General features: G+C 45.3%; 2 protein-coding genes and 1 long non-coding RNA gene across 14 annotated transcripts; 1 reads left to right on the plus strand and 2 right to left on the minus strand.

The window, feature by feature from the left end:
- Positions 1–1,483: 1,483 nt before the first annotated feature.
- Positions 1,484–7,693, minus strand: LOC103878134. Its single transcript, XR_638148.3, has 3 exons — positions 7,654–7,693; positions 6,929–7,075; positions 1,484–1,639 (listed from the first exon to the last, which is right to left on the minus strand). It is a non-coding gene; the product is annotated as an uncharacterized LOC103878134 (long non-coding RNA).
- Positions 7,694–8,045: 352 nt separating this feature from the next.
- On the plus strand, positions 8,046–45,030 carry TMEM268 (transmembrane protein 268). Of its 11 annotated transcripts, XM_021927220.2 has the most exons (10): positions 9,773–12,045; positions 12,139–12,202; positions 14,012–14,195; positions 21,327–21,436; positions 23,859–23,969; positions 25,043–25,192; positions 32,373–32,483; positions 35,639–35,719; positions 37,208–37,390; positions 41,745–44,017. In XM_021927220.2, the coding sequence occupies exons 3-10, from the start codon at positions 14,090–14,092 to the stop codon at positions 41,922–41,924; spliced, it is 1,032 nt and encodes a 343-aa protein (XP_021782912.1). In that variant the 5' UTR covers positions 9,773–12,045; positions 12,139–12,202; positions 14,012–14,089; the 3' UTR covers positions 41,925–44,017. The 11 variants fall into 11 exon arrangements, 7 of the variants coding, with proteins under 7 accessions (XP_021782916.1, XP_021782914.1, XP_003911370.1 ...); XM_021927224.2 differs by lacking the exons at positions 9,773–12,045; positions 12,139–12,202 and adding an exon at positions 8,046–8,061; XM_021927222.2 differs by lacking the exons at positions 9,773–12,045; positions 12,139–12,202 and adding an exon at positions 9,093–9,650 and having other exon boundaries at positions 41,745–44,313.
- A 9,842-nt stretch (positions 45,031–54,872) lies between these two features.
- TEX53 (testis expressed 53) lies at positions 54,873–56,177 on the minus strand. 2 transcript variants are annotated; one of them, XR_638143.4, is made up of 2 exons: positions 56,026–56,113; positions 54,873–55,280 (listed from the first exon to the last, which is right to left on the minus strand). XR_638143.4 is itself a non-coding variant. In XM_031654455.1 (2 exons), exons 1-2 carry the CDS (start codon positions 56,132–56,134, stop codon positions 55,202–55,204), a joined length of 213 nt encoding a protein of 70 aa, XP_031510315.1. In that variant the 5' UTR covers positions 56,135–56,177; the 3' UTR covers positions 54,873–55,201. The 2 variants fall into 2 exon arrangements, 1 of the variants encoding a protein (XP_031510315.1); XM_031654455.1 differs by having other exon boundaries at positions 54,873–55,305; positions 56,026–56,177.
- Positions 56,178–67,135: the final 10,958 nt, after the last annotated feature.

The following is a 67,135-nucleotide window of genomic DNA, read 5'->3' on the forward strand; positions in this document are numbered from 1 at the left end:
TGAGCCCTCCAAACCGTTCCAGCCTCTACCTGTTACCCAGTTCCAAAGTTGCTTCCACATTTTTGGGTATCTTTTTAGCAGCACCCCACTCCTGGTACCAATATATTGTATTAGTCTGTTTTCATGCTGCTGATGAAGGCATACCTGAGACTGGGAAGAAAAACAGGTTTAATTGGACTGATAGTTCCACATGGCTGAGGAGGCCTCAGAATCATGGTGGGAGGTGAAAGGCACTTCTTACGTGGTGGAGGCAAGAGAAAATGAGGAAGAAGCAAAAGCAGCCTGAAAACCCTATCAGATCTCATGAGACTTATTCACTATCATGAGAACAGCACAGGAAAGACTGGCCCCCATGATTCAATTACCTCCCCCTTGTTCCCTCCCACAACACGTGGGAAAGTTGAGACTTGGGTGGGGACACAGCCAAACCATATCACCAAGGTTTTGTTCTTGGACTTCTCTAATGTTCTATTGGTGAGACCACATTCATTTCCTGGCTTTATTACCTATACTGAAGACCCAAATTTGTATCTCAAACCCATTTCTCCTGAGCTGTAGTCATTAAATTGCTTATTTGATATTTTGACTTGGATGTCTGGTAAACATCTCCATCTTAACATGTCCCAAACTGTATCCAGTTTTGTTAAGGCTTTACTCTCCTTATTGCTAAGTGTAGCAACTCCTAATCTCTGCCAACTGCAAATACAGATCTACCAAACTGGAGAAACATGAAGCAACACTCATGTTCAAGGGCTTAGACTCAATTTTTAAATGGGATGCCACCAATATTTTTATTCTGGATTAATAGAGTTGTGCTTATTTATATAACTGCTTGACTATTAATACTGAGCCAGGCAACTCAATGTTGCTAGTCACAGAAACCAACAGCAGAGAGGTTTTATTTTTTTGAGATGCTCTTTCACCCAGGCTGGAGTGCAGTGGCACAACGATCAGGGCTCACTGCAGCTTCGACCTCCTGGGCTCAAGCCATCTGCCTACCTCAGACTCCGGAGTGCAGGGATTACAGGCATGAACCGCCATGCCTGGCTGGGAGGGTTTCTTTTTGTACACTTAATACATTATAGGGCTTTGTAGCAGTGTCCCTGGCCTCTACCCACTAGATGCCAGCAGAACCCCTTCAGTTGTGACAACAAAAAAATGTCTCCAGATATTGTCAAATGTCCCCTGGGTGCCAAAAACCACCCCCACATTAGAGAAGATAAGGCACTATACAAGGTGTCTGGAACATTCTAGGTACTCAGCAAATGTTTCCTAATTTTCTAAAATTTGCTGTCCTTTTCTCAGACTAATCATTCTTGATTACAAGTTTAATAATAGCTGCATTGGTCAGGACAGGACAGGCTCTGAAATCTCTGTGGCTTAATGTAACAAAGGTTTATTTCTTGCAAAGTCTGATACAAGTTGGGTGACGTCAGGGCAACTGTTCTCCATGTGACCACTCAGTGATTTGGATTACTTCCGGTTTGTGTCTCTACCATCTCATCACATTCCATTATTTCAGTAATGGGAAGAAAAAGTTGGCAAGCATGCATCAGCTCTCACCTGCTTCAGTCCTCAAATGACACTTGTTCTCAGCTCATTGGTGTAGGTCACATGTCACAACCTAACACAAGGGAGGCTAAGAAATAAGGGGAGAAGGGGGAGCCCATGAATATTCCATGGGTAAAACCATGTTTCTGCTACAATTGCTAACAGGTTTTTTTTTTTTTTTTTTTTGAGAGAGTCTCACTCTGTTGCCAAGGCTGGGGTGTAATGGCACGATTTCGGCTCACTGCAGCCTCTGCCTCCCAGGTTTAAGTGATTCTCCCACCTCAGCCTTCTGAGTAGCTGGGACTACAGGTGCCCACCATCACACCTGGCTAATTTTTGTATTTTTAGTAGAGATGGGTTTTCGCCATGTTGGCCAGGCTGGTCTCGAACTCCTGACCTCAAGCGATCTGCCCGCCTTGGCCTCCCAAAGTGCTGGGATTATGGGTGTGAGCCACCATGCCTGGCCTGCTAACAGCTTTCTATGTGCCAGCTAGTTGTAAGAACTTTTACATTTATATTGATTAATTTAATTCTTTTTTTATGGGATATGAGACTGAGAGAGGTTAGGGAACCAGCCCAAGGATGTGCAACGTTGGAGCCGAGATTCAAACTTGCAGTCCGGCTTTTGCATCTGTGTGTTTAACCATGGTGCGTACTCAGTATTGAACAACTTCATAGCTGTACACCTTTTATGTATCTTACCCATCTGATTCTTTTCCCTTTACCTCTCCCAAATTGTAGAGTGATGCTCCTCAGTTGCCCTCTGGGCAATTTTATGTCCTGTAAACCTAGAGAGGAGGATGCCCTGATAAAAGGCATAAAATATGGCTCACACCTGTAATCCCAGCACTTTGGGAGGCCAAGGCCAGTGGATCATTTGAGGCCAGGAGTTCAAGACGAGCCTGGCCAACATAGCGAAACCCTGTCTCTACTAAAAATACAAAAAATTTACTGGGGTGTGGTGGTGCACACCTGTAGTCCCAGCTACTCAGGAGGCTGAGGCACGAGAATTGCTTGAGCCTAGGAGGTGGATGTTGCAGTGAGCTGAGATCGAGATTGCACCACTGCACTCCAGCCTGGGTGACAGACGGAGACTCCATCTCAAAAAAAAAAAAAAAAAAAAGACATAAAATAGTTTACAGTAAGCCATTGTGTAACCTTGTGGTAACATCTCACAAATTCCCTGAATAGTTACCCCTCCCACTTTCTGAATGGGGGAGGGAGAGGGAAACTTGTAAAAAAAACTTGTTAAAAAAAAAAAAAAAGTAACTTGTCTGAGGTCACACGTCCAATCTCTGCTTCTATCAAGGGAAGCCCATTATGTTCTCTGCACATATATAAACACACAGCAGCCCTGCAGGTTAGACACTGTAATCCCACTTCCATGGATGAGAAAGCTGAGGCCCAGAGGCTTACAGAATGTTCAACGTCACAGAGCAAGGAAGTGACAGAATTGAAGTCCCATCCGATCAGCCTGAAGGCTGCAAGGGAAAACCTACCATGTTCTGCCTTCAGGCTTTTCTCCCAGGATATTGGTGGACTGGGTACTTGGCTTCCTGTAACCCCAGTAAAGCCTTTGGGCCTGATTGGGTAAGGCCCATAACTAACTTTCTGCATTTCTTGGTCTTGATTCTACTCAAGGAAACTGATGGTACCAGAAGTCAACAAAAGCTGTTCAACAGTAAAGACACGCTTTGATCAGTCTTGCGTGTTTCTTGTTTTTCCACCTGTTTATTTTTCTCCCCTTTAGGGTCATTCTGGCAGATCTCAGAGTGTTTTTCTCTTGTCAACTGATCTCACAGCACTTCAGTGGCTCTGAAATTACTGAAAAAGCTTCAGCACAGGCAGGCAGCTCTAGTTTTGCATTTTTTTCCCCTTCTTGTGCAAATACATAGGTCTTAAGAGGCCGGTTAAGCACATTCTTTATTGAAAGATTTGGCCAGTGGTTCAGTGAGATCTAGAAGCTGAAAGATCATCAGGTCAACATCTATCTTCTCTGGCTTTTAAAAAAATTTCAGATGCCACCGGCTCCTGGGCCAAGTGTGAATTTAAAGTCATAGTTTACTGTGTTTGAAGGGATGATTGATAGGGATGGGTAGGCTTAGAAGAATTAAGGAGCAGGCAGCCTCCTTTTCTTCCTACTTGAAAATAACTTACAGCTGGGTGCAGTGGCTCACACCCATAATCCCAGCACTTTGGGAGGCCAAAATGGGTGGGTCGTTTGAGCTCAGGTGTTCGATACCAGACTAGGCAACATGGGGAAACCCTGTCTCTACAAAAAATACAAGAGAAAAAAATTAGTTGGATGTGGTGGTGGTGCCGCCTATAGTCTCAGTTACTTGCAGGGGCTGAAGCAGGAGGATTGCTTGAACCCGGGATGCTGAGGTTGCAGTGAGCCGAGATTGTGCCACTGCACTCCAGCCTGGGTACCAAAGTTGAGACCCTGAATCAAAAAAAACAAAAAAGAAAAGAAAAAGAAAATAACTTACAAAGGAGGACGGCAGCATTCTAGATGCTGCTGTTGATAACTTTAGGAAAGAAACAAGGCTGATTGTTCAGAGAGCATGACTGGGTTGTTTACCATTACCTTAGGTGGTTTTTAAAGATGAAAAGACCGATAGTCTAGCTACCTAGTTAAAAAAGCCCAATTGCCTTCAACTGCCCTTCCCTTTTCTCCCCAGCCAGAGACGGAGTTCTCCCTCTTCTGACTCTTCCGACCCTGCCGCTTATCTTTCTGTTCATAGTGTAGAAACAGATCCCTGACCCCTATCCGCCCTGGGGGAATTGCTGGCCTTCCTAATAGGAATTCAGAGGATTTTTTTCTACTGACTTAGGCCCGGTTTCCTGACAAACAGCATGTGATCTGTCTGACTTCCAGCACACCTCCTGCCAAGCACAGCTATGTATCTAGTCCCAAGCTCTCACGTATAGTTAATCTACCTCTCCCATAGTAGAGTCTGTCATTTGACGATGTGACTTCCGGGAGCTGTAATCAACGTAATGGAGCCACTAGCAATGGGAACATTCTGTGGGACACACTTTCAGAAATAATTTCTAAAATAACTCACATTTATTTACATCAACTTTATACCAGGTGCCATTCAAGGTACTCTATATACATAATCTAATTTTCCTACCATCTCTACGAGGCATGTATTATTATTTCTATTTTGCAGATTAGGAAACTGAGGCTACAAGGTCGCAGAGCTAATTTGTGGTGAAGTCTGGATTTGAACCCAGGTCTGTCTGAGTTCCCAGCCTGAATTACTACTGCATGGTTTGGTTCAATTTGTTCAGGCCATGGCGATGTTCCAAGTAGTATGTCTCCAAGAAAAGTTTAGGAAGTCAGTGAATCCATAACTGGCACACGAGCTCCAAAAAAAAAAAAAACCCAAACGAAAAAACACCAAGATGTAATTTTTGATCTTTGCCTTTTCACTTACTCATCCAGCAGTTCTGAGACTCCCCCAGTACCATCTGCTGCAACACTAAGGTTCTGCCAGGCTGGAAAGAAGTTCATTCTCTTACTTCATTCAAGTTATCAAATAGTGTTGGCAGCTAGCCCTCAGCCCTGGGTCTGTAACCCTTGCAGACACAACAGGACAGATGGAGCAACTGCTGAGTAAGGGTGGCTTTGGCTGGGGTTTGTGGTTATTTGGATTTATCTATAGTTGAGGCCCTGATGATTTCATACATATTTACTCATTCACTATTTCATATGCATTTAACAATTACTGAGGGCAGGGTTAGGGGCAGGGGGATAGCGACGAACATGGGTAGAAACAGCCCTATGCCCAAAAGGCTTACTCTCTTTTTGGGAAAGGGGACACTGAACAACGATAATACCATGTGATGGGTATGGGATGAGTGTAGGTTAAGCAAGAGTAGGGCTGGACGCAGTGGCTTATGCCTGTAATCCTAGCACTTTGGGAGGCCGAGGCAGGTGTATTACTTGAGCTCAAGAGTTCAAGATCAGCCTGGGCAACATGGCAAAACCCTGTCTCTAACTAAAAATAAAAAATTAGCCAGGAGGAATGGTGGTGCATGCCTGTAGTCCCAGATGCTTGGGAGGCTGAGGTGGGAGGATTGCTTGAGCCTAGGAGGTCAGGGCTGCAGTGAGCTGAGATTGTGCTGCTGTACTCCAGCCTGGATGACAGGGTGAGATCCTGTCTCAAAAAATAAAAACAAACAAACAAAGCCAGAAACAAACAAACAAGAGTAACTATGAGAATGAACTATGAGAATGGGGGAACTGGCCCAGGCCCAGGACAGGGCAGGGCTCCCAGAAGAAAGGCCCTTTCAGCTGAAACTCGAGAACGAGTTGGTTGGTCAGGTGGCATGATGGGGCTGGGGTTTGGAGACAACTTTCCAGATGGGAGAGAATGGCAACCACTGAAAACTAGAAGTGAGAGAACAAGGGGAAAGGGTTATAGGAGGAACTGAGAGATGCTCTGTATTTTTGGAGCATAGGGTTTTTACGTGCTGGGAGAGAGTAAAGATTAGTCCAGGGTAGGCTGTGGGTGTGGAGAGACTTGGGCCCACCACAAGGACCTTGTCGCTGCTGAAGCGTGCTTTCCAGCAGACCTGACTGGATTTCACCCTACTTTCACTGGATTTTATTGCCCTTTCTCCATTCTACACGGAGCACCCACTCCCCCTTGCTATGCCAGGACTGGACACTGGTGAAATTTCAGAGATACAAACACATGATACCTTGTTGTCCAAGAATGCACGGTACTTTTACTGAGCACTTTCTTCTAAGCACTTTATCACTTCAATTAATCCTTGCAATCTCCCGGATTAGTAGATATTGTTATCTGCCTTTCATAAATGAGGGTATTGAAACTCAGAGAGTGAGCTGAGCTGCCTGCCCATGCCACATGCCAGTAAGTGGAGGAGCCTGGTGGGCCAGCTCCAAAGGCCCCTGTCTTTTGCACCTCCCTAGTATAGGAGATTGATGTGTCAGCATCTAAGTTCATGCTGGAGTGACCAGCAATGAGAATGAAGAGTAAAGGCAGCCTGGCAGAAAGGGCAGGGGGACCACATCTGGCTTCATGGAGGAGGGAGACCTTGTTGGAGATGTAGGGTTTAGATAGATTGCGATCAGGCCACACTCCTGCTGCAGGATCCCTTTTAGTATCCTATCATCAGTGAGTTAAGCTTCAATATCTCTTGACGCTCTTGCTCCCACGCCTCTAAATTGTTTTCTGTTTTTGTTTTGTTTGGAAATCAGGCACACTAAATAGGGACTTGGTGTATATTGTTCACCCTTGCCCAGTACAATGCCTGTCCCTTAGCAGGTACTGAATGTCCATTTGTTGATAAATAAATGAATGAACTTCATTTTTAGTAGCCCACTACCTGGATCCTTACTTACCTGGTGAATGAGGGTGCCTGGGTGGTATCTACCACTCAGGTTGTCAATTCCTGCTCCTGTCTCCAAGCATGCTGTCTCTGAGGGCTGGCCGAGCATGTAGCCAGCTAAGTTCTGGGGTCTGAGAGTTTCCCAACAATCTGGCAATATCTGTTGAAATAAAAAAATGCATGCACGGGCCAGGTGTGATGGCTTACCCCTGTAATCCCAGCACTTTGGGAGGCCAAGGCGGGCAGATCACCTGAGGTCAGGAGTTTGAGACCAGCCTGGACAACATGGTGAAACCCTGTTTCTACTAAAAATGCAAAAATTAGCCAGGCATGGTGGCTCACCCCTGTAATCCCAGCTACTCGGGAGGCTGAGGTGGGAAAATCGCTTGAACCCGGGAGGTGGAGGCTGCAGAGAGCCAAGATCGCACCACTGCACTCCAGCCTGGGTGACAGAGTGAGACCCCATCTCAACAACAACAACAACAACAACAAACAAAAACGCATGCACATTCTGACTCAGCACATCTACTTATAGAAATGGGCCAGGCAGGGTGGCTTGCACGTGTAATCCCAGCACCTTGGGAGGCTGAGGTGGGAGGCTCACTTGAGTGTAGGAGTTTGAGACTAGCTGGGGAGACACAGTAAGACCCTGAACCTACAAAAACAAAACAAAACAAAACAAAACAAAACAAAACAAATTAGCCGGGCGTGGTGGCATGCACTTGTAGACCCACCTACCAGAGAGGCTGAGGTGGGAGGATCCCTTGAGCCTGAGACGAGAGGCTGAGGCTGCAGCGAGCTGTGATTGTGCCACTGCACTCCAGCCTGGGCAACAGAGAATGACCCTGTCTCAGAAAAAGAAAGAAAAAGAGAAAAAGAAAAGAAACAAGGAAGGAAGGAAAGAGAGAGACTGAGAGAGAGAAAGAAAGGAAAGAAAGAACGAAAGAGAGAGAGAGAGAGAAAGAAAGAAAAGAAAGAAAGAAAGAAAAAGAAAGAGAAAGAGAAAGGCAGGCAGGCTGCGGTGTGTTTGCATGTACGCAACAATGCTGCTATGTGCATCAGGGCAAGGCCTGTCAGCAAGGCTGGAAATCACCTCCATGTCCACCAAGAAAGAAGGGCAAAGAAAACAAAGACCCTTTCTATCAGGTTGGTGCAAAAATAATCGCGGTTTTTGCTTTTTTTTTTTTTTTTTTGAGATGGAGTTTTGCTCTTGTTGCCCAGGCTGGAGCGCAATGGCACGATATCGGCTCACCGCAACCTCCGCCTCCCGGGTTCAGGCGATTGTCCTGCCTTAGACTCCTGAGTAGCTGGGATTACAGGCATGCGTCACCACGCCCAGTTAATTTTGTATTTTCAGTAGAGACGGGGTTTCTCCATGTTGATTAGGCTGGTCTCAAACTCCAGACCTCAGGTGATCCTCCCGCCTCGGCCTCCCAAAGTGCTGGGATTATAGGCATGAGCCACCGGGCCCAGCCGGCAATGTTTTTAATGGCAGAAAAACGCAATAACTTTTGCACCAACCTAATATAATATAGGGACGTTTATGTGCCCCTTAAATAGAAATGAGGCAGTGTGGCATGTTCTGGCAGATGAGCGCCAAGGTACTTTGTCGTATGAAAAAGCAGAGTGCCCAACAGAATAGAAAAGGCCTTTTGTGTAAACGCACACACGCACAGGTACATACGTGCTCTAAGAAAAAATACAAGGAAAGCACAAGGTTAGTGCTTTCCTCAGGGGAAAGGGCACTTACTTTTAACTGTAGACCCTTTGAAATTATGAAAGATGGCAGTGGGAGTGAGCCCTTGTGAGTATAGCAACTGGGAACACGAGCGAGCAGTTACGTGTCTGGTAGTTGTGAACATTTCACACACACTATCTCATTAAATCTTCACACAACCTCATGAGGTAGCTATAATTATCTGTTTTTTACAGAAAACGAAGGCACAGAGAAGTTAAATAATTTACCAAAGATGATATAAGAAGTGCAGAGACCCGGGTCATAGCCCAGATAGTCTGACTCCAAACCAATGCTCTTAATAATACAGCACACACACAATTTTCCATTAGAAACAAGTTCCCGGCCAGGTGCGGTGCCTCACCCCTGTAATCCCAACACTTTGGGGGCCCAGGCTAGAGGATCGTTTGAGGTCAGGAGTTTGATAGCAGCCTGGGCAACACAGCGAGACCTCCGACTCTAAAAACAACGACAAAATCAACCAAACAAAAACCAAACCCAAGTCCCCAGTAAACTTCTGGTCTCAAATACTGCCTCATCCACGGGTCCCGTGACTGTGTGTGTGACGGGGGCTGGACCTCTGGAGTAAGCCGCTCCTTTACAGTGGGGAGACGGCGGGAACCCGTGCCCTAAGATGCCGTGCACGTGGTCGGCTGGGCGCTGAGACTCCTTCCGGCGTCCCGGGGGGCGCTAGGCTGATGAAACGCGGCCTCCAGCTCCGCTCCGCCGCGGGCCCGGGAGCCGCGTTCCCTCGTGGCCCCAAAGCGAGCCCGGAGGGCAGCTCCTCCGGGTTGGGCAACCGAGCAGGGCCGGCCGGCCGGCCGGGCGGGGGGCGGGCCCGGGAAGGCGGCGCGGCGCTGCGCGACGCGGGAGGCGGGCGGGGCGCGGGGCTGCGATGCCCAGAGGCTGCGGCTCCCAGAGGCTACGGCACGAGGGGCGCGGCGCCCCCGACCTTCCGCGTCCCGGGGTGGCGGCGGCGGCGGCGGCGGAGGTGCCGGCGGTGAGTGTGCGCGGGCCCGGGCGCGCGCCCGTGTCCTGCGATCCGGGATTGGTGCCGCGGGGCTCCGGGGCTGGGAGGCCGCCTGGGCGCCTCCGCCTTGGCCTGCGTTCGGGCCAGACGGCCTGGGGTCGGCGCCCCGGGCAACCTGCGGGGGGGCCTCCGTACGCCCTGGGGCCCCTGCCCCCGCGTGCCGGCCGTGGGAGCGGCTCTGAGAAGCCTCCTGGAAGCCCGCGGTTGGGGAGGGCCGGACTGATTTCTGGGGTGAAGGAGATCCCCCCCCTCCTCAGCCGACCTGGACAGTTCCAGAGGGCGGAGACTGAGACTGGGGCGAGACAGCTGCCCAAGGCCAAGGCCGTGTATGGCGGGACAGCTCCGGCTGGCTTGAAGGAGCCTGGGTTTCAATTCTGGCTCAGTCCAGGACCGGCCCCTTGACCTTGTATGGTACACTTTATTTTCTGGGTCTTAAAGTCCTCACCTGTAAAATGGAGAGCTCGGACTCATTGTGTCTCAAGGTTTTTTCGCCCCGAAACTTCTGTAACAGGCCCTTTTAGGCTTTTCACAAACAAAACAAAACCTGACTTAGGAAACTGACGAATCTCAGTGCTAGTTCCCGGGGAGGCTGGGCCCTCGGTGTCTGCAGAGATGGAGGACTTTGCGCAATAGGACTTAAGAGTATGTTCCTTTGCAGATGCTCTCTACGAGCCGAAAAGGAGGGGAGCTGACCTTGTGCAAGATGGATATCTGGAAGTTCTGGTTAAAATGCAGAATCAGCAAAGGAGACTCAGAGAAGCTCTAGTTTCCTGCTTAGTTGCAGGGGCCTCAAGGCTGTGCTCACTCCCTCTGCTCTGCCTCCACCCTGGTATCTGTCAGACCCTCTGTGTTGTCCTAGGGCTGGTGCAGGGCTGAGCTGGATGGGGAAATGGAGTTCAGGACATATGATAGGCATCTGCCTTTGGGGTCTTGCCAGCACCCCTCCTGCCCTCTGCAGCTTCCTGGTTGAATGAGGGGCTGCAAGGTGACCACACAGGCTGCCCTGATGGGCCCATCCTGGCCTCTGGTCCATATCCCTTTCTGCTTGGCACTGGCCTCTCTTGGCTCTCACGTCCACCTTTGCCAAGCCCAGGAGCCTCCTTCCTCCAGGAAGCCTTCCGGAGAACTCTTCCTCCACCCCAAACGAGGTGCTCCCTCTCACTGCCTTGTTGCAATTGTTTGTTTTGTAATTGTCTTTCCCTGAGTTTGTCATTCCTACCATTTGGTGATCCCTAGCAGGGAGGGCTGAGTAGGAACTTCCGTTTTTATTTCCAGTTTCGTAGTCAAGAAAGCACAGGGCCTGGCCTGAGAAGGTGCTTAGGAAATGTCTGTGGAGTAAAAATGATGGCAGCTGTATTTATTTAGTGATTCCTATTTGCCCAGTGCTATTTTGAGTGATTTACATGTGTGAACTCTTTAAACCTCACAACCACCTGAAGTTACTGTCGTTTTCCCCACTTACATGTAAAGAAACTGAGGCAGAGAGAAGTAACTTGCTCAAGGTTACACAGGTGGGAAGCGGCAGGACAGGGCTGGTTACTTTGAGCTATTACAGGAAACAGCCTCCAGGTGAATGGAATAAAGCCTGCCGATTGGTACTTTGTGAGAGGCTGATGGGGCCAACTAGGGTGCTGTGATTTCTTCCGAAAGACAATGCCTCATGGTGGGATTTTTGCCACGAATGGAACCTTCCACGCAGTCTGGAAGGATGCTTGTGCAGCTCCAGCCTGGGCATGGTCCCTCGTGGCTCCCTGGTCCCCCAGGCCTTTTTGAGACTCTAGTCAGCTTTTCTGGGCTGTAGGCCCCTAGCTACGATGTCCCTGTGTGTCTTGTCTGGAACATGGATCTCAGAATTATATCTGCCTCAGGGGCCTAAGAGATGATCAAATGAAGCAGGGAAGGGCTTCAGTGATTATCAAGTGCAGGGCAGAGATCCTTGTGGCTATTTTTGTTGGTAATAGGAAGGAAGGAAGGCATGATGAGAGTGAGAAACGCTTAGCATATTTAGGAGAGTCTTCTGCTGTGGGCCAGGTGAGGAGAAGGCCCCAGTGTAACATCTCAGGGCTGACTTGAGTTTATTGCTTGATCTTGCCTGGGAAATGCAGTCTCCCTTGACTCACTCTTTTTTGTTTTGTTTTGTTTTGTAAGGGTGATTTCATGAACATTCTCAGAGACAGTTAGTGCAGAGGGGCAAGGGCATGGAAATTATGTGCTTGGACCCTGGAGCCAGATGGCTTGGGTTTACCTCCTGGCTCCACGCTGGTAGCATGGCCTCCCAACCTTCGGCAAGTCACTTTACATCTTTGACCTGCAGTTTCTTCTCCTGTAAAATAGGAAAATCATGTTGAGGACAGGAGCCGGTCTGGTGAGCAGAGTACTGGATATTATGCTTGCATTTCCTTCTGTTACATCCCCACAGCAGCTATATGAGGTGGACCTCTCTATCCCCATTTTACAGATGAGAACAGCAAGGTGCGGATTGTTAAGTACCTTGACAGCTAATGTCAAAGAGCATGTATGTGGTGAGTGGGAATTCAAGTCCAGGTTTTCTGGCTCTAAAGTCTTCTATGTTTTCATAGGTTGCTGCTTTGCAGGCTTAGAGCCCGGTGCAGGGCAGATATATGATAATTGTTAAAGGCTCATCTTTTACATATTCTTGGTTGGGAGTGGAGGCTCCTAAGTGATCTTCCAGAGCTGAAAATCGGGGCCAGCTTCAGGTGCTTGCAACCTGTGCAGTCACACAGGGTCCCCCACTTAGGAAGCCCCTCCCATTTGGTTTAATGCTGTGCTGTTGCCATCTTTAAATTCTTCATTATTTTTAAAGAAGAGGCCCCACGTTTTCATTTTGCATTGGGTCCCACACATTCTGTAGCTGCTGCTGTTTAAAGTATTGAGAGAAGTGAAAGATGGTGAGGGCATGAGAGCCCTGTTCCCTCTCTAGGGGGCCTGATCAGTGGCCATCAGCCCTTGGGCCAGCTTGGAATCGTGAAGATGTGTGCTGACTGGACACTTCGTAATACTTCCTGAGTATCTAGAACCATGGCAGCAAAAGACGATTCTAGTAGACTTTTCACCAATGTGGTTAGCAGGGCTGTGTGTCATCCCAGGGGACTTAGGCCTGATTATCCTTGGTGAGGGGTAATTTTCAGGCCTGCTGGGGGACACATAACAGAGGTAAATGTGCAGGTTGCCGCTGGAGAGAGTGGCACTGGAAACTCAGTTTCTCATCAGGGTGTCACTGCTTTTTTGAGATGGAGTCTCTCTCTGTTGCCCAGGCTGGAGTGCAGTGATGTGATCTCGGCTCACTGCAACCTCTGCCTCCCGGGTTCAAGTGATTCTCCTACCTCAGCCTCCCAAGCAGCTGGGATTACAGGTGCCCACCACCATGCCCAGCCTAATTTTTGTATTTTTTAGTAGAGATGGGGTTTTTCCATGTTGGCCAGGCTGGTCTCAAACTCCTGACCTCAGGTGATTCACCCACCTCGGCCTCCCAAAGTGCTAGGATTACAGGCATGAGCCACTGTGCTCAGCCTACTTTTCTTATTCATTTATCTTTCCTACCATCTGATTTTTGTTTGTTTATTTGTTTTTGTTTTTGATTTGAGACAGGGTCTCTCTCTGTCACCGTGGCTGGTGTGGAGTGGTGCAATCTTGGCTCACTGCAACCTCTGCCTTCCGGGTTCAAGCTGTTCTGCTGCCTCAGCCTCCTAACTGGGATTACAAGCATGTGCCACCACACCCAGCTGATTTTTGTGCTTTTGGTAGAGATGGGGTTTCACCATGTTGGCCAGGCTGGTCTCAAACTCCTGACCTCAGGTGGTCCACCCACTTTGGCCTCCCAAAGTGCTGCGATTACAGGTGTCAGCCACCGTGCCTGATTTTTTTTTTTTTTTTTTTTAATTTGTATTTTGCAGTGTCTTACGGGAAGCTACTTGAAATCCTGTGTGTAAACAAGACTCCCTGTAATGAATATACCTATCCTGTGCCTGGTTGCCTGGGGCATCCTCCATAAGGGAACAGAAATCCCAGCTGTCTGGCAGTGGGGCCTGGTCAGCTCTTGAGTACCCTGTGGACCCTTGGCTGTGCCTGGGCTGGAGGAGACCTAAGACCAGAAGGGAAGTTCTCAGTTTGGGCCTTGGAGGGTTTTAGTTTCTCTTCCTCCTCCTTCTCCTGGGAATTTTTCTCAGCATTTTCAGAAAGGCCAAATTTGGCAAAAAGACTCTGGGTGGCTCTCCCTGGCCTTTGGTGACTTTGGCCCTGGAGAGAGCCCCTAGGAAGCCCATCTTGCCCAGTCCCAGGCCTGAAGTTCTTTTTTGTGCTGTGTTTTGAAGGCATATGATGCTGAACTGGCTGCTCCAGAATGAACCACAGCTCTGAGAAGGGGAAGTAGAAACAGCTGGCACCCTGCCATGGCCTGTGAACCACAGGTGGACCCGGGGGCTGCTGGCCCATTGCCCCCCTCCTCCCCTGGCTGGAGCGCCCTGCCTGGAGGGAGCCCTCCTGGCTGGGGGCAAGGTAAGATCACGACCTTTCATTTTCCACCCCCTTTCTACCTCATGCTGAGCTGCACTCACAGGGCGCAGAAGTTCCTTTAGATAAGGTCAGGGGGAGGTGTCTTTGAGGCCACATTCTGTCATTTTTACCAGTTCTGTCTCTTGGCCTTAGACCAAGCCACCATCCCTCTCTGCTGAGCCCCTGCTGAAGCTTGCCTGTTGGTCTTCTCTTTTCCATTCGTTCTCTACATGGCAGCCAGAGAGCTCTTTATTATTTATTTATATTTCTAATTTATTTTTACTTGTTTAGAGACAGGGTGCTCTGTCATGCTGGCTGGAGTGCAGTGGCGTGATCATAGCTCACTGGAGCCTCGAACTCCTGGACTCAAGCAATGCTCCCACCTCAGCCCCCTGAACAGCTGGGATTACAGGTGTGCACTACCACATCCTGCTAATTAAAAATGTTTTTTGTAGAAATGGGGCCTTACTTTGTTATCCAAGCTGTTTTCAGACTCCTGGCCTCAAGCAGTCCTTTGGCTTTGGCCTCCCAAAATGCTGGGGTTATGGATATGAGGCCCAGAGGTTTTAATTTTTTTTAAAATTTTTTTATTTTTTGAGATGGAATCTCAGTCTGTTGCCCAGGTTGGAATGCAGTGGCATGATCTTGACTGACTGCAATCTCCACCTCCCAAGTTCAAGCAATTCTCCTGCTTCAGCTTCCTGAGTGGCTGGGATTACAGGCACCCACCACCATGCCCAGCTAATTTTTGTATTTTTAGTATAGATGGGATTTCACCATGTTGGTCAGGTTGGTCTCGAATTTCTGACCTCAGGTGATCCGCCCACCTTGGGCTCCCGAAGTGCTGGGATTACAGGCATGAGCCACCACACCTGGCCCCAGATATCTTTTTAAAATACACATTTAGTCCAACCATGTCACTTTCTGCTCAGTGTTTCCCATGGGGCTTAGTGTGAAGACCTGTCAGTATCGGCTTGCAAGGCCTGTCTTCACGTTCTTTGCTGTGCTGTTCTGCCTCAGGACATTTGCACCTGTGTTTCCTTCCGCCTGTTGTGCTTTTCCCCTGCCTCCTTTCTCCTGATGAATTTCTATTCATCCAGCAGACATGGCGGCTCACACCTGTAATTCCAGCACTTTGGGAGACCAAGGCAGGCAGATGAGGTCAGGAGTTCAAGGCCAGCCTGGCCAACATAGTAAAACCCTTTCTCTACTAAAAGTACAAAAATCAGCTGGATGTGGTGGCGGGCGCCTGTAGTACCAGCTACTAGGGAGGCTGAGGCAGGATAATCACTTGAACCGGAGAGGCGGAGGCAGTGAACCAAGATCGCACCACTGGACTCCAGTTTGGGTGACAGAGTGAGACTCCATCTCAAAAAAAAAAAAAAAAAAAAAACGAATTTCCATTCATCCTTCAGAACTTAGTTCAAATATCCCTTCCTTGAAGAATCTTCCTGGTGGCTCAGCTGAAGTCAGGACCTTCTGATATATTCCTGTTTCTCCCTCTAGCATTTATCATAGTCTGTAAATAATTATGTATAAAGTGTTGAAGTCTGGCTTCTTCACTAGAGTGTAAGCTCCCTGAAGGAAGTGGTTTCTGTCTTTTTCATCCCTGTATCTACTGTACCTAGCACAGACCTTGGCCCATAGTAGATGCTCAATTTAAATATTTTGTTGAATGAAAGAATTAATGAGTAGCTGGATATGGGCAAGGGGAAACAGCATCCAGAATTGTGGGGGTCCACAGGAATGTGGAGGGTTTTTTAGAGACTTTGAAATTAGACTGCTTAAAAACAAAGGCTTCTTTTATTACTACTGTTGTTAGGAAAGCACTGTGTGTGTATATACGTAAGGAAAGCAGTGTGTACACAATAGTAGAACAAGATGGAATGAAATAATTTTTCTATCAGAACTTTGAAGACTTTGCTTCACTGATTTTTGGCACGTCGGTTCTTGTTCCTTTGTAGGAAGCTGCTGCCCCCTCTGTGCTTGCATGCACACACGCACACACGCACACACAGACACACACATTTTTCTTTAGTAGCTTTTCTTAGCTTAGGTGTAAAAACAAGTATTTTTAAGTGGAGGACTTGCTGTTCTCACTGTAAGGAACAGATGAGAGCTGGTATTGCAAAGAATCCAGGAACTCTTGGTTCGAAAGGCAAACAAAGACATCCTGAAAGATCTTTGCATTGCTTGGGCAAACACATAATTCAGTGTACAACGAACTAGACCTGGGAATGGTTCTGAGTCTCCCTGCGTGGAGTCCAAATCAAAGTGGAGTTTTCATTCTTCCTGTGGAGTGGAGAGCTGGTCTGAGACTGGATCTGCTTGACTGCCTGCATTTTGTGCACTACCTTCCCTTGTCGCTTCTTGTTCTCACTTTCATTTTCCCTGTGTACAAGGGAGTTTCTTCACTTTTCAGAGGCTCAGTTTTCTTTTCCGTGCTGATGGTACTGAGCTTTGGGAGCTCTTGGAGGATGAAATGAAATCATGAATGAAGCCCAAGCGTAGTGCCTGGTGCTTAGGAAAGGGCTGCATACCCAGAACCTGTTCTTATTGTCTGCCTTTCTTTTTGTTTTGTCTGGTTTTCCTCATTTGCTTATTTTAAAATTTATTTTCAGGCTGGGCATGGTGGCTCATGCCTGTAATCCCAGCACTTTGGGAGGCCTAGGCGGGTGGATCGGATCACCTGAGGTCAGGAGTTCGAGACCATTCTGGCCAACATGGTGAAAGCCCGTCTCTACTAAAAATACAACAATTAGCCAGGTGTGGTGGTGCACACCTGTAATCCCAGCTACTCAGGAGGCTGAGGCAGGAGAATTACTTGAACCTGGGAGGCGGAGGTTGCAGTGAGCCAAGATCACACCACTGTACTCCTTGTACGCCTTGGTGATAAGAGCGAAACTCCATCTCAAAAAAAAAATATTTTTATAGTTTTAGTTACTTACTGATTTTTTTTTGAGACAGGATTTCACTCTGTTGCCCAGGCTGGAATACAGTGGCGTGATTTTGGCTCACTGCAGCCTTGACCTCCCAGGCTCAGGGGATCCTCCCACCCCAGTCTCCCGAGTAGCAGGGACTACAGGCACATGCCACCACATCTGGCTAATTTTTTGTATTTTTTGGTAGAGACAGGGTTTTTCACCATCTTGCCCAGGTTGATCTCAAACTCCTGGGCTCAAGTGATCCTCTTGCCTCAGCCTTCCCAAAGTACTGGGACTACAGGCATGAGCCACCGTGCCTGGTCAGTTTTATCTTTTCATATTTTATTTTTATGAAGCCACCTTAAATCCTTTCTGGAACAAGGTATGGGAGGGTAAAAACACAAATAAATCAATGTTGCTTGATTTTAATTTTGAGTTGTGGCAAGCTTGCTTTTAAAAACACAAATAAATAAATGTTGCTTGATTATAACTTGAATTGTGACAAGCTTGCTTTTAAATTATGAAAATAGCAGCCAGTTATTTTGTACCCATCTTGTGCTGAGCACTTTATTTTTATCACCTTAATTATCTGTAAAGTCCTCTGCAGTGAATGTGTGCATCCTTTAAGCGAGGAAACAGGTTTAAGTTGCTTCTTCAACTTTACCATGTTAGTAAGAGACCGAGCTCCAGTTTGAACTCGAAAGCTATCTAGCTTGTGTTTTCACCACCTCACCACCTCGCCTCCTTGTTCCCACCACTTCCAAAAAAAAAAAAAAAAAAAAAATGAGAGAGAAAAAGCAAAATAAATGTCTTTTTGGCAGGATGTAGAATTTAGAATTCTATGGAACCCTTGAGATCAGAGATGATATCCCAGGGTATGAAAAAAGAACCTTTTCCTCTCTGGTGCAGTGGCTCAGACCTGTAATCCCAGCACTTTGGGAGGCTGAGATGGGAAGATTGCTTGAACCCAGGAATTTAAGACCAGGCTGGGCAACATAGTGACCTCGTCTCTACAGAATAAAAAATTTAAAAAAATTAGCTAAGTGTGGTGGTGCATGCCTGTGATCCCAGTTACTTGGGAGGCTGAGGTGGGAGGATTGCTTGAGCCTTGGGAGGTGGAGGTGGCAGTGAGCTGTGTTAGTGTCACTGCACTCCAGTCTGGGTGACAAGAGTGAGATGCTGTCTCAAAAAAAAAAAAAAAAAAAAAAACAACAAACCTTTTCCTAGCTTGTTAATTTGTTTATACACCAAACATGTATTTATTGTGTCTTCTGTTTGTATCAGATCAGGGGATTCAGTGATGAACAAACCAATGCGAGAGTATATAGTCTGGCAGAGAAGATAGATTTTATTCAAGTAATTTCATGCATATGTAATAAAATAATTGCATACATAGGTATTTAGCTTTGGTGAGTATTAAGGAGAAGAGCATCAGTTATGGTAGGTTTAGCAGAGGTTTTAATCAGTTAGTAGTTTAGAGTGTCAAGGAGGTCGCTCTGGGGAAAGTGAATCAAGCTGGGATACAAATGATGCATGGGCTGTAACTGGGTGAAGCTAGGTAGACGTGTTCTAGAGAGAGGAACGCATATGCAAAGGCCCTGGGGTGGGGGAGAACACTGTGTTCAGGGAGTGAAGGAGGCTGGTGTGGTGAGACACAGAACGAGGCTGAGGGGCTCAAGCTGAGTCTGGCGGGAGGCTGGTTTTCCTAAGGGCTGGAAGAACATGGTAACAAGGTTGGCTTTTGCAAAGCACCAGGAAGCTATTGAAAGTTTTACTCAAGGCGTTGGTATCATCTGATCTGCACCCTGGCCACTGTGTGGAAGATGCATCATAGAAGTAAAGGTAGGTTTGCAGCAGAAGCCACTTAGTAGGCTGCTGTGGAGGGCCAAGGGAGAGGTGAGGATGCCAGGAGGGCACGGAGTGGACAGATGTTTTGTTTGCCCGGTTGGCAGGACTTGGTGATGCACTGGGGGAGCGGAGAGAGAGAGGGTTGGGATGGGCCAGGAATTTTCAGGAAAGTACAGTGAGTCATTTGGCTTTGAAGATTCAAGTACTGTTCAGAGCTAGACTGGGGTGACAGGTGGTTTGGGCCAGCAGACAACACACTTATGCTTTAATCCCTTCTGTCCTGCCTCATTGTCTAAGCAGCAGCCGCAGAGAATATGCCAAAATATCCAGTCCTCAGCAGCGCGTGGCTGAAACCTGGGACCTAGAATCCCAGGGCTGGAATCTTTCCCAACCCCCAGACCTCCTGGCTGCTGACCAGTGGCTCACAGGGCCTTGTACTGTGGTGCAACGAGATCTCGATCCTTTTGTCCAGTTTCTCTACTTGGAACTGCAGGCGGGTAGGTTTGGCTTCGTGCTGCTGCCATTCCTCCCTGGCCGTGAGGGGTTTTCAGTCCAGACCTTTCTCTCCAGCTGGTCTCATGGTCTGGCTTCATCCCACCCTTGGAGGGCGGGGACTTTGTAAGCAGTTGGGAGCAGCCTGGTTTGGTGCATGTTTTTTGAGGGAATAAACACATATTTTATGCTTTTGACATGCTGAGTGTGTTGCAACCATACGTAGGAGGGATTACCAGTAAGTCAGTGTATTAGTTTTCTATTGCTGCTATAACAAGTTACCTCTAGCATACTGGCTTAAAACCACAGATTTGGGCCAGGTGCAGTGGCTCATGCCTGTAATCCCAGCACTTTGGGAAGCCGAGGCGGGCAGATAACATGAAGGCAGGAGTTTGAGACTAGCCTGGCCAACATGGCGAAACTATGTCTCTACTGAAATACAAAAATTAGCCAAGCACAGTGGTGCATGCCTGTACTCCCAGCTACTTGAGAGGCTGAGGCACAAGAATCACTTGAACCTGGGAGGTGGAGATTGTAGTAAGCTGAGATCGTGTCACTACACCGCAGCCTGAGTGACAGAGACTCTGTCTCAAAAAAAAAAAAAAAACAAAAACACCCACACAATGATAACAACAACAAAAAAACCAACCACAGATTATTTATTTATTTATTTATTTATTTAGAGATGGAGTTTCATTCTTGTTGCCCAGGCTGGAGTGCAATGGCACGATCTCAGCTCACTGCAACCTCCACCTCCCAGGTTCAAGCAATTCTCCTGCCTCAGCTTCCCCAATAGCTGGGATTACAGGCACCTACCACCACGCTTGGCTAATTTTTGTGTTTTTTGTAGAGACAGGGGTTTCACCATATTGGCCAGGCTGGTCTCGAACTCCTGACCTCAGGTGATCCATCTACCTCGGCCTCCTAAAGTGCTGGGATTATAGGCATGAGCCATCGTGCCCAGCTGGATTTGTTATTTCGTAGTTCTGTAAGTTAGAAGTCTGACACTGCTCTCACTGAGCCGAAATCCCCATGTTGGCAGGACTGTTTTTCTTTCTGGACGCTCTGGGGAGAATCCATGTCCTTTCTTTGTCCAGCCCCCTGGGGCCACCCACATTCCCTGGCTCATGGCCCTCTCCCTCCATGGTCAAAGCGATTGATGCCCCATGCCTCCTTGCCTTTCATCCATAGTCACATCTCCCTCTGACTCTACTTCTGTCCCCCTCTTCCACATTTAAGGTTCCTTGTGATTTCATGGGGCCCACCCAGATGATTCAGGATAGTCTCCCTATTAAAGGCCAGCTAATGAGCCCCCTTACTTCCGCCCTTTGCCATGAAAGGCAGTATATTTGCAGGCTCTGGGGATTAGGGTGTGGATGTCTTTGGGGCCATTGTTCTGCCTACTGTGATCAGTGATTTCTTACTTAGACTCTCTGAGCCTACTGGGAATGTAACTTATTCAGCTGAGCATCCTTTGCAGTGCTGAAATCAAGGTCCACTGCATCACCCCCGCTTAATGTAGTTTTTCATTCTCTGTTTAAATGTTCCTTGTGTTGGGGAACATTTTTTTGTGGGGACAAAAAATACCTATTCTTTGTGGGGACAGCTTTTGCTCTTGGGAAGTTCTTCCTTATGTGGTCTCACATTGTGGTCCTAGTAGCCTCCTCCCTCTGGCCTTAATTCTGCCTCCTGGGGCTTCCCAGTCAAATCCAGTCCTTCCCTCAGGAGGATTTGAGGATGGCCACAGTGTCCCTCCTTGTTGCGAGGAGGTTCTCATGGCCAGAGACGTGATGCCATCAGGCTTTGGACTCACCCCACAAGCATGGTATGGTTATCACTCAGCCAGATGAAGCTTCTGGTCTGCTTCCAGAGCTCCACAATGGCCAGGTCCTCACTGTTCTCCGGATTGACAATACCTGTGCACCCATCTCCTTCGACCTGGGAGCCGCAGAAGAGCAACTGCAAACCTGGGGCATTCAGGTGAGTGCTGATTTCCTTGAATCCCTACCATTTTCTCTTTCATCCATTCATCCATGTATCTTTTCATCCAGTTATTCACAAAATCTTTATGAAACAGTCTGTGCCAGCTGTCATAGGGCATATAAGGAAGGCGTGTTAGAACTGCTCTCTCTTTCCTCTCTTCCCAATTAATTCACTTAACAAATGTGTATTTTTTGGGTGCCCACTCTGTGCCAGGCACTTAACTGGCTAAACATAATAGAGGTGGACAGGACACAGATCCCAGCGGGGGAGATGGACGTGTGTGGGAGAAATTGGGACCGTATCATATAAATGCCACAGGAGAGGAATGCATAGGCAGTGAAGACATTCACAGGAGAAAATGAGAAACTTGCCTGGGGGAAGAGGGCAGTGGTTGTGAAAGCTTTGCAGAGGAGCAGATGCTTGATCTGGGATCTTGAATAAATAGGAATATGCTGGGTGGAGAGGAGGAAGGGCATTTTGGGAGAGGGAACTGCATATACCAAGGAAAGTGCATATGAATTCATTAGATAATGATGCAGTACCTTCAAGCATAGTGATTTGAGGCCAGGCTTACAGACCTGTGGAACTGGATACAGATTTAGCTCAGATGCTCACTACCTATGTGACTTTGGGAAGGTGACTTAACCTCTTTGAGCCTCAGTTTTATCATCTATAAATGTGGATAATATTGATACCTATTACAAAGGGTTTTTGTTAGGATTAAATGCAATAATGCTTGAGGAACCCTGGCATTGTCTCTAGTATATAGTAAATGCTCAATACATTGTAGCTATTATTGTTATGAAGTACCTATATGTATGGGTTTTACTCTTTTCCCAAAGCCCCCAACATGGTCAGGCCTTTCCTGTGCTAGCCAAGGAGGATTAAGGATTAATTACAAATAGGGAAGATATACTGCTAATTTTAGCCTGAAGGTTTTAGAATTTACTTCTCTCTCTCTCTCTCTCTTTTTTTTTTTTGAGACAGAGTGTTTCTCTGTTGCCCAGGTTGGAGTGCAGTGGCACAATATGGGCTCACTGTAACCTCTGCTTCCTGGGTTCAAGTGATTCTCATGCCTCAGCCTCCCAAGTAGCTGGAACTACAAGCATGTACCACGGCTGGCTAATTTTTGTATTTTTTAGTAGAGACGGGGTTTCACCATGTTGGGCAGGGCTGGTCTCGAACTCCTGATCTCAAGTGATCCGCCCGCATTGGCCTCCCAAAGTGCTGGGATTACAGGTATAAGCCACTGCGCCTGGCAGATAGGGTTTTCTTATGCGTGAACAGTTTACATATTGTTCTACCGTGTTCCTAAATATAATTTTTTTTTCTATTTTACTTAATTAATTAATTAATTTAGTTTTTGAGACAGAGTCTTGCTCTGTGGCCCAGGCTGGAGTGCAGCGGTGTGATCTCGGCTCACTGCAACCTCTGCCTCCCGGCTTCAAGCAATTCTCTTGCCTCAGCTTCCCGAGTAGCTGGGATTACAGGCATGTGCTACCACGCCCAGATAATTTTTGTATTTTTAGTAGAGACAGGGTTTCACCATGTTGGCCAGGCTGGTCTCGAACTCCTGACCTCGTGACCCACCTGCTTTGGCCTCCCAAAGTGCTGGGATTACAGGTGTGAGCCACTGCATCTGGCCTTCTTTTTTATTTTTATAAAAAGAGACAGGCTCTTGCTATGTTGCCCAGGCTGGTCTTGAACTCCTAGGCTCAAGCAGTCCGCCCGCCTTGCTCTCCCAAAGTGTTGGGATTACAGGCATGAGACACTGTGCCCAGCCTAAATATAATTTTAATGGTTAAGTTGTGTTTTCTTAGGTCTACTCTCACAGGGCCTTTATATTCTATAGACACTTTTGTTTGAGCAGGAAGATGTGAGTGTTCAGTCTTTTGGACGGCATTAATAGATATTGATATTGCAGTATTGATAATGGCAACTCTATATTGAGTGTTCACTGAGGGACTGGCCCTTTGCTCAGCACAGTACATGTATTATCTCATTTAATATATACCTTAGTTCTACAAAGTGGGTACTTTTATTATGCTTATTTTACAGAGGAGAAAACTGAGGCTCAGAGGAGTGGGGTTACTTGCTCCAGGTCACACAGCACATGAGTGGCAGGGCCAGAGTTTGGGCCCAGGGCTGTCTGACTCTGGGGTCTGTGCCTTAACCATCAGGCTACCCTGTGTCTGCTGCAAGGTACTGAGTCTGAGGCTGTATGGATCCTTCTCCAGATGTCGTGATGCCGGTTCTTCCCTGAGCTGAGAGCTGCACCATGTGACTTCCAGTGCTCCAAGCTCCTCATTCTGCCTCTGGGACAGCCCAGAATGTGCCTAATCCCCCTTCCACATGATAGTCACATGAACTGGAAACTGGCTGTCCTGTGGCTAATTGATCTCTTTCCCTGGGTTCCAAGCAGGTCCCGGCCGACCAGTACAGGAGCCTGGCTGAGAGTGCTCTCTTGGAGCCCCAAGTGAGAAGATATATTATCTACAACTCGAGGCCTATGCGGCTGGCCTTTGCTGTGGTAAGGGGGAGGTGGCCCGCACACTGACCCTGCCCTGACAGCTTGTGGCACCACCAAATTCAGCACCGTGTCTTGGAGCCTGCTGGTGTGGGTCAGAGGCTTGGGGGCTGTTGGCCCAGGTGCCTGGAAACGAGCAGCACGTATGGACATCGATTTGGGATCAGCGGAAATCTATGGGAGAGAGTTGTAACCAGGTCCTTGCATAAAGGATGGGAGTCAGGGTTTACTGTGGGCAGAGCTTGGGATTGGAAGTCTGCAGATCTACCCAGGCTCTGGACTCAATGTCTGGCTTTGGCCAAGATTTTCCTCCTCTCCGGAACTTGGTTTCCCGATCTGCTCAACAGATGGGTTATTTCAGCTCTATGTATGTGTGTGTATACACATCTGTATATATAATGTAAAAAATATACATCTTCATATTGATACATATAAACACTGACATACATAAATGACAGAGCCAGAATTTAAATCCAGGTAGTCTGGTTTCAGTGTCTGTGCTCAGAAGCACTGTGATTTGCTGCTGTTTTGTATGTATAAATGGTCAGATAGCACACCTGACTCCCAGGTCCCATTTCCAGGGAGAAGGGAAAAGGGTGGGAACCAGCACTGATTCATTACCTGGTGAGTGCTGGGCTGTTACTTATGTGACCTTGTTAACCCTTATTACAATGCTGTGAAATAGGTGTTATTATCCCCATTTTACCGATGAGGAAACTGAGACTTAGAGGAGTTATACATTGTCCAAAGCCATGTAGTACTTGAAGGCTCATTGTGGTCTTTGAACTGATGTTTGTCTCACTTTGGGTACACCTGTGTTTTTCTGTTTTATTTAAAATTAAGGTAAATAAGGATTGGGGTAGCTGCTAACCCTTTTTGTCTATTTTTTGCTTATGAACAAGGAACATGAGCTCATTCTCACAGACCTAGATGTCCGTACCACTCTCTTACTGGTGCTGTGAGCTGTCTGAATCCAAGGAGGGTGTCAGTAGTGTCTGAAGGGTGTCCGTTTGAATGGAGCTGCTTTGTGTGAGGACTGAAGTTCCTGACCATGATCTCTGTCTGGCGTCTTGCAGGTTTTCTACGTGGTGGTGTGGGCTAATATCTACTCTACCAGTCAGATGTTTGCCTTAGGGAACCACTGGGCCGGCATGCTGCTCGTGACCCTGGCCGCGGTGAGCCTGACCCTGACTCTTGTGCTGGTCTTTGAGAGACAGCAGAAGAAGGTGAGATGTCTGGAGATCCCTGCCACGCTCCCTCCAGAAGGGCGGTGCAGGCGTGAGAATCAGATTTTTCTCTTTTGCCTCCCTCAAAGAATTTCCCTGGCCATGAAAATTCACACTAGCCCATAAGCCCAGTGACTAAAAGAAATCAAATCGTATATGTGATTGTCCTCTCTGCTTTTTCTGTCTAATCCCTGTGGATTGTTTTTCTGGAAGCAAGCTGTGTTTTGAGAATGTGGGAGGAGGGCACTAATAGCCCATATCCTGACAGTACTTTAGTTAACTGAGCCCTTTCATGCACTTCCTCCCGCTGGGTGCTCACAACAGCCCTGTGAACAAGGGAGGGTTACTGAACCCACCCTGCAGCACAAGGTGCCCGAAGTTGACCTCTGGGGAGAGGTAATTTATGTTATTTCCTCCTGTGACGGGCAGATGCCGACCTGGTGCTCTATTGACAGTCATGTCTCTAATCCCAGCAATGACCTTTGAGGCAAGGTGGGTGGTCTGAGAGTTAGGTAACTTGTCCTGGATCCCACTGTTAGTGACAGAGCCAGGGTTCAAACCCTGAGCCCTCTGGTTCCTGATCATGTTTAGAAAGGAGGTGGATACTTCCCAGCTTGATGTATGATTTTAATTGTATTCTGTCTCTTCAGTGTCTGTCTTTTGATATGTAGTGAGCACATCATATGTAGTAGGTCCTCTGTTAAATGCTTAACACATTAACTCATTAAATCCCTTGACATTAAATCTGGGTAGACGCTGTTACACTTATTTTGCAGTTGAGGAACCCTAGATTCAGGCTCAAAGAGTAGCCCCGGCCATGCTTCTAATAAATGCCAGAGTTGGAAATCAAGGCTAGGGCCTCAGATTCCAAGCCATGTTCTTAGTCACTACACTAGAGAAAACTGTTGGTTTTCTTTCTTTTCTTTTCTTTTCTTTTCTTTCTTTCTTTCTCTTTCTCTCTTTCTTTCTCTCCCCTTCCTTCCTTCCTTCCTTCCTTCCTTCCTTCCTTCCTTCCTTCCTTCTTTCCTTTTCTTTCTTTCTTTCTCTCCTTCTTTCTTTCCTTTCTTCCTTTCCTTTCTTTCTCTCTTTCTCTCTTTGTTTCGACAGAGTTTCGCTCTTGTTGCCCAGGCTGAAGTGCAGTGGCGCAATCTTGGCTCACCGCAACCTCTGCCTCCTGGGTTCAAGTGATTCTCCTGCCTCAGCCTCCCAAGTAGCTGGGATTACAGGCACGTGCCACCACACCCAGCTAATTTTGTATTTTTAGTAAAGATGGGGTTTCTCCATGTTGGTCAGGCTGGTCTCGAGCTCCCAACCTTAGGTGATCTGCCTGCCTCAGCCTCCCAAAGTGTTGGGATTACAGGCATGAGCCACCGCGCCCGGCCCAAAACTGTTGGTTTTCTATAGCTGCTGTAACAAATTATCATGAACTTAGTGAATTAAAACAACAACAATTTATTATCTTCCAGTTCTGTAGGTTAGATATTTGACATAGGTCTCACTGGGCTAAAATCTAGGTACAGGCAGGGCTGCTTCCTTCTGAAGGCTCTGGGGGAGAATCTGTTTTCTTGCTTGTTTAGCTTCTAGTGGTCCTCTGCATTCGTTGGCTGGTGATCCCTTTCTTCATCTTCAAAGCCAGCAATGGCAGATCTAGTCTTTTTTGCATCTCCTTCTCTGGCTCTTTTGCCTCCCTCTTCTACTTTTAAGGACCCTTGTGATTACACTGGGCCAGCTGGGTAATCTCAGATAATCTCCTAATTTTAAGGTCAGCTGATTAACAACATAAAGTTCATCAGCGGCTTTAACTCCCCTTTGCTGTGTAGCAACATTCGCACCGGTTCTGGGGAATAGGATTTAGACATCTTTGGGGACCATTTCTTTGCTACTGCACCTATGTTGTCTTTCCACCTACTTGGGAAGTTCCTGTTCCTCCGAACCCTGATCCCTGGCACAGTGCTGGACTCTGATCTTGCCTGACTCAGAAAGGGAGGGCAGGATGTTGGGAAATGTAAATCAGCATTTGGGGTGTGAATTCCACTTAGTGCGTGTGTTCATGGAGACACATGGGAACTTTATGGTGCACTCATTCTGAAAGGATCTTTGTTGGGCTTTGCCATGAGACTGATAAAGTAATGCTGCCCTTGGGGTCTGTTGAAACTTTCATGGCCCTTGTGTTTGACCTATAAAAAATAAATCGAGCTGGCTACTCCTGCAGCAAGAACTTTGTCTTGGGGAGGGGAAGAAGCAAAGTGCTTTGTTTTATTTAGCAGGAGCAAGCAAAAAAGATTGGCACCTGAGAGGTGCTTCGAGGATGCGGATGTAATTCACATGGTGGAGGGAATGCCTGCTTTGGCTCTCTGCTCCTGTCTCTTCTTTCCTCCTTTTATTCAGCCGGTATTTATGAAGCCCTTGATAGTACCAGGACCTTGTCCATGGCCACACAGCCAGGAAACAGCAGAGCTGGGCTTTGGTCCAGGACTAACACTATTGAATTTACTGTCCCAACTATATATATATATATATTCTTCCATCCGTCTGTCTGTCTGTCTGTCTCTCTCTCTCTCTCTCTCTCTATCTCTATCTCTATCCATCCATCCATCCATCCATCCATCCATCCATCCAATTAAGATTAGAATTAAGTGGGTGAAGATTGAATGTGAACGTTAAGATTAAGATTAAGATTAAGTTAAGATTAAGATTAAGGTGCGTGATGCGATGCTTGATGTGATGGCGTGGCGATGCTGATGTGATAAAGTGGGTAAGATGCGTCGGGTAGAATTAAGGTGAATTAAATTAGATGGGTCGGGTCAAGATTAAGATTGGGTAAATTAAAGATTAAGATTAAGGTAAAATTAAAGATTAAGATTGGTCGTTAGGGTGAGTCATTTGAGTGCGATGCGTCAAGATAAAGATTAAGATTAAGATTAAGATTAAGGCGGGTAAAAGATGGCGATGAAATTAAAGATTAAGATTAGAATTAAGATTGGCGTTGGCGTGGCGATAAAGATTAAGATTAAGGTGGGATAAGGTAAGATCGGGTAAATTAGGTAAGATTAAAGATTAGAATTAAGGTGAATTAAAGTGCGATAAGTTAAGGTAAAGATTAAAGTGCGATGGGTAAAGATTAAAGATGGAAGATTAAGGCGAATTAGCGATGCGATAAGATAAGTGCAAGATTAAGGTGGTGGGTAAAGTGCCGTGCGTGCGTTAAGAATTAGAATTAAGGTGCGTGCGTTAGGGTGAATTAAGGCGTGCGTCACGTTAAAATTAAAGATTAAATTAAGGTAAAGATTGGTAAAGGTGAATTAGGTAGCGTCAAATTAAGGTAAAGATTGGGTAAAGATTAAGGTGGGTAGAATTAAAGATTAAGGTGCTGGTGAATTAGATGCATCTATCCATCCATCCATCCATCCATCCATCCATCCATCCATCCATGCATCCTATCCATCCATCCATCTATCCATCCATCCATCCATCCATCCATCCATCCATCCATCCATCCATCCATCCATCCCATCCATCCATCTATGGATCTATCATTATCTATCTGTCTGTCTGTCTGTCTATCTATTTATCTATCTATCTATCTATCTATCTATCTATCTATCTATCTATCTATCTATCCATCCATCTATCCATCCATCCATCCATCCATCCATCCATCCAAGACAGGGTTTTACTCTGTGCCAGGCACAGATCCCAGAAAATGAGCAAGGCTTATGTGCAGCATGGAGTCCCAGGTGCATCCTGGCAATGCCATCATCACTGCCCATTTAGGAGACTCCTTCTTTTCTTCCTAATAATGTCCATCATTTCATGAGCACCTATTGTGTGCTGTATGCTTGGGGCTTCACGTCTGTGCTCAACAACAACCTTATAAGGAGGCAGGATACCTCTATCATTTGCTAGCTCTGCAACTTGGGGTGAATTATTTAATCTATCAGGGCCTCAGTTTCCTCATCTAGAAAATGAGATAATAATTTTAGCTCCCTCATAGGATTATTGTGAGAATTAAATGACTTAGACACACAAAGTGTTTATAATAGTACCTGGTGTAAAGTAAATGCTTTGTAAGTATTAACTGTTATTAACTCTGTTTGCCAGTGAGAAAATGGGAGTTCAGAAAGGTTAAGTAGTCAGTCCATGGCCACACAGCCCTTCTCGGGTCTTTTTTTGGGTCTCAGCTCCAGGACCTCCTCCTCCCTGGATCCCTTGTCACTCAGGACTATGCAGATCCCCTCTTCCTGGCCATTGTCACTCTTACTGTTAGCATCCTCCCTGTGTTGTTACTTGGTGTCCTTGAGAGCCTCAATATCTTGCATAACTGTCTTGTTTTCCCTTTGGTGTACTATTAGCCTTCCTCAGGATTGGAAGGTTTGGGCCGGGCATTGTGGCTCACACTTATAATCCCAGTACTTTGGGAGGCTAAGGTGGGAGGATCACTTGGGCCCAGGAGTTTGAGACCAGGCTAGGCAACATTGTGAGACTCTGTCTCTACAAAAAATGAAATCAGTGGGGTGTGGTGGTACATGCCCATAGTCCTAGGAGGCTGAGGCGGGAGGATCGCTTGAGCCTAGGAGTTCAAGGCTGCAGTGAGTTGTGATGGCGCCATTGTACTCCAGCCTGGGTGACAGAGCAAGACCCTGCCTCAGAAAAATAAAAAATAAATAAAATAAAATAAAATAAAATAACAAAAATAAATAAAATTAAATTAATAAAAAGATTGGAAGGTTTGTAAAGGCAGGCAAATCCCGGCCTTGTAGAGTATAGCACATTGCTAGGACACATGAGAAGTTCCAAGTTCCTACAAATATTTATTTGGGGCTAATATGGCACAGTAAAAACACGATGATTTAAATTCACTGTCATCCTCACTGTGATATTATCAGCTGATATGTGTTAAGTGTTCAGTTCTTTCAATTATTCTACATGGATTAACTCATTTCACCCTTTTTATACCCCTCTGAGGTAAAGGCATTATTATCTCCATTTAGGGGTATGAAGATGGAGACAGAGAGATGTTTAGTAATTTGCCCAAGGTTATATGGGCAGTGAGAGAGAGAGTTAGGAATTGAACTGTTGGTGATGTGGATTTCTAAAAGGAAGAAACCCACATCAAATCCAAATCCACATCCAAATCTCCTTACTACAGATCTAGGCAAAACAAAATCTAATTATTCCTCAATTTTCATAGTAGAGGCATTCCTGGAAAACTCAGTGTATATTAAACTCATGCAGACAATCACTTTAAGTGGCTGGGCATGGTGGCTCATGTCTGTAATCCCAGCACTTTGGGAGGCTGAGTTGGGAGAATTGCTTGAACCTAGGAGTTTGAGACCAGCCTGGGCAACATAGTGAGACCCCATCTCTACAAAAAATTTAAAAATTAGCTGAGTGTGGTGGCATGCATGCGTGGTCCCCAGCTGCTTGGGAGGCTGAGGCAGGAAGATCTGAGCCCAGGAGGTCGAAGAGCTGTGATCGTACCACTGCACTCCAACCTGGGTGACAGAGCGAGACTAGGTTTCCCCCCCAAGAAAAATCACTGTAGGTATAAATGTAAACTGGGGTTAGGTTTGCTGACCAGATAATTCTAAGTAGATTTTTTTTAATCTGTACGTATGCTCAGTGGGACATTTGGAGTTCAGGCAGCCCAGGGGACAGTCTTGAACGTGCAGAATGGTTTCTAATAGGACATGTCTTTCAGTGGAAGGCATGGGTTTGGTACGCCTGGCCCTCCTCCACTAACTGCCGGCATTGTCCATCCAATCCCTGTGACAACCAAAGCGTCCTTCTTGCATTTCCAGAATCTCCCTTACAGGGTGCTGCCCCTTTTGAGAACTATTATTCTTGATCAGGCTCTCTTCTAACTGCGTCTGAAAGTCCTCTTGTGCTCACTTCCCCAAACCAGCATTTGAGGTCCCCTTGTCCCTTCTCTTCTCCCGCACCTGTTTAGCATCCACTTTTCCAGCTGAACGTGTGGCATCCGTTGGTTTGGGTGGGAGAGCAGGAAGCTGATTCCCAGAGACCCTCCTGAGGACCAGGCGCTGTGTTAGATACTTTAAAGTAGGTGCTTTCTAGATGGAGCGAGTGCTTCACTTACACAACAGATTTAATGTGTCAGCTCAAACAGATCAAACCCATCTCATCTCCCATCTTCCGCAAATATCTTATGTACCTTGACAGAGTCCCAGGCCCTAGGTTAAGTACATCACACACAATCTCAGTGAAGTCTCACTCCATTCCTAAGAGGCTGAGACATTCTTTTATTCTACAACTGAAGAAATAAGGTTCAGGGAAGGGACATGCCTTGTCCGGGGTCATATAGCCAGGAAGCAGCAGAGCTGAGCTTTATGCCAGGGCCGTCTGACACTATTGGATTTACTGTTCCAACTATCCCCTATCTCATTTTATTTTTCTTTCCTTATTTTTAAGAGATAGAGTCTCACTCTGTCACCTAGGCTGGAGTGCAGTGGCACAATCATAGCTTACTATAACCTCACACTCCTAGGCTCAAGTGATCCTCTTGCCTCACTCTCTCAAGTAATTGGGACTACAGGTGGACGCTACCGCACCTAGCAAAATTTTTTTTTTTTTTTGAGATGGAGTCTCGCTCTGTTGCCCAGGCTGGAGTGCAGTGGCATGATCTCTGCTCACTGTACCTCCGCCTCCTGGGTTCAAGCAATTCTGCTGCCTCAGCCTCCCGAATAGCTGGGACTTCAGGCGTGCATCACCACGCCCAGCTCATTTTTGTATTATTAGTAGAGACGGGGTTTCACCATGTTGGCCAGGCTGGTCTCGAACTGCTGACCTTGTGATCCACCTGCCTCGGCCTCCCAAAGTGCTGGGATTACAGGCGTGAACCACTGCGCCTGGCCCCACCTAGTTAATTTTTAAACAATTTTTTATAGAGACGGCATCTCGCTACATTGTCCAGGCTGGCCTCAAACCCCTGGCTTCAAGAAATTCTCCTGCCTTAGTCTCTCAAAGCACTGGGATCACAGGCATGAGTCACTGCACCTGCCTCCACCCCAGCCCATTTAATAGGGGAGGAAATGGGACAGTCCTGAGGGTGGGGATTGTCCCTTGGCATCTAGGGGTGGGATGGTGTGTTTCTACTGCCCAGAGCCCGGGAGCTCCCCAGTAGCGTGGAGGTCTGGTGATGGGCCTGGCATTTGTCTTACAGGCCAACACCAATACGGACCTGAGGCTGGCAGCTGCCAATGGAGCCCTCCTGAGACATCGGGTGCTGCTGGGGGTGACAGACACGGTGGAAGGATGCCAGAGTGTGATTCAGGTGCTGTGTCTCATAGTGACCTCTTCCTGATGGCCCAGTTTTATGTTGGGCTAATGGAGAGCAGTGGCCTCATGTTCTCCCAACCTGCACAGTGTCTGCAGTAGTCTGCTAATGAGATGGCTGTCGGCAGCCCTTTCCTTCCTCCCTGCCCTGGTGTTTCTTCCTCAAGACACCTTCTCTGTTTTGTAACCAGTGGCCTGGAACCTCCACATGGCAGGGCTGGAAGGGAAGCGCAGATAGCGCCCAAACCTTGCTGCTCACCTGGCATTTATTCAGCAGACAGACGGAGCCTCCTATGTGCTGTGCCCTCGGTTGGACACTGACGACATTGAGGGGCCCATACAAGGTCCCTGTCCTGGCAGAGGATGACAGGCATACAGTGAGATAGTCCACAGTAGCCTCTCTGGCCTTATAGCAAAGGGACAGCCCTTGACAAGGCTGAAAGGCAAGGTACACAGGGTCCCTTTGAAGGGCTGCATGGAGCTGACCATGGCTGGGGCTACACCAGAGTGACACAGCGGGGAGAGATGAGGCCGGAGAGGCAGGTCAGATGCTGAAGGCCTTGTCTGCCTGGATTGGTCATTCTCTTTGCCCCAAAGGTTGTGGGGAGATCTCAAAGTGACTAGTATGGAGTCGCAGGGTGGGTCGGAACACAGTTAGGGCAGATCTCCTGATCCTGGCTGAACTCTCCTGTTCCTCCATCCATGCCTGATCTACCCGGTGGAATTGCAAAACCTCCTCGGCACCACATCTGCATTCTCACCAGTCTTTGCCCCTTGCCTGGTGGGAGCCCAGGGGTAGGTGTGCACGGGGGACCTGGGAAGAGGCTCCTCACGCACCTGCCTCAGTTACTCCATGAATGTTTATTGAGAGCCTATTATGTACCAGGCACTGTCCCAGGGATTGAGGCTGCAGCAGAGAACACATGCAGGTCCCTATGTTTGTGGAGCCTATCACACCCGAGATGGTGTAGATATAAGATGATCTTGCCTAACATTGGAGTGAAGCAGATGGCATCACAAGATTCTCGGCAGTTCAAGTGTGACATTGTAGACTGGGAGCTCCTGGAATGTGGGGGTCCTTTTTAGCCTCGTTTATCTTCCAATCTCCTTTATCCATTGGTATGCAGAGTGACTTGGCATGTGTTAGATGAATGCGTGGATGGATAGATGACTAAAGAATGGGCTGGGCGCGGTGGCTCACGTCTGTAATCCCAGCACTTTGGGAGGCTGAGGCGAGTGGATTGCCTGAACTCAGGAGTTTGAAACCAGCCTGGGCAACATGGTGAAACCCTGTCTCTACTAAAAACACAAAATAATTAGCAGGGCATGGCAGCATGCACCTGTAGTCCCAGCTACTTTGGAGGCTGAGGCAGGAGAATCACTTGAACCCAGGAGGTGGAGGTTGCAGTGAGCTGAGATCGTGCCACTACACTCCACACTCCAACCGCAAAAAAGAAAAGACCCCTCCCCCAAAAAAAAAAAAAAAAAAAAAAGAATGGACACATCAGCTGGGCACAGTGGCTCATACCTGTAATCCTAGCACTTTGAGACGCTGAGGCAGGTGGATTGCTTGAATCTAAGAGTCAACACAAGCCTGGGCAACATGGCAAACTGTTTCTACAAAGAGTACAAAAACTAACTGGGCATAGTGTCGCATGCCTATAGTCCCAGCCACTTGGGAGGCTGAGGTGGGAGGATCACCTGAGCGCGGGAGGTCAAGGCTGCGGTGAACTGTGATCCCACCACTGCACTCCAGCCTGGGTGCCAGAGTGAGACCCTGTCTAAAAAAAAAAAAAAAAAAAAAAATGGACGCATCTTTTTAGACAACTGGATTCTTTCGGTTTCAAAATAGTGTCTTGGGATAAGGTGATACACTATCTGGGATGTCCTTCTGTCCTTCAGATTCCCTGGGGGGTGCAGTGGAGGTGGGGGTGTTGGGGATGGGTACCAAGTGAGGATGAAGATGAAACCAGAGTGGTCATGAGGTGACCTAACAGTTGCAGCAGGAGGATGGGTTGCTGTCATCTACTTCCGTATATGCTTGGAAATTTTCATAGTAAAAAGCTTTAAAGGAATCATTTGAGAAATCCTCCCTTGTGGGTAAGACATTGGGAGAGTAGTTGGCAAGAAGGCTGTGACTTTGGGCCTCATGGGTCAGTCATTAAGAGGATGGAGGTCTGGGAACCAGAGAAGGTGGCCAGTGGATGGGAGTTTGGGACAAGGGCCACCAGTTTCTCTGAGAATTTCAATTAGGATGTGCAGCAGCTGTGGTCTTGACAGGATGTTGTAACATGAACGTGGAGGATTTCGGCCTGGTTAAGCTTAGCCTGGCTGGCCCCTGGGGTGGAAGGGGAGGCACAGATGGGGTACGGACTTCTCACCCTGCTTCTCTCCCCACAAGCACCCAGGTTGACTACCTCAGACCTGGTTGTGGGCTGCAGGTGTCAGCTCTGAAGGGTTTCACTCATTTGCATGTTCACGCCCTGCCCATTGAGGATGAAGGTGGCCTCAGGTGGACAGGTGATGTCCAGGAGGGTTCAGAGTCTGTCTGGGATGCTCGGCAGCTTGTGGGAAATGGAGCCACAGCCATTTTAAACAGGGTTTAACTTTTTCTCCTTTCCTTTCCTTTCTCTTTCCCTTTCCCTTTCCCTTTCCTTTTTCTTGAGACAGAGTCTTGCTCTGTCACCCAGGATGGAGTGCAGTGGTACAATCTTGGCTTACTGCAACCTCCACCTCCTGGGTTCAAGCGATTCTTGTGCCTCAGGCTCCTGAGTAGCTGGGATTACAGGCGTCCACCACCACACCAGCTATTTTTTTGTATTTTTTGTAGAGATAGCGATTTCACCATGTTGGCCAGGCTGGTCTTGAACTCCTGGCCTCAAGTGATCTGCCTGCCTCGGCCTCCCACAGTGCTGGGATTACAGGTGTGAGCCACTGCATCTGGCCTAGGGTTTGACCTTTTCTAAACCTGCACACAAAGCCATTTTTCTACCAACCATGCAAGTGAGATGTGGTCGTGGTGTGGAACTCTGGGAGGGAGCCAAATGGCACGTTCCTGCCAGAGAGCAGGCTAAATAGGACTGTCTCAGGGAGGGGGAATTCAGGGTTGGGCTGGCTTTGAGCCACAGTGGTCACTGCTGCTTCTCCCTACAGCTTTGGTTTGTCTACTTCGACCTGGAGAACTGTGTGCAGTTTTTGTCTGATCATGTTCAAGAAATGAAGACTAGCCAAGAGGTAAGATATCTTCAGTGAAAAAGCAAAACAAAGCAAAAGCCAGGAGGCCAAGTTGTATCGATTGCATTATCTTAAGGGTGGGAAAATGTCTAAGAAAAAGTTACTTGGAAGAATACCTACGAGCAATCAGTGCTTGTTTTTGCCTAGGGAATTATGGCTGCTTTTCTGCTTCTTTTTAACTCATTGCTTCTTCCACATTTCCTATGGTGAGCATATATTTCTTTTCTTTTTTTTTTTTTTTTTCGTTTCTGAGACAGAGTTTCACTCAGTTGCCCAGGCTGGAGTGCAGTAGAACGATCTTGGCTCGCTGCAACCTTTGCCCCCTGGGTTCAAGCGATTCTCCTGCCTCAGCCTCCTGAGTAGCTGGAATTACAGGTGCCTGCCATCACACCTGGCTAATTTCTTGTATTTTTAGTAGAGACGGGGTTTCACCATGTTGGCCAGGCTGGTCTTGAATTGACCTCGGGTAATCCATCTGCCTTGGCCTCCCAAAGTGCTGGGATTACAGGTGTGAGCTACCGCGCCCAGCCATATATTTCTTTATAATTATAATACTAATAATAAATTTTGGTGGATCCCAAAGTATCATGCATTGAGGCAACTTTTACTTGTTCACAGTGCCTTTCTACCATTTATTAAGAAAACCAGAGGGATCTTGCTCTGCTTCTGCAGAGAAGGAAACGGTCTCCAGGATGACCTATTACCGGCCTGTGGTCATGGAGCTGGCTGGTGATGCCCAGGTTTGGAGGCCAGGCCTCCTGTCGCTGAAGCCTGGACTCCTTCTCTAGGATCAGCCTTTTCTGAGCCCCGGCTGCAGTGGGTCTTGAAGTCAGAGTTGTAACTTAGCCCTGAATCTGGCTCATTAGTTCCTATGTGGCCTCAGGCAGGGCCTTTGAGTCTCAGTTTATTCATTTGCAACATATGGATAAAGATACCCACATCCCAGGCTGTTTTGAGCAAGTGAGGGCATGAAAGGAAAGACATTTGTTTATTTGTTTGTTTTGAGGCAGAGTCTTGCTCTGTCACCCAGGCTGGAGTACAATGGCACCATCCTGGTTCACTGCAACCTCTGCCTCCCAGGTTCAAGCAATTCTCATGCCTCAGCTTTCCGAGTAGCTGGGTCTACAGGCATGCGCCACCATGCCCAGCTAATTTTTGTATTTTCAGTGGACACAAGGTTTCACAATGTTGGCCAGGCTGGTCTTGAACTCCTAGCCTCAAGTGATCCGCCCGCCTCGGCCTCCCAAAGTGCTGGGATTACAGGTGTGAGCCACTGTGCCTGACCATAAAAGGAAAAATATTTAGAAACTATTAATGACCATCTGTAGGGAATTATGTAATACCACCCATGTGACCAGCTTTTTCTGAGGTCATCGTCTGAGTCTGAGACCTCATCCTCTGCTCTGTCTGCAGCCTGGGGAGGGACTCAGCCTCGCAGATACCACCTGATTTAGGCACTCCTGAGCCCCTTCTCTGTTTCCTTTGCAGTCCTTGCTGAGAAGCAGACTGAGCCAGTTGTGTGTTGTCATGGAGACTGGGGTGAGCCCTGTAACAGCGGAGGGGCCTGAGGACTTGGAGGATGCTCCTCTCCTGCCTGGCAATTCTTGTCCTAACGAGAGGCCACTGGTGCAGACTGAGCTTCATCAGCTCGTTCCTGAGGCTGAGCCGGAGGTAACAGGCACTGGGGATAGTTGGGGCCATCCTCCCTCGGGGGAATTGCATATGTGGAGGCTTCCTAGATTCCCCAGGACATAGCTTCTCTCAGTTGGTAGACACTATACAAATCTAGCTCAGAGTTTTCGATCTTTTCATTCTTCACCCTAGCACTTAAAAAAATAGTTAAGCATTTTATATTTGTTGGGACTTTTTGTTGCATTATTTAATATCTTGGATATTCTTTTTGATGGTTGCATTGGATGGGTAGTTGCATGTTGATAGATTATAACTTACTTAACCATGAACATATTGACAAATATTTGGATCTTAGTCAATTAATCAATTATTTATTCATCTATCCAACCATTCATTCATCTACTTTAATTGCAGTTAGATAGTTGACTCTTCTTTGCATTTTTTTTTGTTTCGTTTTATTTTGAGACAGGGTCTCACTCCTGTCACCCAGGCTGGGGTGCAGTGGTGTGATCACTGCTCACTGTGGCCTCAACTTCCCAGGCTCAAGCAATCCTCCCATCTCAGCCTCCTGAGTAGTTGATACTGTAGGCATGTGCCACCATGCCTGGCTAATTTTTTGTATTTTTATTAGAGTCAGGGTTTTGCCATGTTGCCCAGGCTGGTCTCCAACTCTTGGGCTCAAGAGATCTACCTGCCTCGACCTCCCACTTCTTTGCATTTCTGTTGAATTCCAATTCCTCCCGCCCCAGAGTTCCCTTGGGTCCTGCCATCCATGCTGCCTCTTGGCTATGGCTCAGCACTGGCAGACCAGAAATCTGAAAATGTGGTTTGCAGCTTGTGCTACCTTCTTCTCATCATGAGGACAGACCCACTGTCGGGGAGACAAGCAGTGATGGTGACCTCAGGTGACATTTGAAACTTCAGAAGAGCACTTATATCTTTTTAGCCAAGAGGTTTGGGAATTCAAGGTCCAAACCAGCCCAGACTTTCTTTTTTGTACTGGTGGGGAGTAGGAAGCCTGCAAGTAGCACTATTTAAAAAAGAAAGTGACAGGGTGGTGCGGTGGCTCACTTGAACAAAGTGCTGGAATTACAGGTGTGAGCCACCATGCCTGGCCTCTATTAAAATCTTTTATCTTTTTATATAAATTTTTAAATTTTGATTTAGAGACGGGGTTTTACCATGTTGCCAAGGCTCGTCTTGAACTCCTGAGCTCAAGTGATCCATCCGCTTCGGCCTCCGAAAGTGTTAGGATCACAGGTGTGAGCCGCCGTGCCCTGCCAAAATATTTAAAAAAAAAAAAAAGAGAGAGAAATGATAAATGTATTAACCTCTTCACTTTATCCTATTGATTTTTTTTTTTTTTAAGAGAAGAGATTGATAAGGTTATGTACTTTCTTGTGACATGCATCTGTGGGTTTTTGTGCAATAGCCCATTAAATATGGGTCTTTTAAATGATTATTCTCAGATTCATTCCAACTAATAGTAATACAATTTCCTATCATGAGTATCAAGTGTGTGTGCACATGTTTTTAAAGTAGCTGCGCTTATAATTTAGTTAGGAAAAATATAATCGATGCCCAAGTCTCACTCAACCTGTGCCAGATGGTCACATTTCAGTAGGAACCCAGGGTCTGTAAAAGATGGAAAGACCGTGATAATGACCTCTTACATTTTTACGGATTTTTCTCATGCATAAAATTCATTAGCATACTCTTCGAGGTATGAATTATTTTCCCTTCTTCCTTGATGGGTGAAATAAGGTTCCAAGAGGTCAGCTGACTTGCCCAAGGTTGCCAGAAAGGGAGAGTGCAGTAAGCCCAGGGCAGAAGCCAGCCCTGCTGATTCTAAATAGGCCAATGTTCTTGCTATGGTTCTTTGCTTCTTATATTATTGATTTTAGAGTAAATTGGCGAGAAGACCGATCTGAGCTGGTGAGTGGTAAACTATTTGAAGTGTTTTATATTTTCTAGCACAAAGGATAACTTGAAACAAAAGCTAATCTTATGAACCATGTGGGGTTTCTGCTTTTTTGAGTGATAATGATGGAAAGATATTGATGCCATTTGTGGAGCACTAGGCACTGGGCTCAATGCTTTCGGTCTATTAGTCTCTCCCTTTTTTTTTTTTTTTTTTTTTTTTCCCCGAGAGGGAGTTTTGCTCTTTTGCCCAGGCTAGAGTGAAGTGGTGTGATCTCGGCTCACTGCAAACTCCACCTCCCGGGTTGAAGCGATCCTATTGCTTCCGCCTCCTGAGTAGCTAGGATTACAGACGTCTGCCACGACGGCCGGCTAATTTTTGTATTTTTAGTAGACACGGCATTTTACCATGTTGGCCAGGCTGTTCTCGAACTCTTGACCTCGGGTGATGCACCTGCCTTGGCCTCCGAAAGTGCTGGGATTACATGTGTGAGCCAATGCACCCGGCCTCTATTAGTCTCTTTAATCCTCACTCTAACTTACAGGGGTCAGTGCTACTATTTTCCTTATTCTACCAATGAAGAAATGGGCTCAATAATGTGAAGTGACTGCTCTGGGTTAGTCATAGAGTGGCTGAGTTGAAATTCCCTCTTGGCCTTTTTGACTTTAAAGCCTATTCTTAATTACTAACTCTACAGACATACCTAGTGTAACCCACACCTTATTTCATTACATTCAGAGTGGACACAAGTATTGTGAAAGAGCTTCAACACTATGCTTAAGGAATTTAAGCATTTCCCCTGAGATCCCATTTTCTATACCAGTGAATGGATCTTTACAGACCAACTGTGTTAATAAGAATGTGCAGTAAGGCCTAGCACAGTGGCTCACACCTGTAATCCCAACACTGTAGGGAGGCCAAGGCAGGAGCCCAGGAGTTCAAGACCAGCCTGAGCAACATAGTAAGATCCTATGTCTTTTTTTTTTTGAAACGGAGTTTTGCTCTTTTTGCACAGGCTGGAGTGCAATGGCGCGATCTTGGCTCACTGTAACCTCTGCCTTCTGGGTTCAAGTGATTCTCCTGCCTCAACCTCCCAAGTAGCTGGTATTACAGGCATGTGTCAGCATGCCCGGCTAAATTGTTTTTGTATTTTTAGTAGAGATGGGGTTTCACCATGTTGACCAGGCTGGTCTCGAACTCCTCACCTCAAGTGATCTGCCCGCCTTGGCCTCTCAAAATGCTGGGATTACAGGCATGAGCCACTGTACCCGGCTGTACTGTGTCTTTAAAAAAGAAAAAAAGTACATTAAATGCAATTTTTAAATTCTTTTTTACTTAAAATTTTTTTATTGTGGCAAATATACATAATATAAAATTTACCATCTTAACCATTTTAAGTATATGGTTCAGCAGCATCAGGTACATTTACATTGTTATGCAACCATCACCATCAGCCATCTGCAGAATATTTTCGTCTTCCCAGATTGAAGCTCTGTGCCCTTTAAACACTAACTTCCCCTTTCCTTCTTCCTCCCTCCCCTCAACCCCTAGAAACCACCATTTTATTTTCTCTCCCTGTGAACTGGTTACTCTAGGTGCCTCGTATTAGTGGAATCATACAGTACTTGTCCTTTTGTGATAAACCTAATTTTGGTAATCAATCTCTTTTTTTCCCTTTTTTATGTTTTTCTTTCTTTTTTTTCTTTTACTGTCAGTGATCATATTTAAATGTAAGCAGTTTCTTTTAATATGTTAGGAGTACTTGTGTAAACAAATCTACAAGGTACCTCATATGAATTAAAGAATTCTGCTATAATGGGAATATTCCTCTCCCCACCTCCACATTTAACTAGTAATTTTCTTCAAGTGAGTCACTTTGATCTCACGTACTTGACAGACTCATAGACATTTGAAAGTGGAAAAAGAATGTATTTGTGGCTGGCTAGGTTTACTTTCTTTTTATGCTTTTGAAATATATTTTTAATTTTAATTTTATTTTTGTAGAGACAGAGTCTTGCTCTGTTGCCCAGGCTGGTCTCAAACTCCTGACCTCAAGTGATCTTCTTACCTCGGCCTCCCAAAGTGCTGGGATTACAGGTGTGAACAACCATGCCCGGCCAACTAGGCTTAAAATATTAGGTAATTAGAAATTAGGTAATTTCTCTAGGGCTTCGAGGTTGCGTATTTTTTTTGTGCGTATTATTATTGCCATTCAGTAATTAGTTACCCACCTTGGCAATGAGGACACTGAAGCTACAGGAGCCCCACAGGCCATGGATTGCAGAGCTGGGCTTCTGGACCAGGCTGACATCTTCTGAGAGTCCCAGGTGCTGACCTGGCCTGGTTCTTCCTAGTGAGCATCACTCCTGGGTCCAGGGGCAAGAAAGCAGTGTGGCCTTCCCCTGGTGCCTAAGCCGTTTTTCCTCAAGGGGCTCCCCTGTGGTATTCAATCTGCTTCCCTGCCTCTTCTAGGAAATGGCCCGCCAGCTGCTGGCAGTGTTTGGCGGCTACTACATCCGGCTTCTAGTGACCTCCCAGCTCCCTCAGGCAATGGGGACACGACACACGAACTCTCCGAGAATTCCATGCCCCTGCCAGCTCATAGAAGCCTACGTCCTGGGCACAGGGTGCTGCCCGTTCCTGGCCAGGTGACCTAGGGATGAAGGTACTCATGTTCCTCCAAGACTGAGCAGTCGGGAAGGCTTCAGGAGCCCAAGATGGCCAATGGGGAGCCCCAGGTGAGGAGAGAAGCATCTAGGGACACTCCAAAAGGGGCTCGTGATGTCAGCCAGTGGGGTGTTGTGCTCACTCCAGGGCCCAGCACACAAATCTCATGCTGTTTGACATCTCATGCTGACCCCCTGGCCTTTGCAGGAGCTGATGGTTACAGAGCTAGTCCCACCAAAGCTACTCTTTCTGCTGCTTAGAACTGTGGACACGTATGGAAGGACTGGACCCCTATCGCTTTCATTGTCCAGAGAGCCCAGGAGGCATGAAGATGACCAGACAGGGCAAATTGTGTGTCCAAAACTTGGCCTCAGATGTTTCCATTTCCAACCCCTTCATGCCAGATGGGGAAACTGAGGCTCAGAGAGGCTACTGTTCTATGTGGCGTTGCCTTGAACCCCTAAAATTATCAGACTGCCTTTTTCCAATATAAAGAAAAAATGTTTTCAGAATTCTCTCAATTTTTTATGTTTTTCTCCCCCATATTTTGTGAAAAGCAGTGGTACGTGTACATGTTGTCTACCAGTACACAGGCTACAGAAGACACAGAAGAAAGAGATCAAGGGCAGATAACTGTTGACAGAAATATTTGAGAAAGATTGATCCTGTTTGACTTGAGGACTTACTTTGTTCACAGGCATGCACGCTTGTGGCTGTGGTTTTATATTACAGATGTAGAACACTGGTTATGTTTCCCGAGACAAACACTGTCCTGGAATGAAGTGTGATCAGCCACTTGTGGAATTCTGTGAAGAGCTCAGAGGCTTCCAAGTGATCTGCTCCTGAAACAAGTTTGAAGACCTATTGTTTCATCGACCCAAGTCCAAATGCCCTGACCTGGCATCTGAAGGATCCCCAGCCCCCAAGACCTAGCCTTCATCTGCGATTTTGGCTTCATCTCCCACAAAACCCCTTTATGGGTTGAAGCTCTTTCCTGGACTGACATACCTATTCCTTTCCATTTGTTGGACTCCTATTCATGCTTCAAAGTCCAGCTTTCTTAAGCCCTTCTTTAGGAAGCCTTCCCACACAGCCAACCCTGCTGCTCTCTGCCTCCTTTAAATTCTTGATACAGCTGTTGCCTGTTCTGATGTTTTATGGTATTGATTTTGTTTTCCTGTGTATATGCCAGTTTTTCTAACTAGACTGTAAACTCCTTAAGGACAGAGACTACACCTTGTACTTTTTGTGCATGACCTGGACCGCTAAGGAAAAAAAAAAAAATCGGGTAGATTGATTGCTTTGCCATCCTCACAGCAGCTTTTGCAGATTGCTGTCCAAACTCACTTGAATGATGACATTGCTATGGACCTGAGTTTTGGACCTGATCTGCCAGTTCAAGCTGTGTAATTTTTGGCAAGTTGCTTTCTTTGCCTGGTCCTCAGTTTGCCCATCTATATAATGGGTGGATTGGATGATTTTTTTTTTTTTTTTCTTTTTAATTGAGATGGAATCTTGCACCATCACCCAGGCTGGAGTGCAGTGGCACGATCTTGGCTCACTGCAAACTCTGTCGCCTGGGTTCAAGTGATTCCCATGCCTCAGCCTCCTAAGTAGCTGGGACTACAGGTGTGCACCACTACGCCTGGATACTTTTTTTGGTATTTTTAGTAGAGATGGGGTTTTGCCATGTTAACCAGGCTGGTCTTGAACTCCTGACCTCAGGTGATCCACCCGCCTCGGCCTCCCAAAGTGCTGGGATTACAGATGTGAGGCACCACAACCGGCCTGGATGATTTTTAAGGGCCCTTCTAGGTCCAAAGTTCTGGGAATTTCTAGCTTATTCCGCCCCTTCGTAGCTCTTGACCTGTCTATCCAGATGCAGAAACATCTGGCAACCCCACATGGCTGAGATGACCTGGGCCTCGGATGCCCTTGGACAGAAGACTGGCCTACCTAGCAGACTTGGACTTTTCTTCCTGATCTGCTGCTTCCAAGTTGTGTGACCTTGGCTAAGTCACTTAACCGTTCTGATTGTCATTTCACTTTTTAATAAAGTGGATCTGGAGAACAAGAAATGTAATAAGCACGTGGCTCACCATTCAAGAGATGAGTCTGACCATTCACTTTCTGTGTGCCAGAGAAGAGAGATCATGGGTATAGACCAGCCCCTGGAAAGGCTGCTTTAGTCAAGGCTGAGAGCAGCTTTGCTCAAGGAAATTATTCACGGAGGTGACCACTGTCTTTCTGACCTGGCACAGAGGAAATGTTGGCTGTGAATATGACCAATAGAAAGAAGCCTGTATTTCTCATTCAGTCCTAGAATCCTGGTAAGTAAATAACAGAGAATAAAAATGTGTTTGTAAATGACAAAGCAGCAGTTTTTCAATTTTAAGGTCTACTTAAGAACCTTTGATATGTGTTTCTTTTCCTGCCTTTTCCTTTCTTTAGAATGGATGATGGTCTCACCTAGTGGGTAGGGCTTTCAGGGTATGCCCACAATGTACATTTCTCTGCATCTGTGCCTCAGTTTCCTCACTTATAAAATCCCTATGATCTCTGTCTCACCTACTTTACAGGGTTGCTGTGAAGATCACATACTACACACAAGAATGCTCATCAGTTTTTAAATTTTATTTAATTTTTATTTATTTTTTTAAATGTAATTTTTTCAGAGAGATAGGGTCTTGTTGCCCAGCCTAGTCTTGAACTCCTGGCCTCAAGTGATCCTCCTGCCTTGGCCTCCCATGGTGCTGGGATTACAGGTGTGAACTACCATGCCCAGCCAGCTCCTAAGTCTTAAGGCTCTGTGTTAGTGATAGTTGTGGCCATCGTGGAGGCAGTGCGATGTCTTCGAGTGAGAGTGCAGCATGGATTCTAGAGTTCCATTTATTCTAATTCAAGTTCTTCCACTTAAGAACAATGTTCTTCCTCTCATTGAATCTCATTCCTCATCTGTAGGATGGGGATGAGAGCATGTACTTGGCAGGTTGTTGTAGTAAGGATTAAATAATGATGTAAAAAAGTGTCAAGTGCTTGCAACTTTGAATTCTAAACTTGAGTGAAAACTCAATAAATTGTTGCTTAAAAATTTTTTTGTCATGTATATTGTAGATACCTGATGTATATTTTTGTTGATGTAGCAGGTCATTAACAGTTAAGGCTATTCAGTCTGCCTCAGACCTCACCTATTTCAGTGCCATGGGGTATATTTATGTCAATGAAGATTTTAGTCAAATCTCTGGAATTCAGCATCCAGAGATAACATAGCAAGGAGATAAAGAGCAAACCGTTGATTTTGGGCCAGATACTCACTCTTTCTGTACTTCCTGTACCTAATTTCCTCATCTGTTAAGGGGGGAGTGTGATAATAAGGGGGGTTAATGGAAGTGATTGATGTGAAGCACAGAGCCTGGTCCACAGTAAGGGCTCAGTCAGTGGGGGGCGTTTCTTCTGCAGTTGCTGGCTGCTGTTGGCTTCTAGTTTATGTTATCCTATGTTATCTTATAGTTGAGTGTTTTTACATTTAGGTCTGTAATTCATTTTGAGTTAGTTTTTCTGAAGGATGTAAGGTCTCTATCTGGATTAAGTTTTTGCATATTGTTCCAGCACCATTTGTTGAAAAGACTCTCTTTGCTCCATTGTATTGCCTTTGCTTTTTTTTTTTCCAAGGATCAGTTGACTATACTTATGTGGGTCTATTTCTGGGCTCTCTATTTGTTCCATTGATCTATGTGTCTGTTCTTTCCCAAGAACACACTGTCATGATTACTGTAGCTTTATAGTAAGTCTTGAAATTGGATATTGTGAGTCCTCCAACTTTGTTCTTCTCTCTCAATGTTGATTTGGCTATTGTGTGTCTTATGCCTTTCCATGTAAACTTTAGAATCAGTTTGTCAATATCCACAAAACAACTCACTGTTTATTTTGATTGGGATGGCATCAAATCCATAGATCAAGTTGCAAGAACTGACATTTTCACCATATTGATTTCTGTCTACAAACATAGAATCTATCTTCATTTATTTAGCTGTTCTTTGATTTCTTTTATCAGTTTTGTAGAGGTTTTTCCCTTTTCCTACAGTTTTTTTTTTGGTAATTTTTCTTACAGATCTTGTACATATTTTGTTAGATTTATAAGATTTATACCTAAATATCTTATTTTTGGGGGTGCTAATAAAAATAGTATTGTATATTTAGTTTCAAATTTCATTTGTTCATTGCTAATATATGGGAAAGTGATTGACTTTTATCTATTCACATTGTATCCTGCAACCTTGCTATAATCTCTCATTAGTTTTAGGAGTTTCTTTGTTGATTCTTTTGTTGATGAGATAATCATCTCAGAACCTGTAAACAAAGACAGTTTATTTCTTCCTTCCTCATCTGTATATCTGCATACTTTTTATTTCCTTTTCTTGTCCTATTTCATTGGCTTGGACTTCCAGTATGATGTTGAAGAGTAGTGGTAAGAGGGAACATTCTTGCCTTGTCTATGATTGTAGTGGGAGTTTCTAGTGTCTCACTATTTTTTTTTTTTTTTTGAGACAGAGTCTTGCTCTGTTGCCCAGGCTGGAGTATAGTGGCGTGATCTCAGCTCACTGGAACCTTCATCTCCCGGGTTCAAGCAATTTTCCTGCCTCAGCCTCCCGAGTAGCTGGGATTATAGATCTGCACCACCATACCCAACTAATTTTTATACTTTTTTTTTTCTTTGGTAGAGACGGGGTTTCTTCACATTGGCCAGCTTCGTCTCAAACTCCTGACCTCAGGTGATCTGCCCTCCTTGGGCTCCCAAAGTGCTGGGATTACTGGCGTGAGCCACCATGCCTGGCCTTCACTATTAAATATAATGTTAGCTCCGGACTTTTTGGTAGGTTTTTTTGTTTTGTTTTGTTTTGTTTTTGAGACAGAGTTTTGCTCCATCACCAGGCTGGAGTGCAGTGGCCCGATCTCGCCTCACTGCAACCTCTAATTCCTGGGTTCAAGCAATTCTTCTGCCTCAGCCTCCCAGTAGCTAGGACTACAGGCGTGTGCCACCACACCCAGCTAGTTGTTTTGTGTTTTTAGTAGAGATCAGGTTTCACCATGTTGGCCAGGATGGTCTTGATCACTTAACCCTGTGATCCGCCCACCTCGGCCTCCCAAAGTGCTGGGGATTACAGGCATGAGCCACCATGCCCAGCCCTAGTAGTTTTTTTGTTTTGTTTTGTTTTGAGACAGGGTCTCACTCTGTCACCGAGGCTGGAGGCTGGAGTGCAGTAGCACGATCACAGCTTACTACAGTCTTGATCTCCGGCGCTCAAGCAATCCTCCTGAGGAGCTGGGTCTATACCATACCTGGCCAATTGTTTTTTTTTTTGAAATGGAATCTCACTCTGTCACCCAGGTTGGAGTGGAGTGGTGGGATCTTGGCTCACTGCAACCTCTGCCTCCCAGGCTCAAGTGATCCTCTCACCTCAGCCTCCTGAGTAGCTGGGACCACAGGCATGCATTGCATGCCTGGCTAATTTTAGTATTTTTGGTAGAGACAGGGTTCTGTCATGTTAGTGTTGCTCAGTTTGGTCTTGAACTCCTTAGTTCAGGTGATCCACCAACCTTGGCCTCCCAAAGTGCTGAGATTACAGGCGTGAGCCATCGTGCCTGGCCTGGGCCACCACATCCAGCCAAATTTTTTTAGTTTTTTGTAGAGATGGGGTCTCATTTTGTTGCCTAGGCTGGTCTTGAACTCCTGGAGTTGATCCTCCCACCTCAGCCTTCCAGAGTGTTGAGATTTCAGGCCTGAGCCACCATGCCCAAATGAGATATTCTTTAACAAGTTGAGAAAGTTTCCTCTCTATTCCTTGCTTACTGAGAGGAAATTAGCTTTCTTTTGAATAGTCATTGCATAGTATATCTTTGTTCATCCTTTTACTTTTGACCTCCACATTCTTACATTTAAGGTTTCACCCTTGTAGGCATGTAAGATTTGCTTTTTTGAAATTAAGATTTTTTAAAATTCAGAGTATTTACTACACTATGTCTAATGTATTTATTGATAGACTTGGGTTTGAATGTACCATCTTACTAATAAGTCTTTCTATTGGTTTTCTCTTACTGTGTTCTTTCCTTTTTTCTGTCTTTTTTCCTTCTTTTGGATTAAGGTTGTTTGTTCTGGGTAATTTCTCCTTTATTAGCATATGAAGTATACTTTTCTTTTAGTTCTTATCCTAGATTTAACAAGCATCCTTGACTAACTGAAGTGTATTGTAAGTGGTCACTTCTACCATTTTCTGGACAACCCAGCAACTACACAATTCCTTTTTTTTTTTTTTTTTTTTTTTTTGAGACAGAGTCTCCCTCTGTGACCCAGGCTAGAGTGCAGTGGCACAATCTTGGCTCACTGCAACCTCCTGCCTCCCAGCTTCAAGCGATTCTCCCGCCTCAGCCTCCTGAGTAGCTGGAATTACAAGTGTGCACCACCACACCCTGACAAATTTTGTATTTTTAGTAGAGACAGAGTTTCACCATATTGTCCAGGCTGGTCTCGATCTCCTGATCTCAAGTGATCCACCTGCCTCAGCCTCCCAAAGTGCTGGGATTACAGGTGAGAGCTACCAGGCCTGGCCCCAACAACTATACAGTTCTTTCACCTTTCTACCTGTTGTGGTAGTCTTGTCATGGATTTCAGTTTTCTCTGTATTTTAAGCCACAACAGACATTCTTATTAATGCTTTCTATAGTCATTATTCATTTAGATTTATTCACGTTACTTTTTATTACTCTTTATTTGTTATTTCTTTTTTATTACCCTTCGTTCCTTTCTGTATTTCTGTGCATCTATTTTGGATCCTTCTTCTCCTGGAACTAACTTTAGAATTTTTCTTCAATATAGTATCATATTTAGTATGGTATGTTTAGTGTTTTTCTTTTTTTTTTTTTTTTTTTTTTTTTTTTTTTTTGAGACGGAGTCTTGCTCTGTCCCCCAGGCTGGAGTGCAATGGCGCGATCTCGGCTCACTGCAAGCTCCGCCTCCTGGGTTTGCCATTCTCCTGCCTCAGCCTCCCGAGTAGCTGGGACTACAGGCGCCCGCCACCTCGCCCGGCTAGTTTTTTGTGTTTTTAGTAGAGACGGGGTTTCACCGTGTTAGCCAGGATGGTCTCGATCTCCTGACCTTGTGATCCGCCCGCCTCGGCCTCCCAAAGTGCTGGGATTACAGGCTTGAGCCACCGCGCCCGGCCAGTGTTTTCCTTTCAGTACGGATCTTGTGATGAATTCAATTTTTGTTTGCTGAGAAGTCTGTATTTTGTTTTTGTTTTTGGAAGATATTTTTGGTAAGTAAGGAATTCTAGGTTAGTGCAGTTATGTTATTTTCACCTTTTGAAAATGTCTTTGGTTTCTATTGTTTCTGTTGAGAAGTCATCTGTCAGCCCCATTGATGCTCTTAACATTTTCTATGAGTTTTAGCAGTTATATTCTGATGTGCCTAGCTGTAGCTTTTAAAGTATTTTTCCTGCTTGTGCTTGTTCACAGCACATCTTGAATCTCTGACATGATATCTTTCATCACGGCATTCACCCTCTTCTCTCATCTTGTTCAGGACTCTAATGATAAGTGTTAGACCTTTTCACTATATCTCTAAGACACTTCTTGGTATTTTTCCATTCTTTTGGCTCTTTGTGATTCAGTCTGGATATTTTCTACTGACTAGTCTTCTCCATTAATCTTGTCTTCATTTGTGTTTAATCCTATCAATTGAGTTTTTTTGTTAACCCTATGTTTCGTTTAAAAGTCAATCCAGTTTCTAACTTTTTTTTTTTTAAGAGGTAGGGTCTTGCTCTGTTGCCCAGGCTGGAGTGGGCACAATCACAGGTCACTGCAGCCTTAAACTCCTGGGACCTAAGACTCCCAAGTAGCTGGGACGATAGGCAGGTGCCACCATGCCTGGCCAATTTTTAAATTTTTTGTAGAGACGGGATTTTGCTGTGTTGCCCAGGCTGATCTCGAACTTCTGGCCTCAAGTAATCCTCCTGCCTCTGCCTCCTAAAGCACTGGGATTACAGGTGTGAGCCACCATGCCCAGCCTGAGTTTTTAATTTCATCTATCATAACGTTCAGTTCTACAATTTTGTTTTTTAAAAAATAGTTTCCAGTTCTCAAATGAAATTACCAATCTTGTCATCTATTCTCCTCAATATTTAATTGTACTGCTTTTTTTTTTTTTTTTGAGACGAAGTCTCGCTCTATCACCCAGGCTGGAGTGCAGTGGCCCGATCTTAGCTCACTGCAAGCTCCGCCTCCCAGGCTCATGCCATTCTCCTGCCTCAGCCTCCCGAGTAGCTGGGATTACAGGTGCCCGCCACCATGCCCGGCTAATTTTTTTTTGCATTTGTAGTAGAGACGGGGTTTCACCGTGTTACCAGGATGGTCTCCATCTCCTGACCGCATGATCTGCCCGCCTCGGCCTCCCAAAGTGCTGGGATTACAGGCATGAGCCACCACTCCCGGCTAATTGTACTGCTTTTAAAGTTCATGTCTGCAAACTCTAATATCTGTTTTTTTTTTCCTTTTGCTCTTCAGTCAGTAGGTCTTATTTTTTGATATTCATGGTAATTTTTCATTAAATGCTAGATATTTTGAAAAATGAAATATTGAAGGAGATATACAAGGCTCTGGATCTTCCCTCAGACAGGATTTACTTTTACCTCTGGGAAAAGTAGGCTTGAGATAAACTTGACCCTGGGCTTTGTAAGAGCTAGTCTAGTTGTGATTACACCTTACTCTCAGGCTGTAGCCCTTCAGGGGTTTTAGCTAAAAATGTGTGTGTGTGTGTGTGTGTATATATACACACACACATATATGTGTATATATATAAATATATGTGTATATATTAATATATAATATATATTTATAATATTTATATATATTATATATATAAATGTAATATATATATATATTTCTCTAACCAGGACTCCTCTTTCATGGTGAGTCCTAAACCTCCAATTTTTGTTACCCCAAGCTGTGAGACTTCTGAAAGCTTTACTCTGCTTTTCAGCTACTTGGACTCTGCTTAGGACTTGGCAGGTGCCTCAAGGGGATAAGAAGGCTTTGTTGTTCATCTCCTCTCTCTGTACTTTCCTCTTCAGCATCTTGGCCCCTCATGTCCCCACTATGTTGATATCTCTCTGATGCATTCAAACACATTTAAGAAAAAAAAAAAAACAATTGCTTTTAAACTGCTGTCAGCAGGAGGGTTGGTCTGATATAAACTAGTTTGCCATGATCAGAAGTAAATCCAGCTGTGGCCTCCATGATTATTTTTATTGTTATTATTTGAGAATCCTTCAAAGAAAGATGTCACCCTGTGTCTGAGAGCTCTTTAAAAAAGTCACAGGATGGAGGCTTCTTTGCATCCCTTCTGTGAAGGAGTTTCTAAATTATCAAAATAGGAAGTGACATTTAAGGAGCATCTTTTTTGTGTAAAGCACCTGCTATAGTTGTTGCAGGAAGCAGCTCCAAGAAATAAGGAACCTGGGGTTTGCTGGAGAAGGAAAGTGGGACCCTGGCATGGGAGGAGGTGAGGAATGCACAGGACAAGGGGAATCTGGGTAAGAGGGTGGGTCCAGTGGATACAGTATGAGAACGGGCAGTGGAAGAGGACTCTGGACATGAGGTCTGGGAAAGTGAACTGTATCTTCACCCAACGGATGCCAGTGGGGTCTCATCCCATGGGGAAGAGGTGCCACAATGCAGTGAGCTGACAACTCCACACACATGTGGTAAGCCCCTCTGCTTCCTTCCAGCTATAGTTCTTTTACCTTTTCCTGCTAAATATTGCCAACCTTCTTAATAATGGCCATCCAGATGTCCCACAGGCCCCTCCAGCTTGGAATAGCCCAAAATTAAGTGATCTGCTGTGTGTTGTCCACTTGGCCTCAATACCACAAGGACCTCATTCTCCAGAATCTTCTTTCCTGTACGGTTCTGAGTTAGAATTGGCCAGCCTTGCTTGAGAAATACGACTCAAGGTCCTCTTCATCCTTACTGCTGCTGCCCTACTGTAGGCCTGTATCACTGTCTATCCTGATCGCCTAGGCAGTCGCTTAATTTGTTTTGTTTTGTTTTGGTAGAGATGGGGTCTTGCTGTGTTGCTCAGGCTGATCTCAAACTCCTGGCCTCAAGTGATCCTCCTGTCTCTGCCTCCTGTAGTTCTGGGGCCACAGACATAAACCCAGCCTCTTAATTGGATTTCTGCATTAGTCATGATCCAATTGGGAGACAGAAACCACATAACAATTTGAATATGAGAAGTTTAATGTAAGTACTAACTAGAACAGGGGATTGGAGTAATGAAGGAGTGGTAAGAAGTCAGGAGAGCTTTAAAGAATATAGGAGTAATGGACATAAGGAGCAGCCAGCACCCCTAGAACTAAGAAAGAACACCCCCAGGCTCTATCCCCAGCTGAGATCCAGATCTTGCTGGGAAGGGGGTGGCTGTGGCTTACAATGGCAGAGAAGTCTGGGAGAATGTTCTGGAGTCTGCCCTTGGGTGCCAGGGATATCTGTCATGGAACGGTGTCTGATTAGAGGCACACCTCCTATTTGTGGGGGACACTAGGAGAAGCTGTTAGTTGCAAAGTGCTACTGACCACCATCCTCTGCAGGATTCCTGTTCTGGAAAAGTTGCCTGCACTGCAGGAGGGTGATGTTGGAGAAGCTGTGAGTTGTGTGCTGTTAAGATGGGCCCCTTACAACCAGGAAGGAAGGCCCCTTCCTCCTCCAATGTCTCTAGCACCCCCTCCTGACAGAGCCTAACATTGCACCAACTACCAACATAAAAATATTTAAAGGGCCAGTTCCATTTTTGAAGAGCAGGCAATGAACAGTCAATTTGGGGTCCAGAGCAATAACTGAATGTCATTCTACCATTATGGAGGGGCTGCATAACCAAGTGGTTAAGAGTGTGGACTCTGCAGTTGCGTTTTTGAGTTCAAGTCTTAGCTCTGGCACTTAATGTGAATTAGTGTAAACCTTAAAAGATTTATTTAACCTGTGTCTCAGTTCCCTAATCTGTAAAATCAGGTAGTAATAGTTCTAACCTTTTTGGGTTATTTTGCTGATTGGGTTGATATTTATGAAGCACTTAGAAGAGGATCTGGCACAGAGTAAGCAATGTACTGGACTGTCTATTGCGATTATTATTATACTCAAATCGTGGTGACACGCGTCTGTAATCGCAGCTACTTGGGAGGCTAAGGCAGGAGAATCTCTTGAACCCGAGAGATGGAGGTTGCAGTGAGCTGAGATCACGCCACTGCACTTCAGCCTGGATGACAGAGCAAGACTCTGTCTCAAAAAAAAAAAAAAAAAAAAAAAATCCGTCCTTCAAATTGTAGCCAGGATGGGCTTTTCATTGAAGGTATGACTGTTACTCCACAATCCCATGGCCATATTCCTTTATTCTTCACTTTTCTGAGGCAGGGCAGGCACAAGGAGTGCTAATTAATAAATTGTCTTCTGGCCGGGTGCAGTGGCTCACGACTGTAATCCCAGCACTTTGGGAGGTCGAGGTGGGCGGATCACCTGAGGTCAGGAGTTTAAGACCAGTCTGGCCAAAATGGCAAAACCCTGTTTCTACTAAAAATACAAAAATTAGCTGGGTGTAGTGGCACGTTCCTGTAGCTACTTGGGAGGCTGAGGCAGGAGAATCCTTGCACCTGGGAGGTGGAGGTTTCAGTGAGTGGAGATCATGCCACTGCCCTCCAGGCTGGATGACAGAGCAAGACTCCATCTCAAACAAACAAACAAAAAGGCGTTGTCTTCCAACTCACCTTGTTTGTTATGGTCTAATGTCCCCTCAAATTCATATGTTGAAATCTTAACTCCCAAGGTGATGGTTTCAGAATTGCAGACTTTGGGAGGTTTAGGAGGATTAGGTCATGAGAGCAGAGCCCTCATGATTGAGATTAGTGCCCTTATGAAAGAGCCTGAGAGAGACCCCTCACCCCTTCTGCTATGTGAGAACACAGCAAGAAGCGCCCTCTATGAGGAACGGGCCCTCACCAGACACTGATTCTGCTGGGGCCTTGATCTTGGATTTCCCAGCCTCCAAAACTGTGTGAAATAAACTTCTGTTGTTTGTAAGTCACCCAGTTATGGTATTTTATTTTAGTAGCCCGAACAGACTAAGGCACTGTTCATAGTACAAAAGTCGGAAATCAGGCTGTGTCACTTTGTTGCTTAAAACTCATCTGTGGCTTCCCATTATTTTCAAGATAGAGTCCAGCTCCCTTTCCCTGGATACAAAGCTCTTGGTGTTCTGCTCACCTCCCACCAAACCCTGGCTCAGGTTTTCACTTGAGTTACTCCAGACTTGGTACTTTGCTACCCTCATGCCTTCCCGGGTCGTGTCCCTATTTTCCAACTTTGCTGATTGTATTCCCTCCTTCTGGAATATCATCCCCTCTCCTTTTGGCTAACTCTCTTTCAACCTTCAGAAAACTGAAGCCCCATCTCCTCCAGGAAGCCTTCCATGAATCCCCAAGTCAGTGGCAAAATGCTTCTTTGTCATTTTGCTCTCCAAGTGTTTGCCCTGTTATGGCAGAGTGATACACTTCTGTGCCTGGCTCCCTGGCTAATGTGGAAACCATGTGGGGTCCTCTGCATGTTACTCACAGTCGCATGCTCCGTGTTTCAGCACGAGCAGTGCTGCGTATCTGCACTGGCTACGTGTTGCATAACTCTAGGGCTGCTGTTTGCAGAGTTTTTCACAACCTGCCCTGCTGTTCCCTGTGGCCCTGAGCGTCAAATGGAGTCGCACAGTAGGTGAGCAGAATTGTGCCCTCAAGCTCTGGACGTTTATGACAGCGGCCTGTTATGCAAACTGGCCTCTCCTAATAGAGCACTTCCTTGTTAGGTTGGTTAGGAGTGACTGAAAAAAAATGTGTTAATGTGTTAAAATGATAAAACCACATTTCTTTCCAAGAGGTGCCAGGGTCTAATTCTTGGGAATCACAGAGGTAGGGCTGGCAAAGGGGGAAGGAGGAGAGACACTTCCTCTGATGTGACCAAGGACTTTAATTGGAGGCAGCTCCCCCAATGGTGGCTTTTTCAGAAGCTGGAGTGACTCTTGGTGGTGGCACAGGGATGGCTCAGACGTCTTCTCCTCCTGCAGGGGAGTTTCTGAATCAGTCTTCATGACTCCTGTCCACCACCCTCTTCCTCATGGAAGCGCAGCAGCCGTGCAGCCTCAGGGACCACGTGGGTGCCGCCGACTAGAATGCTCATGGCCTCCTGAGGGTGCACGCCTTGAGCATCATGCGTTTGTCATGGGGGAGACGTGGATGTCTGTTTGGTGCAGCACTGTGGAGAGAATTTGTGTTCAGATCTGAAAGAACAGAGGAATAAACTTATCCTGGGTAAAGGCTTTGAGTGATATGTGAATAACCTATCTTGGCCATACTCCACTCAGAGACTCCTCAGATCATTCATGGCTTTAAAAATAAAAGTTTGCTTGTGTGAGCTAAGAATGATCTCAAGCTGGGTAAAGCAATGGAGATTTTAGAGTTCACTCATTACCTCAGCATGGCCCAGCTGATCCTAATACACATCCACAGATATCATTTGCTGAATGTCTTCTTTGTGTGTGGCCATATGCATTCACTTACACACAGTGTCTCCCTTCATCTTCTAACAGCCTGCACAGTGGGCGATATATTATCGTTATCCTCATTTTGGAGAGAAGGAGGCTGAGGCTTAGAGAGGGAGGGTCGGCGACATGCCCAAACTCAGTAAGCAGCCAAGGCAGAGTTTAAACTACCATCTAATAAAATACCACAAACTCAGTGAGAAATTAAATGAATCAATAAACTACTATGGAGGACTAAAGCCAGTGATTTCAACGAATATCTGCTACCTAATAACTAATCTCTAATAACTCATAGAGTCTTTAGGTTGTGTCGTTACAGGTTTGAGTATGCCCTTTCCACACTCCCAGAAGGCTGAAAGAAATCTGAGCATGTCCCAGCAGGCGGTGGCTGGGGAGGCCGAGGCACAGAGAATCATCAGATGTTCCCGACACTATCATACACCCACTCCTGGAACCTACTAAAGGACCGTGGATGATGCTGTTGGAATATTCTTGGATTGTGGAAGCCAGCAGTGGTAGACGACCCCTCGCTGGTCTTGCGGCAACAACAGAAGATCTTGGACCCCATGTTTTGGTGGGCGGTGGGAGGAGGAAAGAGCACTGGGGCTCCTGGCTCTGCAGCTCCAATCCCAGAAACCCATTGTTATTTAAGCACTGGGTCATAGTGGGCCCTCCCCTCTCTCTGACCTGCTGTAGCTCCCTGCGGCCAGCAGTTCCAGGCCCACCTGCCTGGGCCCACCACTCTGAGGGCCAGTCTTTCCTCAAGCGTGCACATTTCTCCTACCTGTGGAAAGGACCTGGAGCCTCCACTCTGCCAGTCTTTATCTGTAGGGTCGCCGTCTTGAACCGCAGATGTTGGAGGTCCGGCACAGTTCTCTGGGCAGCGTCGTTTTCTAGATGAACTTAAGACTGTGGCTGAAAAACGTGAATCTCTTCTTTGCCAGGTCCTATAGCAGCAGAACCCCAGGAGATGCGGCAGACCACACAGACAAGCTCGTGTTTAAGAGTCAGATTTGCCTTCTCTCTAGGTGTGTGTGTGCGCTCTTGGGTGGGTTCTGTAATCTCTTCGTGCCTCACTTTATTTTATTTTATTTATTTATTTTTTGAGACAGAGTCTTGCTTTGTAGCCCAGGCAGGAGCGAAGTGGCATAATCATAGCTCACTGCAACCTTGAACTCCTAGGCTCAAGTGATCCTCCTGCCTCAGCTTCCTGAGTAGCTGGGACTCCAGATGTGTGACACCAAACCTGGCTATTTTTTCTTTCTTTCTTTTTTTTTTTTTTTTTTTACTTTTTGTAGAGACGGTATCTTGCTATTCTTCCCAGGCTGGTCTTAAACTCTTGGCCTCAAGTGGTCCTCCTGCCTCGGTCTCCTAAAGTGCTGGAATTACAGGCATGAGTCAATTTGCCCAGCCACTGGCCTCCCTTTCTTATCTGGAAAATGGGAACAGTAATACCACCTTGGAGTGATGGGTGTTTGTCTGTAAACTGGCCACTCTGATGGGAGGTGCCTCAAAGTGCTTTCTGTGCTCATTGTCTTCCCATATGGTTTGTTGGCTCCATTATTCCAGCTGGGCCCAGGTCCCACGGGAGCATGATGATGCAGCTCAGCTTCGCTGGTCCCAGTCCTGGCACTGCCACTAACTTGCTGTGTGGCTTTGGGCTAACCCATGCTGAGGCCCCCCGCATCTGCCACAGGAAGTCAGTGGGCTGCATCATCCATCTTTCCAAGCATTCTCCCAGCTCTGATGACCCAAGGTTGTAAGTCTATCTTATTCCCGACCTCCTTTCTCTTTTCCAGGCTCTGGCCATCTGTTCTTGCTCCCCTTTCTCTGTGGCCAAAGCCCCACTTTGGAAATTTCCATCATCAGTGGTCGTCTGTCAATCACAGCACACTGGGTTCACTGCATGGCCTCATCCTTGGCCAGTGGCTTCCCACCTGTCCAATGCTCCTCTCCAGCCTCAGTCACCAGCATCTCTTACTTGGATTATTGCAACGGCTCCAAAGCATCAGCATTAAGCATCAACACAGATGAATCCTCCTCCTACAGACATTATATCATGTCACACCTCTGCCCAGCACCTCCCAGTGGCTTCCAGTATCATGCAGAGTAAAAGAAAACTCATTCCCTGGGTCTCTCGAAACAACTCATAATCTAACCATTTATCCACCTGTCCCTCACTGTCTACTGCTACTTTATCCTTCATCCCTTTCCTGCCACACCAAACATACTGCTCTTTGTGTTTGCTCCACCTTCTGCTTGAATGCTCTTCCCCTAGAGATCCACAAGATTCATTTTCTCACTTCTTTCAAACCTTTGCTTAGAGAACACTTTATCTTTTTTTTTTTTTTTTTTTTTTTTTTTTTGAGATGGAGTATCGCTCTATTGCCCAGGCTGGAGGGCAGTGGGGTGATCTCAGCTCACTGCAAACTCCGCCTTCGGGGTTCAAGCGATTCTCATTCCTTAGCCTCCTGAGTAGCTCGGATTACAGGCACGCACTACCATGCCCGGCTAATTTTTGTGTTTTTAGTAGAGACGGGGTTTCACCATGTTAGCCAGGCTGGTCTCGAACTCCTGACCTCAGGAAATCTGCCTGCCTCGGCCTCCCAAGGTGCAGGGATTATAGGCATGAGCCACCACACTCAGCCATGAACACGTTTTCTAGTGAGGCCTTCTCTGGCCCATTTACTCTATTTAATTCTCTCCATTTATTCCCTCTGTTTAAGCCTCCTCCCCACTCCCAGCACTCTCTATTTCCCTTCCCCACCTCATGCTTCTCTGCAGCCCTTGTCATGTTCAGAAGTAGCCTAGAATTATTTATGTTCTCGTACTCACTTTCCCATTAGTAAACCCAGGAAGGCAGGGAGTCTCCTGTGTTTGCTGCTGAGTACCCAGTGCAGGGTGTAGGACAGGTGGTTAACAGCATTTGTGGCATGGTTGGATGAACCTGTATGTATCTCACTTTGGTTCAGGGTTCAAGCAGGTGCTGTCACCAGGGAGTAGCAAGGAATGTCACAACCAGCAGGACACTACCTGCCTCACCCACCTGCCAAGTTGATTGATGGCTTTATGGATGACTTATAGGGTTGCTTTTGGCTGCCTGCTGGTGGGACCACCTCTCTTCCCCACCCTCTCCATCCCAAACGTGCTTTTCCTCCTCTCATGCTTCCTAATTTGGGGACAGGTACCACTATTCATTTTGTGTCTGCCACTAGAAATGGGGCACCCCTTACCTCCCATCTGTTCACATTCATCAAGGTCTTTTGAATCTATCCCATAAATATCTCCATTTTCGGCTACCCTCCATTCCCATTGCCCTCACCACTAGCGCCTCCTGTCTTTGGATCCTGACCACTGCTTTCCCACTAGCCTCTCCGGTGGCTCATCTGCAACCAGAAGATCTGTCCCTGGTGCCAATCCTGTTAGATCACTCCTCCTCTGCCCTAAACCCTCAGTGGCTCCCCTGTTCTGCTGTTCAAACTTGTCTGAGGATCTGCCCCTGTCAACTTTGCCAGCTCCACTGGTTCCAACTCAGTCACTACTCTTCAGCCATAGGAGCTGCTGGCTGTGCTCCAGACTTTCTCTTACTGTTCTATCCCTGTGCCTCTGCACAAGCTGCAACCTGCACCTCCATGCCCTCTCCTCATTACACTTGAAGACAGCTCAGGTGTGACCTCCTTCAAGAAGCTCAATCCTTCACCCCATTCTCCCTTCCATGAACAGGCTTTTTTTTTTTTTTTTTTTAAATCTCAGAAAGTTATGGGAATAGAAACAGCCATGATGTTAAGAACACTGACATTCATTGAGCATTTGGGCAGGTCCTTTGACATCTCTGAGCTCATTTCATTTTCCTCTCCACCTTGCAAAGAAGGGACTTTGTCTGATTTTCCAGATGGAGGGAATTGAGCCTAAGAAAGGTCACTTGCTCAGGTGTGGCAGCCAACAGGAACAGCTGGGATTTTAATGTAGTTTTATCTGAAGCTAGAGTTTATTCTGTCTATACAATTCCAGAATGAGATGTTCAGAACCACCTTGACCTCCAAGAGTTGATGGTAAGTGGTTTTTAAATGGAAAGGCTCCATCTGAAGCCTGGCAGAACAGCATAACAGTGAAAAGCACACTCCTTTTTAACTTAGATGGACTTCGGTTCCTAATTCCTGTTGTATCTTGCTGTGTAATTTCGGGCCACTTAGCCTCCTTGAACCTCAGTTTTCCAGTCTGTACAATGGTATGGTGAAACCTACCCGCAGAATGCTGTTGTAAGGATTTGGTGACATAAAGATGTCAAGTGCTTTGCAGGGCATCCGGCACATAGTAAGCGTTTAATGTCACGGCGATGCTCACTGGGACGGAGTCGGGTGTGGTGTTTCTTGCATTACCAATGCCCGCCTCTAGAGGGAAGCAGGAGCCAAAGAAAAGGGCCCTTGGGCTGTCCCCAGTGGATTGTTGAGTTTCGGTTCTCCAGGGACCCCACAGCACTTTGATCAGAGTAAGAAAGATCAACGAGGTCAAACAGGAAGTCGTCTGGAGCTAGGAGAGCCCTTAGGAGACTTTCAGCACAGGTGGGGAGACTGAGACCCAGAAACAGAGAAACAGTGTGGTCAAGGCAAATAAGGGGTGCTTCTTGTAACAAAGTGAATAGGTGTCCTGGAGTGTTGGGGGCATTTTCTATTTTAGTACAGAAAGATTACCCCCTCCTACCCTTAGGTCTAACCTATGAGCCTCACTCACCTGCAGCTGGCAGAGTGGACAGGAGGCTGGCAGTGATGTCACAGAGTGGGGGAACCAGGGAATGTTGGAGACAGTGGGGTTTGGACTGAACCACAAAGGGAGGAGGGAGGACATATGCTGAGCCCCTCTCCAGGGGTCCATCCCTTTGTCCACCATGCCATAATGTCTACTGTGCCTATCAGGTTGGCTGGAGTGGTTCTGCCTCACTTGTCTCTTACCCCTTTTGGATTAGTAGGCAGCCAGGCGTGTTCTTCTGGGGCTGCTAGAGGAAGACACAGCAAGCCCCACTGTGAAAACACATTCCTAAGCCTGCTAGTGTCCTATCTGCTATGTTTTCATTGGCCAAGCAAGTCACATGACAATTTAGTCCCTTCTCACCAGGAAGGGGTTGTTGGTGAATTCCCGACTGCTGCTGCCTCCTCTCCTGTCCTGGCCTCTGTGCTATTGTGGCAGAAACCTGCCCCAGAGTGGGCTGCAGATCCTCCCAGTGTGATTACATGGGGCCCATCCAGGTAACTGTGGATTATCTCAAGGTCACTGATTAGCAACCTTAATTGTAGCTTCAACTTTAATGTTTCGCAGTGGGACAGTGTTTAAACACTTGTATCAAGAAAATAAAAGAATGAAATAATTTCCCAATTCTAAAAGCTGGAAAAAGAGCAACAAAGTAACCAAAAGTTTAAAAGCAGAATTTACTAGAATGTTAAAAAGCAGATCTAATTAATTGAAATATTTTTTTGAAAAAAATTAACAAAATAGAAATACTATGTAGCTTAATCAGGAAAAAAAGGAGAAAGCGCAAATATATAAAATTAGAAAGAATGAGGGGGAAATAATTGTTGAAACAAAAGAAATTTTAAAAATCTTGAGAATCCATAACATACTTTTATTTTGAAAAGTCTGAAAAACTAGGAAGTAGATAATTTTCTGGGAAAATACAGTTTATTAAATTTACTGCATTAAAGATAGAAACTATCAATTTCTGTAGAAGAAATTTTTTAAGGAATTACCCTCCCCCAAATAGGCAACAGGTCCAGAGAGTTTCACAAGGAGAGTTTCACCAAGCTTTTAAAGACCAGTTACAGTACTACATAAATTGTTCTAGAGCATTTAAAGTAAAACTTCCAAATTCTTTTTGTGAAGCAAATGTATATTGATAACCACATCTGGTAGGGATAATACAAAAAGAAAATTACAAGGCAATGCCACCTACCAATACTGATACAAAAATACTTAATAAAATATTAGCAAACAGAATGCAACCTCATAGTATGAGGATAATAAATCATGGTCGGTGAAATTTATCTGTGGAATGGAAGTTTGATTCAATATGAGTAAAGAAATTATGTGCCTTTTTTCTTATAGATGCGGAAAAAAGAAAAAAGAGGGAATTGATGGCTATTATATTAATATGATAAAATGGCACTCTCTATCTCTACCTCTAAGCCTTTGCCCTAAACTCAACTTCTTCCTTAATGTGCAAATACTGGAGCTATTTAAAATCAGGAACAAAGCACAGATACCTACTAACTTTAACATTGTACCAGTGGCATTAACCATTGCAATTAGACAAGGTAAATCAGACACATAAAAATTAGAAGAAGAAGAAGTTAAAGTATTTCTACTTGCAGATGACATAATGGTATTACTGGTAAACCATTGGAAAGCAGAAAGAAAACTGCTCAAACAATGAAAGAATTCAGAAGGGAAGCAAGGCATACAATTAGCATACTGAACTCAATAGTGTTATTATACACAAGCAATAACTACAACAATAGTGAGAGAGGAAACTCCATTTACAATAGCAACAAAAGATAAAATACTTAGGAATAAAGTTAATAAGAAATTTGCAAAATTAATATAAAGAACACTTGAAAATAGTCCTGAAAGCCAACAAAGTAGGTTTGAACAAAGGAAAAGCCATTGGTTGGTGGTTAGGAAGGATCAATGTTATAGATGTGTCAGTTCTTCCTGATTTATAATTTTCCCTAAGTTAATCTATAAATTTAGCACAATCATGATGAAAATAACATCAAGATTTTTTTCGGACGCTAGACAAATTGATCCTAACATTTACATGAAAATACAAGCAAGAATAAAACAGGCAGACTCCCCAGTGGAGTAGAATAGAAAGTTCAGAAAGAGACACAAATATATATTAAAATTTAGTATATGATAAAGGTGTCATCTCAGATGGATGATTGGACAAAAGATATTCTCTTTAATAAATATGCTGAAATGACTAAGTAATCATTAGGAGAAAGTGTAAAGTTAGATCCATACTTCCTAAATACATAATAATAAATGCCAAATGGAACAGGTTTTACTTCTTTTTTTTTTTGTTAGGTTGTTTATTTGAAGTTTTCCTAGTTTTTTGATGTAGGTGCTTATTGCTATATATTTTCCTCTTAGTACTGCTTTCCCGGTATCCCACAGGTTTCAGTATGCTGTGTTTCCATTTACATTTGTTTCAAGAAATTTTTAAAATGTCCTTTTAAAATTATTCACTGACTTTTTTTTTTTTTAAATTTAAGTTCTAGGGTACATGTGGATAATGTGCAGGTTTGTTACATATGTATACTTGTGCCATGTTGGCGTGCTGCACCCATCAACTCGTCAGCACCCATCCACTCGTCATTTACATCAGGTATAACTCCCAATGCAATCCCTCCCCCCTCCCCCCTCCCCATAATAGGCCCTGGTGTATGATGTTCCCCTTCCCAAGTCCAAGTGATCTCATTGTTCAGTTCCCACCTATGAGTGAGAACATGCGGTGTTTGGTTTTCTGTTCTTGTGATAGTTTGCTAAGAATGATGGTTTCCAGCTGCATCCATGTCCCTACAAAGGACACAAACTCATCCTTTTTTATGGCTGCATAGTATTCCATGGTGTATATGTGCCACATTTTATTAATCCAGTCTGTCACTGATGGACATTTGGGTTGATTCCAAGTCTTTGCTATTGTGAATAGTGCTGCAAGAAACATACGTGTGCATGTGTCTTTATAGCAGCATGATTTATAATCCTTTGGGTATATACCCAGTAATGGGATGGCTGGGTCATATGGTACTTCTAGTTCTAGATCCTTGAGGAATCGCCATACTGTTTTCCATAATGGTTGAACTAGTTTACAATCCCACCAACAGTGGAAAAGTGTTCCTATTTCTCCACATCCTCTCCAGCACCTGTTGTTTCCTGACATTTTAATGATTGCCATTCTAACTGGTGTGAGATGGTATCTCATTGTGGTTTTGATTTGCATTTCTCTGATGGCCAGTGATGATGAGCATTTTTTCATGTGTCTTGGCTGTATGAATGTCTTCTTTTGAGAACTGTCTGTTCATATCCTTTGCCCACTTTTCGATAGGGTTGTTTTTTTCTTGTAAATTTGTTTGAGTTCTTTGTAGGTTCTAGATATTAGCCCTTTGTCAGATGAGTAGATTGCAAAAATTTTCTCCCATTCTGTAGGTTGCCTGTTCACTCTGATGGTAGTTTCTTTTGCTGTGCAGAAGCTCTTTAGTTTAATGAGATCCCATTTGTCAATTTTGGCTTTTGTTGCCGTTGCTTTTGGTGTTTTAGACATGAAGTCCTTGCCCATGCCTATGTTCTGAATGGTATTACCTAGATTTTCTTCTAGGGTTTTTATGGTATTAGGTCTAACATTTAAGTCTCTGATCCATCTTGAATTAATTTTCGTATAAGGAGTAAGGAAAGGATCCAGTTTCAGCTTTCTACTTATGGCTAGCCAATTTTCCCAGCACCATTTATTAAATAGGGAATCCTTTCCCCATTTCTTGTTTCTCTCAGGTTTGTCAAAGATCAGATGGCTGTAGATGTGTGGTATTATTTCTGAGGACTCTGTTCTGTTCCATTGGTCTATATCTCTGTTTTGGTACCAGTACCATGCTGTTTTGGTTACTGTAGGCTTGTAGTATAGTTTGAAGTCAGGTAGCGTGATGCCTCCAGCTTTGTTCTTTTGACTTAGGATTGTCTTGGCAATGCGGGCTCTTTTTTGGTTCCATATGAACTTTAAAGCAGTTTTTTCCAATTCTGTGAAGAAACTCATTGGTAGCTTGATGGGGATGGCATTGAATCTATAAATTACCTTGGACAGTATGGCCATTTTCACGATATTGATTCTTCCTATCCATGAGCATGGTATGTTCTTCCATTTGTTTGTGTCCTCTTTTATTTCACTGAGCAGTGGTTTGTAGTTCTCCTTGAAGAGGTCCTTTACATCCCTAGTAAGTTGGATTTCTAGGTATTTCATTATGTTTGAAGCAATTGTGAATGGAAGTTCATTCATGATTTGGCTCTCTGTTTGTCTGTTACTGGTGTATAAGAATGCTTGTGATTTTTGCACATTAATTTTGTATCCTGAGACTTTGCTGAAGTTTCTTATCAGCTTAAGGAGATTTTAGGCTGAGACAATAGGGTTTTCTAAATATACAATCATGTCATCTGCAAACAGGGACAATTTGACTTCTTCTTTTCCTAACTGAATACCCTTGATTTCTTTCTCTTCCCTGATTGCCCTAGCCAGAACTTCCAACACTATGGTGAATAGGAGTGGTGAGAGAGGGCATCCCTGTCTTGTGCCAGTTTTCAAAGGGAATTTTTCCAGTTTTTGCCCATTCAGTATGATATTGGCTGTGGGTTTGTCATAAATAGCTCTTATTATTTTGAGATACGTTCCATCAATACCGAATTTATTGAGGGTTTTTAGCATGAAGGGCTGTTGAATTTTGTCAAAGGCCTTTTCTGCATCTATTGAGATAATCATGTGGTTTTTGTCTTTGGTTCTGTTTATATGCTGGATTACGTTTATTGATTTGTGTATGTTGAACCAGCCTTGCATCCCAGGGATGCAGCCCACTTGATCATGGTGGATAAGCTTTTTGATGTGCTGCTGAATCCGGTTTGCCAGTATTTTATTGAGGATTTTTGCATCGATGTTCATCAGGGATATTGATCTAAAATTCTCTTTTTTTTGTTGTGTCTCTGCCAGGCTTTGGTATCAGGATGATGTTGGCCTCATAAAATGAGTTAGGGAGGATTCCCTCTTTTTCTATTGATTGGAATAGTTTCAGAAGGAATGGTACCAGCTCCTCCTTGTACCTCTGGTAGAATTCAGCTGTGAATCCATCTGGTCCTGGACTTTTCTTCTTTGGTAGGCTATTAATTATGGCCTCAATTTCAGAGCCTGCTATTGGTCTATTCAGGAATTCCGCTTCTTCCTGGTTTAATCTTGGGAGAGTGTAAGTGTCCAGGAAATTATCCATTTCTTCTAGATTTTCTAGTTTATTTGTGTAGAGGTGTTTATAGTATTCTCTGATGGTAGTTTGTATTTCTGTGGGGTCGGTGGTGATATCCCCTTTATCATTTTTTATTGCGTCTATTTGATTCTTCGCTCTTTTCTTATTAGTCTTGCTAGCGGTCTATCAATTTTGTTGATCTTTTCAAAAAACTAACTCCTGGATTCATTGATTTTTTGGAGGGTTTTTTTGTGTCTCTATCTCCTTCAGTTCTGCTGTGATCCTAGTTATTTCTTGCCTTCTGCTAGCTTTTGAATGTGTTTGTTCTTGCTTCTCTAGTTCTTTCAATTGTGATGTTAGAGTGTCAATTTTAGATCTTTCCACCTTTCTCTTGTGGGCATTTAGTGCTATAAATTTCCCTCTACACACTGCTTTAAATGTGTCCCAGAGATTCTGGTATGTTGTATCTTTGTTCTCATTGGTTTCAAAGAACATCTTTATTTCTGCCTTCATTTCGTTATGTACCCAGTAGTCATTCAGGAGCAGGTTATTCAGTTTCCATGTAGTTGAGCGGTTTTGATTGAGTTTCTTAGTCCTGAGTTCTAGTTTGATTGCACTGTGGTCTGAGAGACAGTTTGTTATAATTTCTGTTCTTGTACATTTGCTGAGGAATGGTTTACTTCCAATTATGTGGTCAATTTTGGAATAAGTGTGATGTGGTGCTGAGTAGAATGTATATTCTGTTGATTTGGGGTGGAGAGTTCTGTAGATGTCTATTAGGTCTGCTTGCTGCAGAGATGAGTTCAATTCCTGGATATCCTTGTTAATTTTCTGTCTCATTGATCTGTCTAATGTTGACAGTGGGGTGTTGAAGTCTCCCATTATTATTGTATGGGAGTCTAAGTCTCTTTGTAAGTCTTTAAGGACTTGCTTTATGAATCTGGGTGCTCCTGTATTGGGTGCATATATATTTAGGATAGTTAGCTCTTCCTGTTGAATTGATCCCTTTACTATTATGTAATGGCCTTCTTTGTCTCTTTTGATCTTTGATGGTTTAAAGTCTGTTTTATCAGAGACTAGTATTGCAACCCCTGCTTTTTTTTGTTCTCCATTTGCTTGGTAGATCTTCCTCCATTCCTTTATTTTGAGTCTATGTATGTCTCTGCATGTGAGATGGGTCTCCTGAATACAGCAAACTGATGGGTCTTGACTCTTTATCCAGTTTGCCAGTCTGTGTCTTTTAATTGGAGCATTTAGTCCATTTACATGTAAAGTTAATATTGTTATGTGTGAACTTGATCCTGCCATTATGATATTAACTGCTTATTTTGCTCGTTAGTTGATGCAGTTTCTTCCTAGCCTCGATGGTCTTTACATTTTTTTTTTTTTTGCATGTTTTTGCATGTTTTTGCAATGGCTGGTATCGGTTGTTCCTTTCCATGTTTAGTGCTTCCTTCAGTGTCTCTTGTAAGGCAGGCCTGGTGGTGACAAAATCTCTAAGCATTTGCTTATCTGTAAAGGATTTTATTTCTCCTTCACTTATGAAACTTAGTTTGGCTGGATATGAAATTCTGGGTTGAAAA

This window comes from Papio anubis, chromosome 13 (assembly GCF_008728515.1).
Source record: "Papio anubis isolate 15944 chromosome 13, Panubis1.0, whole genome shotgun sequence".
Classification (NCBI taxonomy): Eukaryota; Metazoa; Chordata; class Mammalia; order Primates; family Cercopithecidae; genus Papio; species Papio anubis.

What these genes read in the sequence shown, in the direction of transcription:
- TEX53 (XM_031654455.1), bottom strand. Translation starts at nt 56,134, where the DNA reads ATGGGGTCCAAGATCTTCTGTTGTTGCCGCAAGACCAGCGAGGGGTCG. An exon ending in GCATCATCCACGGTCCTTTA is followed by an intron (nt 55,306 to 56,025) that starts GTAGGTTCCAGG and finishes CTGTTCTTTCAG; the next exon opens with ATCTGAACACAAATTCTCTC.
- TMEM268 (XM_021927224.2), top strand. Translation starts at nt 14,090, where the DNA reads ATGGCCTGTGAACCACAGGTGGACCCGGGGGCTGCTGGCCCATTGCCC. An exon ending in CCCTCCTGGCTGGGGGCAAG is followed by an intron (nt 14,196 to 21,326) that starts GTAAGATCACGA and finishes GTCTGCTTCCAG; the next exon opens with AGCTCCACAATGGCCAGGTC. An exon ending in AAATGAAGACTAGCCAAGAG is followed by an intron (nt 35,720 to 37,207) that starts GTAAGATATCTT and finishes TTTCCTTTGCAG; the next exon opens with TCCTTGCTGAGAAGCAGACT.